The 72,089-nt window shown below is 46.1% G+C and overlaps 1 protein-coding gene across 3 annotated transcripts; it reads right to left on the reverse strand.

Annotated features, from left to right (window-relative positions):
* Positions 1-1,313: 1,313 nt before the first annotated feature.
* Positions 1,314-49,691, reverse strand: LOC119974527 (carcinoembryonic antigen-related cell adhesion molecule 6-like). Of its 3 annotated transcripts, none has more exons than XM_038813481.1 (10): positions 49,480-49,691; positions 46,993-47,325; positions 45,131-45,133; positions 33,026-33,340; positions 11,053-11,173; positions 10,256-10,305; positions 7,885-7,949; positions 7,380-7,421; positions 7,230-7,272; positions 1,314-2,114 (listed from the first exon to the last, which is right to left on the reverse strand). In XM_038813481.1, exons 2-10 carry the CDS (start codon positions 47,048-47,050, stop codon positions 2,071-2,073), a joined length of 741 nt encoding a protein of 246 aa, XP_038669409.1. In that variant the 5' UTR covers positions 47,051-47,325; positions 49,480-49,691; the 3' UTR covers positions 1,314-2,070. The 3 variants fall into 3 exon arrangements, with proteins under 3 accessions (XP_038669409.1, XP_038669407.1, XP_038669408.1); XM_038813479.1 differs by having other exon boundaries at positions 49,431-49,675; XM_038813480.1 differs by lacking the exon at positions 45,131-45,133 and having other exon boundaries at positions 49,431-49,670.
* Positions 49,692-72,089: the final 22,398 nt, after the last annotated feature.

Raw genomic sequence — 72,089 nt, forward strand, 5'->3', positions numbered from 1 at the left:
GTGAGAGAGAGAGGGTTCTGCATATGGAGATTGCAGAAGGTGAGTCTGTGCATGTGTGAATGAATGAGTTGGACACCTGAAGAGTCATGTTAGAAGAGACTGGTGTACTTTTGGAAGGGAAGTTAATGTGAGGATTAGTTGCCCGCTTAGAGAATACATTAATATTAGTTGCTATTAAAGAAAAGGCACTTGCTAAAGCATGCTGGGAATGCTTAACTATGTTTTAACATTGCTTTTGAACGAAAAAAGTAGGTCAGGTAACGTAAACAAAGTACTGCTTAGTATTTTGGACTCGGCCTTATTATGATAACACATAGTCCTCCGAAAGATAACAAATGCGTACGAGAATTGTTTTTAAACCAAGGGTAAAACATTCAGATCTCCTCTTGCGTATGTTCCCAAGGTTTTATCTCTTCAAAGTTGTTTATTTCACACTATAAATATAATGGTTTTCAACTGTATAATTCAGAGTACTGTGGAATGGTTATTTTGCTGGACCATGGCCCTCTCCACAAAATTTTGTGTCAAATAAATTTCTTGAATCTAAGCTCGAAGTATTTGTCTTTCCATGATAATGTTCACCACAGTACTCAATCATTATGGGCTAAGAGAGAAGTCGTGTGATAAAAGTAAAAATGGTATTTGTGAATGATTAGGTCACATTGGTCTGTCACAGACTAAATCTGGCATCAGTCATGGTGCTGCAGGAAAGAAGGGCACCAATTGTTGATTTGAAATGAAATGTCACTTAGTACTTATATCCATCTTGATTCCAGAGAAATTTGTCAGTTTTGTCACAGGAACTTGATGCTTAATGTTGCTCACACTGTGATCTGGTGAAGGATAGCTCGACTGGATGTGTGCAGAAAGATGGAACCACTCTGAAACAAAGAGCAGTGTCGTTCCAAAGCAAACGATGGGATTGGGTAGAGCAAAATTTTTGTTGAGAATAGGAGATAAGACCTAAAGCTGAGAACTTTGACAACGGCAGAGCTATCACGATGAATTGAGGAGCAAAGGTGAGACAGGTAGCAGTTTAAAAGTTACTTTGTCGATGATTTGTGACAGTTCTTCTTTCCCGAGAAAATCAACAATACAATTGGACAGCCACATGTAAGATTGTGATGAAAATAGCTCATGTTATATGGCTAGGCCCAGAGCTGATGATGCATCTCAGTAACAGAGCTTGTGTGAAAGATGGTGCTTATTGAGCTCGGGTGAGGTCTGTGATTAGGGGAGAGAAGATGCCTTGGATTGCTCCAAAGGTTCTTTGTGATTCGGACACAATGTAATAAAGAGAACAATGACAGAAGTTTGTCTACTCAACTTTATTCCTAAAAATAATACAAATAAGAATAAAATATAAGAACAATGCAAATACGGATATAAAACAAGAATCTCATGCCGTTCTGCTCATTGGGTGGTTGACGGAAACTTTGAGATTCAGCTCTTGGCACCTGTCGCGACTCTCGTGATTCGGTTCCTGGCACCTGTCACAACTCTCGGGATTCGGCTCCAGGCACCTGTCACGACTCTCGGGATTCGGTTCCTGGCACCTGTCACAACTCTCGGGATTCGGCTCCTGGCACCTGTCATGACTCTCGGGATTCGGCTCCTGGCACCTGTCATGACTCTCGGGATTCGGCTCCTGGCACCTGTGGCGACTTTCTGGATTTGGCTCCTGGCACCTGTCACGATTCTGGTCCGAGGTGAAGTCCAACGAATGAGCAAAAGGGTCTGATATTTATACAGTGAAGTAAATAAGTCTGATAGATAAGCAGTTGGGAAAGTCAGCAAGATGTTGCAAATAGTTGGACAAATTAAGGATTAAACAAGCATAGTGTGACATGAGAATGAATGTCTGAATTTGAACATCTGGCACTTTATGTTCCAGTAAACATCCTGGCAATAGAAGGCTGCCAAGTATCCTTAGCAGAATTAACCCATTCCTTACAGAAGGCAAGATGAAATTAGAGAAGACCAAAATCACATATAAAAGGAATCACTTATTCCAGGTTAAGTCCTTGGAACAGCATCTTCATAAATTTGTTGTACTTCTGTTGACCGGTGTCATAAGCCCACAGTGCCCTGAGAGGCATCAATTAAGTTAATGCCTGTGGAAGCAAAAAGTGGAAATAATGTTCATTCAATGCATGAATAATTGTGGCGAAATGCATCACATTTGGGAAATAGCAACTTTTTTTATTGATTATGTATGGTTCCTGCCGGTGTGTAGTGGATTGTTGATGGGGGATATTCCACAAAGCCACATTGGAAAGCAATATGTGATGAATTCTCAGAAATTAAATTTGCCTGGCTGCTACACATTGGAAGCAATTAAGATTGTTCCTTGTGTCCTCCACCAATTGGAGTGCATGCCTAATGGAAGATGAATTCCTAATGATTTTGACATATATATGTAAACTTGTGGTTCTCCAGTTTTATTGGTCTATTGTGGACTGATTGGCACGGATGGTGAGAATTGGCAGCATATGACAGGATCTGATGGGCCAAAATACATGTATATTTTACGTCATGGCGTTGCAGTTCTTGATCAAGGTCCACAACCATTGAATTTTCTACTCTCCACATCTTGAATGTTAGAGCTACTGTCATCTCCAGTAACACCCTAAGACTATCCAAAGGACATTGCTGAATTGATTGAGTATTTTAAAAATAAAGTCAGTGATTGTCTTAATCCTTCTCAGGAGGAATGTCTTTGATCAATAAACAGCCTGTGGCTAAAACATACTTGGAAAGGGGAGCTATGAGAAGTCGGCTGATATGGCAGCCAAGTGAATCGCCTTTTTAATCTTTATGTGCTGTCTACAGATATGCAGGGATAGCAAAAGGATGGCAAGGAGAGATTATGAAAACATGAGGTCTTAAAGCTTTTCCTTTTCGGGTACACAAATACTGCAAATTGATGTCCTGGTAATGAGACTACATGAAACTAACTTCACGACCTGCAGAAAGTCCAGCTCTCTGAGAGTATCTTGATAACCGGTTCAACACATTATTCCGACTGTGGCACCTACCTAATCTACACTGCAGGAGTGAACATACCATTCCCAACAGGCCTCCAACCCGTTTTACAGAATGGAAGAATCACATGAATTATGAGCGAGTAATTTTGTTTCTAAGACGTGGAGAAGTGCACTGTTCAATTCAACAGTATTTTTTTATCAAAGTGTTTTTGTGTGTGGCTGTGTGAGTGACTGCCATCGTTTTAGATTTTGTGTGTCAATAAAGGATTGTCTTTGTTTAAACCCACAAAGATTGTTGTTCGTTATTCAAATTGCCCACACGCTCAGGGATTAAAGAACATATGTCCAACCTCTATTCATTGCAGACAGTAGCGATCGAACCAAGGGTTTTGGTGGTTCACTCCCTCACCTTATCCATAACAAGATGCACCCATTTCCCACCATCTAATGTGATTACTGTCATAACTTAGAACAAATTGGAGCAAGCATCATCAAGATTGTTCGTGCTCACTACATGTCTTTGGAAACAAGAAAATTCCCAAATCGGGATCTTATCATTATTATCATCTTAAATCAGATTTCTCAGTAGTTTGCTTGAATCTTGAATTAAGTCAAAAATATTTTCTCCAATTCAGCAACATTTTGGAAAATAATCCAAACATGAATGCTCAGTTCACTATATACCCAAACTATATTCTTTATTCTCGTGTACAATGGACTGTTCATTGTCACCAATTCCCATCCACCACCACTCTTCTCCGCCTGGTTGAACTCGTTCTATCTCTCAACAACTTCTCCTTTAACTAATCCTATTTTCTCCAAGTTAAAGGTGTAGCAATGTGTACCTGCATGGGTCCTAGCTACGCTTGTCTTTTGATGGGGTATTTGGAACATTCCTTGTTCCAGGGTAACCCGGGTCCTCTCCCACAACTCCTTTACCAATACATTGATGACTATTTTGGTGCCGCTTCATGTTCCATCCGACCTGGAAAAATTCATCAACTTCGCTTCCAGTTTCCACGCCTCCATCACTTTCACCTGGTCCATCTCAAACATTTCTCTTCCCTGCCTTGATCTTTCTGTCTCCATTTCCGGCAATAGACTATCTACTAATATCCACTACAAGCCCACTGACTCCCACAGCTATCTGGACTACAGCTCTTCGCACCCTATACCCTGTAAGGACTCCACCCCTTTCTCTCAACTCCTTCACCTCCGTCGCATTTGTTCCGATGATGCCACTTTCCAAAATGGTGCTTCAAAAATGTGTTCCTTCTTTCTCAAACGTGATTTCCCACCTACAGTTGTTGACAGGGCCCTCAACAGTGTGCAGCCCATCTCCCGCGCCACTACCATCGCCTCCTACCCTCCCTCCCAGAACAAGTTTAGAGTCCCCCTCATCCTCACATTTCATCCCACAAGCCTCCTTCCGCCATTTTCGCCAACTTCAGCGTGATGCCGCCACCAAACACATCTTCCCTTCACTCCCTCTGCATTCCGCAGAGACCTTTCCCTCCGAGATAATCTTGTCCACTCCTCCACCATACCCAGTACCTCTCCCATCACCCATGGCACCTTTCCATGCAATCGCAGAAGGTGTAACACCTGTCCCTTTACCTCTTCCATGCTTAACATCCCAGGCCCAAAACACTCATTCCAGGTTAAGCAGCGTTTCACTTGCATCTCTTCCAATCTAGTCTATTCCATTCACTTCTCCCAATGTGGTCTCCTCTCATCAGAGAGACCAACGCAGACTGGGTGATGGCTTTGCTGAGCATCTTCGGTCTGTGCGCATTCAGGACCCGACCTTCCCATTGCTTGCCATTTTAACAAAAGACTCTGCTCTCATGCCCACATGTCTGTCCTTGGCCTGCTGCAATGTTCCAGTGAAGCTCAATGCAAACTGGAGGAACAACATCTCATCTTCCGGTTAGGCACACTACAGCCTTCCGGTCTCAACATTGAATTCAACAACTTCAGATGATTAGCTCTACCCCACCTAGACCCATTTGTTTTCATCCCATTTCATTTCAACTGTCTCTTACCATTTATACTGGGCCTTGTTGAGGCCAAACCTGGAACATTGTGTGAAGTTTTGGTCTCTTTATCTGAGGAAAGATGTTCTTGTGGGCCTCACGGTAGCATGGTGGTTAGCATCAATGCTTCACAGCTCCAGGGTCCCAGGTTCGATTCCCGGCTGGGTCACTGTCTGTGTGGAGTCTGCACGTCCTCCCCGTGTGTGCGTGGGTTTCCTCCGGGTGCTCCGGTTTCCTCCCACAGTCCAAAGATGTGCGGGTTAGGTGGATTGGCCATGCTAAATTGCCCGTAGTGTAAGGTTAATGGGGGGATTGTTGGGTTACGGGTATACAGGTTACGTGGGGTGATCATTGTTCGGCACAACATCGAGGGCCGAAGGGCCTGTTCTGTGCTGTACTGTTCTATGTTCATATGTTCTATTTCTTTCTTTCTTCTCTTTCTTAATATATATGAAACCCTACCCCCAATCTTATCCACCTTTCCTTACCCTTTCTCCTCTTTGCTTCCCCCTTCCCCTCCCCCCACATCTACATCTATCACAGTTTAGCCTCTGATGTTAGTTTCTCTGCTGTTTGGCCTTTCTCACCTTTTGTTCTCTCTGGGGACTGCCATTAGCACTCTTTTCCCTTGGTTTCTGTGGCTATTAGCATCCCGTTTCCCTGGGTTTCTGTGGCTATGACTCATCGTTCATTCTCACTCCACAGTATAAATATTCCCCGCATTCTCTGACTGTCAGCTTTGACAAAGAGTCATTGGACTCGAAACATTCGCTCTTTTCTCTCCCTACAGATGCTGCCAGACCTGCTGAGATTTTCCAGCATTTTCTCTTTCGTTTCAGATTCCAGCATCTGCAGTAATTTGCTTTTATCCAGTGTCATTCAGTGTTCATGGCTCTGAATGGACAGTTTTAAAACTGAAGTTACGAGATTTGGTAATAATATATAGGAAAGAATAGGTGCAGGAATAGGCGATTCAGTCCTTCCAGCCTGCTCCGCCATTCATTATGATCATGGTTGATCGTTTAAATCCCTAATCCCACTTTCACCCCTATTTTTTGATCCTCTTCGCCCCAAGTCTTATGTCTAACTCCTTCTTGAAAACACAATATTTTGGCCTCCACTGCTTTCAGTGGTTGTAAATTCCACAGGCCTACCACTTTCTTGGTGAAGAAATGGCTCCCTATCTCAGACCAAGATGGTGTACCTGTATCATCAGAATGTGGCCCCTGGTTCTGGACGACCTTCAGGAACATCCTTCCTACATCTACCCTGTTTAGTTCTGTTAGAATTTTACAGGTTTCTTTGAGATCCCCCTCATTCGTCTGCACTCTACCGGACAGAATCCTAGCTGATTCAATCTCTCCTCATATGCCAATCATGCTGTGCCAGGAATCCATCTGGTAGACCTTCTCTGGGCTCCCTCAAGAGCAAGAACATCTTTCCTCAGATAAAGAGACCAAAACTTCACACAATGTTCCAGGTTTGGCCTCAACAAGGCCCAGTATAATTCCTGCTCCTGTCCTCGAAACCTCTAACTATGAAGGCCAACATACCCTTTGCCATCTTTATCGCCTCCTGCATCTGCATGTGAGTGAGCACAGAAAAGTTTGATTTGCTCATAAACTGGAGTAGTTCTGTCATGTCCTTCCTGGAAAAATGCATTTCACCCTATTCAGGGTACATCAGTGTCAAGTCCTACAAGATTCCATTGACATTGAATATCAGGTGGACACCTCCAGATCAGAATTAACCACTGCCATGTGTGTGATATCTCTACACTGAGAACAAACCAGGGACATTGACAGTGTAGAGGCCCTTTTGAGAGAGACTGGAACTAGTGGGCACAGATTAAAATAAGGAAGTATCTATTTAAAAAGGAGATGAGGAGCTTTTTTACCCTTTTCTCAGAGGTTTGTGCATTCTTGGAATGCTTTTCCCCAGAGTACAGTGGGTGTAGGGACATTTAATATGTTTAAAGCAGAGGTAGATGAATTCCTGATTAACAGGAGAGTGAAAAGGTATTGAGGCTCGGTGAGAATGTAGAATTGAGGCCCCAGTAAATGGAGAACCCAGTTTGAAGGACCAGGATGGCCGACTCCTGCCCCTAATTTTTATGCAAGTTTTTTTTACAAATGGAAATGCATGCATTTCATTTGCCTTTTCAAAAAAGATGGTTGGTGAGTTATGACATTTTCTGCCCACATACCTCCTAGTTCACTGTAAACTGATCGATCCTGCAGGTCTAAGCCCTGTTAAAATTTAAAAAGTGTTTGATTTAATTGAACAGCAACAGAATGTAATAAAAAAAAACAAGTAATTGAATGATTGTGAGGAAACCATCAATTATTTTCCTGACCATGTAAGTAGAGTTTTCATCAAGTGGTTTTGTAGATTGCTCCTGTGAAAATGCAATTTTCAAAAGAAAATGTAATCAGGTACTTAAGACATCCATGTCATTACTTCAGAAATTACTAAAATTAACATGTCACATATCCCACAATAAATGTTATACCTAAATTACCATCCCCTAATAAAATTTCAGTGGTGACTGTTCCTTTTTCTTACGCGTTAAACGAAGAGCAACAAGGCACTGAATATGCAATTTACATACACTTTGTTTATCCTTCCAGTGGCAAAATTGCAAATTAACCCAAATATTCCATCTTGCACCAGGTAGATCTTTGGATCGTCTCAAAGACCAACTGATTCACTAATAGACTAAGACCAAGAGAATTGAAACCGTTGACTTTGTCTGGTTTATGAGTGAATCCACTTTACCTTGGCTGCAGGAGCAATAACATTGTTAACGTTTCTAGAATGAGCTCAGCAATGTGACCATGTGTTAACATAACTGCACCAACCTTCACTTTTCTTGGGATATTTTCATAGGTGGCTGCTGAATTCTCACTTTTTGAAACAGCGATTCCTGGGAGAATACAACAGAGTTAATCAGCCACGAACATCATATGATCATAGAATCATACACTGACACAACACAGAAGGAAGTATTTCTGTCCACTTTGCCAGTCCTATCAAATTAATCCATTGGCCAGACTATTCCCCATATTTTTGTAAGTTCTCTTTATGCCTTTTAAGTGTCTATTCAATCTCTTTGTGATATCACTGTTCAAATTGCATCCACCAGAATTTGATGCCATGTGTTCCGGTGACAGCAATTTGCTGCCTAAAGAGAAAGTAACGCATCTCTCCACTGTCTGTTTCATTAATGAAATTGCACCTTTAACAACTATTTACTAGTCCTCTGTGATTTGTAACAGTTTCTCATAATTTCACCCATCGCCATATTTTGCAGTATAGAACATCTCTTTTAACTCAGAAATTTTGCACCAAGCTTTAAGAAGAATAAGCCGAGCAACTCAAGTTCCCCCACGGAACTGAAGCCATATTTCTCTGGCACTATTCCAGTAAATCTTCAATATACCCTTTTGTAGAGAATGGCATTAGTCCTAAATCATTGAACCACTCTTGATGTTAACAAAGTTAGAACAGTTGCTTCATATTCTAACAAATTGCAGTTTTTGTTTCTTGTTCTTGTTTCTGGTTTTGAAGTGAATTCTATGTGGATTAAATAATTATTACTGGATTTGTTAGATTAATTTTACAACTTCAGAGTACAACTCGAAGGACCTTAAACAATGAATGCAAAATAGTCTAACCTGCCAAATACTCAGAGTGATTCTGACTTTGTGCAATTATATGAGATAAGTGATAGTGATTCGTATTCCCATTATACATTGCTCAAAATTAATCAGGAAAGGTGTACAATGAGCTCCGGATGCAGCTTCATCTGTTTTACATTCAGACACACGTTAAATTGCCTCAATAATTCAACATGTATTTGCTTGTGAAACTGAATGATATTACAAATTGAGCACCCAATTAGAAGATAATACAATTATTCATATCTGCAAAATGTTCATCTCAAGTACAGCTCTGCAGTCTGATATAAATCATTGAGGTTTTGAATTTATATATTTTTTTCTTTTTTCTTTTTAATTTAGAGTACCCAATTCATTTTTTTTCAATTAAGGGGCAACTTAGCGTGGCCAATCCACCTACCCTGTACATCTTTGGCTTGTGGGGGCAAAACCCATGCAAACACGGGGAGAATGTGCAAACTCCACACGGACAGTGACCCAGAGCCGGGATCGAACCTGCGCCATGAGGCAGCAGTGCAAACCACTGTGCCACCGTGCTGCCCGTTTTGAATTTATATTAAGTATGTGCAGCTCTCTGTCAAATGATGCAATCATATGAAGACATGTGCAGAAATATAGATTAGATGTTATAAATGTCAAGGGATTTGCATAAGATATACTTTGCATAAAAGATTGCTTCCTTTCACCATTCACAAGTTAGTGTCTTGTTGGAAACCTCTCAAGCAGAATGTTCATAGATACAAATGCTGATATCACTTGCTTTCAAAACTGCAATGGGTTCTGTGGACAATTATTTGCAAAGCACTCATTAATTATTTACATTATAGTCCAAAATTAAAGCTTCAAATATATTTCTGATATATGCTTATTTAAAATAACCTTGTCATGAGAGTGCCCCTTTAATAAATGTGTGCTTATGAAATGGCTTCAGTGATGTCATTGTGTGGGTGGAGCTGGGCTGTGGTGCTGGCTTTTATTTTCGTTTTGAGTTAGGAGCTGGCTGTGGCTCTGAGTTTTACTTTTGGTTTACACAGTTGTATGCTGGATTCAGACAAAGAAAGTTTCTCTTGTCTCTCTTTCTGCATATTAAAAGGTGTCCAGATCACTGAATAATTTAAAAGTGATAACTGTTTTTTGGAAAGAATTCAACCCTACTGTTTTGGTAAAAGGATTTACTAGTTTATTGGATGTTGTTATCAAAATGAAACAGTTGAAAGGAAGTTATTAAGGGTTATATATAGAGAGAACTGTAAGTGTATGGAGTATTTATGTTTGCAGTTGATAAAAATGTTTACTGTGTGTTTTTATAGAAATGTTAACTGAATTTGTAGAATAAACTTTGTTTTTGATTTAAAATGCTTAAGGCCTCTTGAGAATAACACCTGAAAGGTAGGCCCTTATGCTCCTCATAACCAAAATCAATAAACAGTTGTGGGTCAAGTGAACTCCATGATATACTTTGGATTTTTAAACCCTGGTCCATAACAGCTTCAAATCAAAAAGCACTAAATATTCTGCAGTGCGACAGCAACATGGCAAGTATTTCACTTACTGTTTGCATTGCTGTTCGTAGCATATTGTCCTTGTGATGAATCTTTCAGCCTAAACAAATGTTGTGCAAAGGAATAAAATGTAAACTTTTCAGGAAGATTTAATATTGAATTCATGATCTGGAACTGAAAGTATATTTGTTAATGCCTTATTCTTAGTGAAAATTGTTTTGTTAACAAGAAGGAAGTAAATGCATGTGCACCGGCCATCATCCATATTGTTTTATTTTTTCAGCAGACATGGCAGCTTGTCCAGCACTATTTTTGCCCATCACTAATTATCCTTGGGACAGTGTTGCCAGCTCAGCGACAGAGAAGTAACACCAAGAGTCAAAAGCAAATATAGTCAGATATAATTAGTGAGATCAAAATAAATAGGTCAGATGCTGGAGATATAACTTAGATTACCAGAATAAAGCCATACATTCCACTCCTTACTTTGCACCGGGTTATTTATATTACTATAATTACTCAAAAATAAAAACTTGGAGCTGATTGATATGGAAAATAAATTTGGCAGAAACCTAAAAGATTCAATGTCTTAGATTCTGTGTAATTCAGAGATGCAAAACCAGGTCATCTCAGCGGTAACAGTGGAGAAATGTCCAAATGACATTTGTGAGGAGCGAATAAAGGAAGATTTACATTACTGGTGTAAACATTCATTATAATCATACGCATTTGAACAATGATATAGAAATATTTTGAATCACCTATTCACATATCTGCTTTACTTTAATCCACATGACCATGGACAAAACTGCGAACGGTGCCGGTAACATTAAAAAACAATATTTACCTGCAAGCTCTCCTTTTGATCAACCATGCACTTATCCCAATGAACAATCCCAGAATAAAAGCAGCCATCACCATGCCTATTATGGCACCAAAACTTAATTTAGGGATCTCTGTGTGTGAATCTGAAAATGCAATGAGAAAAAATATTGAAATGTATATCAAGTTTTGGAAAAAATTGTAATCCTGTAATGATGTGTGTATATTTAAGTTTCTATTGTCATAGTACTTGACTGCTGAAATGAAATGAAAATGAAAATCGCTTATTGTCACAATTAGGCTTCAATGAAGTTACTGTGAAAAGCCCCTAGGCGCCTGTTCGGGGAGGCTGGTACAAGAATTCAACCGTGCTGCTGGCCTGCCTTGGTCTGCTTTAAAAGCTCCAGGTTTACAGAGTTGAAAGAATAAAAATAACCATGGTTGAATCCTGTAGAGTTAATGATCATCTAACTTAAAGACAGTCTAATGAAACTCTGAGAGTTAGCAGGGAATTAATTTTCTCTGCTCTTGATCCAGAACGGAGTTCCCTCACCAAAATACTACTTTACCATTGTGAGTGGTTCTCCCATGTCATTTACTGAGACAGAGATCCCTCCTGTTTGTTCCCTGTTTATTCCTTTATTTTCCTTTTCTTTTCTTTTTGCCGTTTCATTTTTGATCAATGGATGATTTATGGACATGTGTCTTAAAGTCAGCCTGTATCTTTAACTCAAGCAAAGTAGTGGCATGTCCCTTTAATTCCAGCAGAAGCCTGTGCTGGTTTGGACTGGAGTTTTGACTGACTGGCAGAAGATTGACAAGGTCTTGATTTGATTGATTTAGCTGAAGGCCAATGAATTGACCCAAAAGGCTGTGTCTGCTGGTAATAGGTGGTGATTGGATCTGATACCACTGGAATGTTTTCACAGTCATAATGTTTTCAGAGTCATGAGGTTTTCAGTTTGGTTTCTGTTTGTCTCCTGGCAGCTTAGAGAGAAGACCCACTCTTTCTCCTCTCCGTTTGTCTCCAGAAAGTGGTGTTTCTGAGCTGGCAGAAATCCTAGATATATCTGTATGCAGGAGAAGCATTACAGGCAGACAAAGTCCAGAATCTGCTACCTCTCGAAAAGCTGGTGTGAATTGACCTCCTTTCTCCAGAAGGCTTGCTGCCTGTGAGTACTGTTTTTGCTGCACTGCAGAGGCCAGAAGACAAACACAAACTGAAAACAAGGTTTGAGAAAACAAAGTTTCTGCCTCGCCAGGAATGGTAGGAGTACAGTACTTTTTAAAATTGCAGGAAACCCAGTAAGGGCCGCAACATAAAGACTGCAATGTACAAGTTCAATATGAGGAAAGCGTGCTACAAACCATCATCTGAAACAAATACTCTTTCTCTATCACGCACGTTTTCCCCCTTTTCCACCCCTCTGTGTTAGTTGGGCTGACACATTTGTTTAGAGGGTGGGAAGGAAAGATACAGTAAGAGCTAGCGACTTATTACTATTTAACCAACTGTATCTGCTGTGTATTTTATCCTTATTCTTCTTATAAATTAATATTAATTGTGGTTCAACTTATAAAAATGGTGACTAATTATGCAGCAGACACGGGCCAAAGTCGTCAGGTATTTTTATATGTAGTATTGGTCAATTCACTTGTATTATGATTCCGGAATAAGTGGAGCTAGAATTGACTGCACACGTTCACAGGGAGTCGAAATATAATTTAATAACCTTTATTCATGTCACAAGTGGGTTTACATGAACACTGCAATGACGTTACTGTGAAAATCCCTGAGTCGCCCCCCACCATCAGGCCTGGACTTGCAACACCCTACCAACTGTTCGGGCTTGAGACAATTTACACCTCTTTAACCTGTGATTATCCCTCTCCCTGGATCTGCAATGATTTGATTACCTGCAAATGCTCGCATTCCAAGCATTGTCCAGCATCTCTGACTTTGTCTATATAAATGTTTCTGGAACATACCTCGCCATTCACCTGAGGAAGGAGCAGTGCTCCGAAAGCTCGAGTTTGAATCAAACCTGTTGGACTTTAACCTGGTGTTGTAAGACTTCTTACCATTCTAATGAAGGCAAGCATTCCATGTGCTTTCTTGACTATTTTGTACACTTGTATTGCCATTATCCAAGATCTGTAGACGTGCATGCCCAGATCTCTCTGACTTTCTATATTCCTAAGAGTTTTGCCATTTACTGTATATTTCCCCTGTATGTCAGACCTACCAAAATGCATTACCTCACATTTGTCTGGATTAAACTCCATTTGCCATTTCTCTGCCCAAGTCTCCAACCTATCTATGTCCTGCTGTATCCTCAACACCATCTGCCACTCCACCAACCTTAGTGTCATCCGCAAACTTCCGAATCAGATCAGCTACATTTTCTATCCAATCTTACCTACTACTCACCAAGTCCATTTGTTTCCAAATGGATATAAATCCTGTCACTGAGAATTCTCTCCAATAATTTACCTACTACCGATGTGAGGTTCACCGGCCTCTAGTTTCCAGGATTATCCCTCCTACCTTTCTTAAACAGTGGCACATTAGCTATTCCCAGTCCTCTGAGGTCTCACCTCTGGTCAATGAGGATAGAAAGATATCAGCCAAGGACCCAGCAATTTCCTCCCTTGCTTCCCTCAGTATTCTGGGGTAAATCCTATCCGGCCCAGGAGAAATATCTACCTTATTATCTTTTAAAAGACGCAATACTCCTTTTCGATGTCAACATGACCCAGTCTGTCCATACACCCTACCCAAGAATCATATTCCACAAAGTCCTTTTCTTTGGTGAACACTGATGCAAAGTACTGATTTAGTATCTCGCCCATTTCCTCTGGCTCAACACATAGATTCCCCCTCACTGACCTTAAGTGGCCCAATCCTTTCCCTGGGCACACTTTTGCTTTTTACATATTGCCAAGTAGAGTTTGGGACTTTGATGGCCATGTTAGTGAGTGTCCCGGTGCTGGTCACCCTGGACATTTTCAGACCATAATCTGAAAATCATTTATAGAGAAGTTTAAAACCTGGAATGCAAAGTATAACCATTGGAGTTTATTATTACAGCAGTTCAATTTAGAAATTGTACACATTCCTGGAAAGGATATTAGGATTATGGATGCTTTGTCATACATTCAAGGGCTGACTAGTAACCAATGTAGAGACTGGAAAGGAAACTTGTATATGAATTTGGTTTGGTCGGGTTGTTGCTCGTTTTAAGTTAGTGTGTTTAACACTCCTCCAATAGAGGACGTGTGCTTAACACTTGCTTGGCTCTGCTTCTGTATCTATGCTCTGGAGTCGCCAGGTGCCGTAAGAGACACCGTCACAAGTATATCAAGGTCAAGTTCAAAGCAATAAATCTATACACCGATTAGTAAGTTCAAAACAATTAGAGTTTATTATACAACGATTATAATAATACTCATGCACACGCTAAAAGACTAACTTACTCCTACCAATAAACGACTAATACTTATCTAAGAAGGAACATGCAAGGTCAGGGAACAAGGCCTTCGTTCCGTTCTGGTCTGCAACTTCTTGCAACTACTGGTCGGCACAGGTATGAGTAAGGCCTGGGTCTAGATAGCGATCGTCATTTGGCACTTACTTATCGATGGCTGCTGCTCGACGGCTGGTGTAAGATAGGGGTCTGGAGGCTGGAACTGGAGGCTGGAGACAAACAGGAGACAGCAGACCGGAGACAGCAGGCCGAAGACAGCAGCAGACCGAACCATGTGCGGGACCTTCTTTTTATAGGTCCCCAGAGGTCCGTGCCCCTTGGGGTGGGCTTCCTCACCTGCTGGGGATCGATTGGGTCTTTTCCCAATCGATATGATTTGAACCCCCCTATCCTAGGGCCGTTCCTTGATGGCTGGGGCGGTTCTTAGGACTTATTGTCCTGGTTTCATTGGCGCCATCCTGTCTGCTTTGCTATTGAAAAGTATCGATTGATACTTAAATGTATCTATTGTATCTGGGACTGTCCTGGTATCACCTCATTAGTATGCAGATCGTTTTCCCATTTACAGCTTTGCCTGAACTTCTGCAGCTGTCTGGAAACCGGTTTTTGCAAGTGTCTTAATGCTGAATGCTTCTGCAAGCTGTGTGCTCTTTACTATGTCCGTTTTTTCCTGCACTCTTTGCAGTTCTCCATTTTGTATACTGGTGTCCATCTTAGATGGCTACAGGGTACATTTTTGTGATTTATGTTGTGCATACCTCAGAATGAAACTTGCCCAGAGTGTCATAATAATAACCTCCATAGGCAGGGGTGAAATTAAATGTCTTTGATTCTTTACATAGCAGTAATCTCATCAATTGTGGGTGAATCACAGTATTTTTTAAAATGAAAGCGTTTTATGAACCTATGCCCAAACTACACTCAGCAAAGCAAAGGGGGAAAACGGCCATTAATCATTAAAAACAAAGCATCTGTTATATTCGCGCACTCATATCTCAAACACTACATTTTTGTTTTCCTTGTAAAAGCAATATTTGTAATTTGAGTAGATATATCATTCTTACAAACTTCACTCATTCATCTATTCAAAATATTTGTTCAAGTTAATATTAATGATGCCATATTAATGCTGCCGATGTATTAAATATTGTATTACCACATGGAACTGGGGAATCATAACATAAACAATATTTATTTCCATAAATTTAGCCATTCTTTTGGAAGCTCTAAACCATACCTATCAATGTGTCCATAACTTAAATTTATGGATTTGGGTAAATAATTGACCCTGTAATTTCAGAACCTCGTCATGAAACAATACCCTGACTGCTGAGGCCCTTCTCATTCCAACAAACGTCACAAGGTCATCGATTCTCAAAATTTATACCCAATATAATATTAATAATACCATGCAATTTTGGGAAAACACCTCAGTATAGCAATGCCTAAGAGTTCTGTCACGTCTGTAACCACAGTACTAGTTAAATAATGTTGAAAATTAACATCAAAATTGTGAAATTAAACTTGGGTGAGGGAGGTGAGGAAGGCAAAACAATCATCAGATATGCTGCCACTTACACGCCTCATCCGAAATAGCAGTCCATTTAATTTAATATAACTCATTATTGAATATTTAATGGGGTGAATAACAAGGAGGGATCCAGAATGGTTCATCATGTTCCTTTGTCCAGTCTGATTTCACTGACTAAATGTTGATGCCCTAACACTTTAGAAAACATTGATGTCTACATCTAAAATATCTGAAATCTGGGTGCATGTTACTTCTGCTGTTTAAAATTATTATTTTCTTCAAAAAAATATTTTTATTTTCCTTCTTTTTCACATTTTCTCCCACATTTACACTCAGCAATAAACAATAATCAGTAACGAATGCAATGTCAATCCCCATATCAATAACAAGATGTTGTAGCCTTTGCCTTGTTGGTCACTCGAAGGCGGAAGGTCAAATTTGAACTGAGGAGAAGGATGGATGGGTTGCACCCAGATTTCAGATATTTTAGATGTAGACATCCACGAGGTGGAGGCGTTCACCCTCCGGAGCACCTCACACCAGAACCCCTCCTCCATACCCCCTCACCAAACCTCCAAACATTAGCCCGCATGTTAACAGAAACAAATGACAAAAAGGAATCAGGAATCACCCATAATCACCATTAACACATACAGTCCCACTCTCCCCCAATCCTCCCAGCCCACCCCCCTAATGTTCGATGTAATCCAATTCTCAAAAGTGCACAATGAATAACACCCATGAATTGTAGAACCCCTCCATCCTTCTCAGTTCAAATTTGATCTTCTCAAGAGTCAAGAAATCTAGCAGGTCCCCCGTCACGCCAAGGCACAGGGTGGAGAGGTTGATCTCCACCCTAACAGGACCCGCCTTCGAGCGATGAACGAGGCAAAGGCTACAACATCTGCCTCCGCACCTGTGTCCAACCCCGACCTGTCCGACACCCCAAATATGGCCTCCCGAGGGTCTGGGTCCAGTTTCATGTGCACCACTTCAGAGATTACCCTAAAAACCTCCTTCCAGTAATTCTCCAACTTTGGATAGGACCAAAACATATGAACGTCATTTGCAGGGCCCCCCGCAACATTCACACACATCTTCTACCCCCTCAAAGAGCCGGCTCATCCTCGCCCTTGTAAGATGTGCTCTATACACCACCTCCAGCTGTATCAGCCCCAACCTCGCGCACGAGGTGGAGGCATTCACCCACCGGAGCACCTCATGCCAGAACCATTCCTCCATACCCTCTCGCAACTGTTCCTCCCATTTTGCCTTGATTCCTTCCAATGGTGCCTTCTCCTCTTCCAAAATAGCCCCGTAAACCGCCGATACTACCCCCTTCTCGAGTCTCCCTGTCGTCAGCACCTCCTCCAGCAATGTAGAAGCCGGCTATACTGGGAAGCTCTGTATCTCCTTTCTGGCAAAGCCTTGAACCTGCACGTATCTAAATATTTCTCCGTGCTCCAGCCCATACTTCACTCCCAGCCCCTTCAATCCTGCAAACCAACCCCCAGAAACAAATCTTTTTGTGTCCTAATTAATTTCTTCTCCCATCTCCCAAAATTTCCATCTCACTTCCCTGGCTCAAATCTATGGTTCCCCCAAATCGGCATTTCCATGCCCCCAACCCTCTTAACGCAATGGCCAACGGCTCAATCACGAATGCAAACAGCTGGGGGACATAGAACATCCCTGCCTCGTCCCACGGTGGAGAGGAAAGTATTCCGAACTGATGTAATTTGTGCAGACACTGACCCTCAGCTCCTTATATAGTAGCTTTACCCAGTCCACAAATCTGGGTCCAATCCCAAACTGCTCCAGAACTGCTATTAAGTACCCCCCCATTCTACCCCATCAAAAGCTTTCTCAGCATCCAATGCCACAACCACCTCTGTTTCCTTCCCCTCCGCCGGTGCCATAACCACGTTCAATACCCGCCTAATGTTTGAAAAGAGCTGCCTCCCTCTCAAAAACCCCGTCTGATCTTCACCTATCACCTTCGGGAGGCTCTCCTCCAGCCTACCTGCCAGTACTTGCACCAATATCTTTGCGTCCAAGTTTAAAAGTGGCATGGGCCTATACGACCCGCACTCTGTCGGATCCTTGTCTTTCTGAAGTAACAGGGAAATCGGTGTCTGCCCCAAAGTTTCTGGTAACAGCCCGGTCCCTATTGCCTCCACAAACATCTCCACCATCAGCAGTAACAGCTTATTTTTGATTTTTTAAATAATATTCCACTGGAAACCCATCCGGCCCTGCCACCTTCACCGACTGCATCCTCCCAATCGCATCTTTTATCTCCTGCTCCTCTAATGTAGCCCTGTTCCCCTCCCCTAACCTCGGGTACTTCATCCCATCTAGAAATTCCTGCATCTCCCGGCACTGATCTGTACAACCTCTCATAGAATTACTTAAAGACCTTGTTCATCTGATCTGGAGCTACCACCAACTTCCCTGCCCTATCCCGCACCTGGCCAATTTCCCTTGCCGCAGCCTCCCTTTGGAGCTGACCTGCCACCATACACCCTGCCTTCTCTCCATGCTGTAAACTGCCCCCCTTACTGGCCTCAATTGGCGTATCGCCTTCCGGGCAGTGAGTCAGTCAAGGCTCGCCTGGAGTTCCTTCCTCTTTTCCAACTTTGCTGGGTCCCTAGCTTCTGCATACCTCCTGTCTGCCTCCAGCATCTCATCTATTACCTTCTGACGTTCCAACCTCTCCTCTTTGTCTAGCCTAGCCTTGAACTAAATCACCTCACCACTGCCTTTAAAGCCTCCCAGACAACTGCCTTCGACACTTCACCTATGCAGTGAAAACCTACATATTCCTCGATTACCGTTTCAATTTTGTCACAGAACCCTCAGTCCCCCAACAATTCCACATTTAACTTCCACCCTGGTCTCTGTAACCACCCTCTTCTCCAGTACCATATCCACCCAATGCGGAGCATGATCTGATACTGCAATTGCCGAGTACTCTGACCCTTTAACCCCAGCCAGCAGCGACTTCCCCACCAGGAAAAAGTCGATCTGCGAGTACACCTTATGGACCACTGAGAAAAACAAATACTCCCACTCCCTCGGGTGCAGAAACCTCCAAGGGTCCACCCCTCCCATTTCCACCATTAGCTTAGCCAGCGTCTTCGCCCCTCTGATGGGACCAGCGAGCGCGGCCATGACCTGTCCAATCCTGGCTCCTGCACCAAGTTCCAGTTCCCCCCCACTATCAGTTTGTGTGTGTCCAAGTCGGGGATGGCCCCACACACCTTCTTCGCGACTCCCACATTGTCCTAATTGGGACCATATACACTTGCCAGAGTCACTAGCCACCCCTCCAGCACCCCTGTCACAATCACATACCAACCCCCCCTGATCTGCAACCACCTTCTCCATCTGGAACTGTACCCTTTTACTGACCATTACCATTACCCCTTGAGCCCTTCTGTCAAATCCAGAGTTAAACACCTGACTAACCCAGCCCTTTTTAAGTCTCACTTGATCCTCAGGTGAGTCTCCTGCAGCATTACTACAATGACCTTCAAACTTTTAAGATGCCCTCTTGACTGGGCCTCCCACGTGACTATCCTAACTGTGGGTCTCTCACCCCCCCCCCCCCTTTCTTATTCACCATCATCATACCATCGGGCCCTGCCCCATGAACCTAACCCGTCCCTTTCCATTATTAACATCAAAACCCCTACCCCCTCCCAGAATCCCCCCTGCACGTCCCCTCGAAAAAATGTCACCCAGAATCGATCCTCTCCCCCCCCTACTTGCTCGCCTCATAGACCCATCCAAACCTGCTAACCAGGCTCCAATGCCCGCAGCCCTCCTCTCATCTCATCTCCGTTCACTAGCTGACTTTAGTTAGCTAGCGCGGATGCCCCCCCCCAAAGGCATACTGATCCCTCCCACCCTGTCCCAGAAGAAGAAAAACAATCTAACCCATACAATTCAAGAAAATAACATATAACTGTTGCAACAAAAAAAGGAACAAAAAGGCCAATCAAACCAAACAAAATCTTAAACTCTATAACAATATAAAGTCAAGTAAGTCACAATACAGGGGCGGGATTCTCCCCAATCTGGCGTGACGGGGGGTCCCGGAATAGGGGAGTGGCGCCAACCACTCCGGGGTCGGGCCTCCTCAAAGGTGGGGAATTCTCCCCACCTTTGGGGGCTAGCCCCGCGCCGGAGTGGTTGGCACCAAAAGACTGGTGCAAAAAACCGGCGCCAGCGGCCTTTCAGGCCCGCCGCCCGATTGCTGAGCCTTTGGCTTTGATCTTTAAGTCATCTTTGTGTACAGGAATAGTGTCAAAAGACTGGAGGATAGCAAATGTTGTCCCCTTGTTCAAGAAGGAGAGTGGAGATAACCCCGGTAACTATAGACCAGTGAGCCTTACTTCTGTTGTGGGAAAAGTCTTGGAAAGGTTTATAAGGGATAGGATGTATAATCATCTGGAAAGGAATAATTTGATTAGAGATAGTCAACATGGTTTTGTGACGGGTAGGTCGTGCCTCACAAACCTTATTGAGTTCTTCGAGAAGGTGACCAAACAGGTGGATGAGGGTAAAGCAGTTGATGTGGTGTATGTGGATTTCAGTAAAGCGTTTGATTAGGTTCCCCACGGTAGGCTATTGCAGAAAATACAGAGGCATGGGATTCAGGGTGATTTAGCAGTTTGGATCAGAAATTGGCGAGCTGATAGAAGAGAAAGGGTGGTGGTTGATGGGAAATGTTCAGACTGGTGTCCAGTTACTAGTGGTGTACCACAAGGATCTGTTTTGGGGCCGCTACTGTTTGTAAATTTTATAAATGACCTGGAGTAGGGCGTAGAAGGATGGGTGAGTAAATTTGCAGATGACACTAAAGTCGGTGGAGTTGTGGACAGTGCAGAAGGATGTTACAAGTTACAGAGGGACATAGATAAGCTGCAGAACTGGGCTGACAGGTGGCAAATGGAGTTTAATGCAGAAAAAGTGAGGTGATTCATTTTGGAAGGAATAACAGGAAGACAGAGTACTGGGTGAAAGGTAAGATTCTTGTTAGTGTGGACGAGCAGAGAGATCTCAGTGTCCATGTCCATAGATCCCTGAAAGTTGCCACCTAGGTTGAGAGGGTTGTTAAGAAGGTGTACGGTGTGTTAGCTTTTATTGGTAGAGGAATTGAGTTTCGGAGCCATAAGGTCATGTTGCAGTTGTACAAAACTCTGGTGCGGCTGCATTTGGAGTATTGCGTGCAGTTCTGGTCGCTGCATTATAGGAAGGATGTGGAAGCATTGGAAAGGGTACAGATGAGATTTACAAGGATGTTGCCTGGTATGGAGGGAAGATCTTACGAGGAAAGGCTGAAGGACTTGAGGCTGTTTTCGTTAGAGAGAAAAAGGTTAAGAAGTGACTTAATTGAGACATACAAGATGATCAGAGGATTAGATAGGGTGGACATTGAGAGCCTTTTTCCTCAGATGGTGATGTCCAGCATGAGGGGACATAGCTTTAAATTGAGGGGAGATAGATATAGGAGAGATGTCAGAGGTAGATTCTTTACTCAGAGAGCAGTAAGGGTGTGGAATGCCCTGCCTGCAACAGTAGTAGATTCGCCAACACTAAACGGATTCAAATGGTCATTGGATAGGCATATGGACGATAAGGGAATAGTGTAGATGGGCTTCAGAGTGGTTTTACAGGTCGGCGCAACATCTAGGGCTGAAGGGCCTGTACTGCGCTGTAATATTCTATGTTCCTTTTTTAATAAATAATTTTTATTGAAATTTTCAAAAAATATCAAAAACAGAAAATAACAACAAGAAAACAGTATTAACAACAACAAAAAGAAAAACATAATAACCCCCAAAACCACCCCCCCCCCCCCCCCCCAGTAGCTATAAAAAAAGAAATATATAAGCACCCAGCATATTCAATAAGCACATACACACATTCCTCCTCCCCCCCCCCCTCTTGATCCCCTGGGTGCACGATGAACCCAGGTTGAGCTTGTACCCAGAAAATCCCCCAAATTCCCTAAGAATCTTCATCACCTCCGGCATTCCCCCCACTGGGTCCGCCACATATAGCAACAAGTCATCTGCATATAATGACACTCGGTGTTCCTCCCCACCCCGCACCAGACCCCTCCAATTCCTCGACTCCCTCAACGCCATGGCCAGGAGCTCAATTGCCAACGCAAAGAGCAAGGGGGACAGGGGACACCCCTGTCTTGTCCCCCGGTACAACTGAAAGTACTCCGACCTCCTCCTATTCGTGGCTACGCTCGCCATCGGGGCCTCATATAACAGCCTCACCCAGCTCACAAACCCCTCCCCGAACCCAAACCTTTCCAGCACCTCCCACAAGTACCCCCACTCAACCCTATCAAAGGCCTTCTCCGCATCTAATGCTACCGCTATCTCTGCCTCCCCTTCTACCGCCAGCATCATTATAACATTCAGAAGCCTACGTTTTTTGGTGTTCAACTGCCTTCCCTTCACAAACCCAGTCTGGTCCTCATGAATGACCCCCGGCACACAGTCCTCTATCCTTGTGGCCAAGATCTTCGCCAACAGCTTGGCATCCACATTTAACAACGAGATCGGCCTATACGATCCACACTGCAGGGGGTCCTTGTCCCGTTTGAGGATCAAGGAAATCAGCGCCCGTGACATAGTCGGGGGCAAAGCCCCCCCCCTCCCTTGCCTCATTAAAGGTCCTAACCAACAGGGGGCCCAGCAGGTCTGCGTACATTTTATAAAATTCGACCGGGAACCCATCCGGCCCTGGCGCCTTCCCGACTGCATGCTCCCTATCCCTTTAACCAGCTCCTCCAGCTCAACCGGCGCCCCAGCCCCTCCACCTGTCCCTCCTCCACCTTCGGAAATCTCAGCCTGTCCAAAAAGCGCCCCATTCCCCCCCCCCCCCCCTCTCCACCGGGGGTTCTGACCGGTACAATTCCCCATAGAAGTCCCTGAAGACCGCATTAATGTCTACCCCACTTCGCACCACATTTCCTCCCCTATCCTTCACTCCACCGATCTCCCTGGCCGCGTCTCACTTACGGAGCTGATGTGCCAGCATCCTACTTTCCTTCTCCCCATATTCATACACCGCTCCCTGTGCTTTCCTCCACTGAGCTTCCGCCTTTCCGGTGGTCAGCAAGTCAAACTTGGTCTGAAGGCTACGCCGCTCCCTCAACAATTCCTCCTCTTGAGCCTTCGCGTATCTCCTGTCCACCCTCATCATCTCCCCCACCAACCTCTCCCTCTCTCTTTGCTCTCCCCTCTCCCTATGGGCTCGGATGGAAATCAACTCCACTCTAATCACCGCCTTCAATGCCTCCCAAACCATCCCCACCCGGACCTCCCCATTATCATTGGTCCACCCAGTGCGGGGCATGATCCGAAATGACTATGGCCGAATACTCAGCATCCTCCACCCTCGAAATCAGCCCCCTACTCAGAACAAAAAAATCGATCCGGGAATAGGCTTTATGCACGTGGGTGAAAAATTAATAGTCCCTGGCCCTCGGCCTCGCGAACCTCCAAGGATCCACCCCTCCCATCTGATCCATAAACCCCCTCAACACCTTAGCCGCCGCGGGTCTCCTGCCCGTCCTGGACATGGATCGATCCAATGGGGGATCAATCACTGTATTAAAGTCCCCCCCCCCAATATCAGGCCCCCCGTCTCCAGATCCGGAATGCGGCCCAACATGCGCCGCATGAAACCCGCATTGTCCCAGTTCGGGGCATAGACATTCACCAGCACCACCCGCTCCCCCTGCAGCTTGCCGCTCACCATTACATACCTCCCGCCACTGTCAGCCACCACCTTTGACACCTCAAACGACACCCTTTTTCCCACCAGGATCGCCACCACCTGATTCATTGCATCCAGCCCTGAATGAAACACTTGGCCCACCCATCCCTTCCTCAGTCTAACCTGGTCCCCCACCTTCAGGTGCGTCTCCTGGAGCATAGCCACGTCTGCCTTCAGCCCCTTCAGGTGCGTAAACACCCGGGCCCGTTTGACCGGCCCATTCAGCCTCCTCACATTCCAAGTTATCAGCCGGATCAGAGGGCTCCCTGCCCCCCTCCCCTGCCGACTAGCCATAACCCATCCCATGCCCGCCCCAGATCAGCACCACCCAGCGCCGGCCCTAGGGTTGCTGGCGCCCCGGGCAAGCTGAACTTCAGCGCCCTTCGGGGGGGGGCGGGGGGGGGGGGCGGGCGGACGGAGGGGGGCGGAGGGGGCCGCCCTGGGGGAGGGCGGCCACCGGGCATGCGCTGGTTGGCACCGGCCCAACTGCGCATGCACAGGACCCGTGTCTCTGGCGCCCCCTAGCACATGGCGCCCCGGGCGACTGCCCGAGTTGCCGGTACCTTGGGCCGGCCCTGGCGCCACCCACTCGTCCCGTTCCCCACGGCAGCAAACCCCCACCCCGGCCCCCCCCTGCATACTCCAGCTCCTTCCTGGCCATTTCAGCAGCAACCCGGTCCCCCCCCCCCATTCCCCCTCCCCCCACCCCAGGCTAGGACTCCTCCCAGCCGCGTTACTCCCTCCGTAGCACTCCCGTGAGCCAGCTAACTTCTGCTGACCCCGGCAGCTCCCGCCACACCTCTGACCCCTCCCAACGTGGGGCTACTTCTCCTCCCCCAGATCCATCAGCAGACCCTCCTCCTCCCCCTCCCAATCTCGCGCGGGAAAAAAGGCCCGATCTTCTCAGCTCCGATCCCGCCCCCATCCACCCTCAGCGCGGGAAGCAGAAGAAAAGCCCGCGCTTTCCCCCTACCCGACCCCGCCCATACAAAAAAGACCGTACCCCACCCGCCCTAGAAACAACACACAACCAGCTTAAAACAGCATGAAACAGCATACAACAGAGACCCTTCCCACCAAAAGTTAACACAGTTATTTACAAACCCCTGACCCTCAGTTAGAGTCCAACTTCTCGGCCTGCACAAAGGCCAACGCCTCCTCCGGGGACTCAAAATAAAAGTGCCGGTCCTTGTAGGTGACCCACAGACACGCCGGCTGTAACATGCCAAACCGCACACTCTTTCTGTGGAGCACCGCCTTCGTCCGGTTGTACCCGGCCCTCCGCTTAGCCACCTCTGCACTCCAGTCCTGGTAGATCCGCACTACCGTGTTCTCCCACTTGCTGTTCCACTCCTTCTTGGCCCACCTAAGCACGCACTCTCAGTCAACGAACCGGTGGAACCGCACCAACACGGCCCATGACGGCTCATTCGGCTTGGGCCTCCTGGCCAGTATTCTGTGGGCCCCCTCCAGCTCCAGGGGCCCCTGGAAGGACCCAGCTCCCATCAGCGAGTTCAGCAAAATGACCACATAGGCACCCAGGTCTGACCCCTCCAGCCCCTCCGTGAGGCCCAGTATCCGCAAATTTTTCCGCCTCGACCGGTTCTCCATCTCCTCGAACCGCTCCTGCCACTTCTTATGGAGCGCCTCATGCATCTCCACCTTCACCGCGAGGGCCGCGGCCTCATCCTCTCTTTCGGAGGCTTGTTGTCGGGGCTCCCTGATCTCCACCCCCTGGGCTGTCTGCGTTGCCAGCAGCTTGTCCGTACTCACCTTTAGCGAGTCTAGCAGCTCCGTTTTGAGCTCCCGAAAACAGGGCTGGAAAATCTCCTGCTGCTCCTGCGCCCACTGTTTCCATTCCTCGAGGCCTCCGCCGGCCGCCATCTTGGTTTTCTTCCCCCGCTTTTTCTTAGGCGCTGCCACCGCTATTCTGCTGGCCCCACTCCTGGTCAAGACCATAGACCACTGGGGATCCGCTGCAGACACCTTCCCACGTCGGGAACCGTCGAGCAAGTACCGCTGGGAGGGCCCTTAAAAGAGCCCAAAAGTCCGTTCCTGGCGGGAGCTGCCGAACGTGTGGCTTAGCTCCGCATAGCCGCAACCGGAAGTCCATGTTCTATGTTCTATGTAAGATTTCTTACTGTTACCACCCAGTCCAACACCTGCATCACCACATCATGGATTCCAAAGCTGTTCAAATAGCGCCTGTACATTGTACATAGTCACTGAGACATTTTTGATTTTCACTGCTGCATAGATAAGCTACAAATTGAGTTTGCCAGTGGAACTAACACTGCTGTTGGAAATAACGGAAACCATTGCGAAACTCCTGACATGAAGATTGGTCATCGGACTGGAAGGGTTTCTTTGAAAAGCATTCTGAACCCCAGGCATTGGAATATCTCGATTGACTCCCCAAATGCCCAGTTCCCATTCTCGGCCTCAGTTTATTGCTCCATTTAAAAAAAATAGTTTCCCCTCCGGTCACTTGTTTCTAATCGATTTCTCTCAGGTTGGGAAAACCCTGAGGATCAATGGAGGTAACATCATCGCATCAAAGAAATAAAGGAGTCAAAATTGACACGACATTTTACTTCCCAAATGATAGTAATACCCTTTACATCTTAATCCAATTGTCTGCTAATCCCTTGTCTTCCTCCTCTAATGAAAAAATAGCAGTGATCCTCATCATCAAAATAAACAACAGTTACCGTAGTTACAGCAGTCTCACCATCCTGAGGAAACCCCACTCTCTGTCCCACTCTCTGTTACACTCGGTGACTGATCCACTCTTCCTGGTGCACAGAGCAGATCAGTCCAACCCTTCACTCAGCGGCAATGCTGATTTGACCGACTGCTGTTCACGCAACATTGTCCTTTCTGTGATGGTTGTTTTGAAATTTTTATAATGTGCTTTCAAATATTTAAGGAATAATAACTGGGAAGGCATCAATCTAAATACCAGGACCCAGGACAGAAGATTGGTCTTTGTAAGGTGGGGGGGGGGGGGGGGGGGGGGGGGGGGGTGAGACACCATATCGCTAAATAAACTGCAGAGTTGGACAAGAGAATCCATGATAAGATTGAACTAATAGTAAGGGCATACACTTGTGTAAAGTATGGTGTGTGGTAGTCACCACTGTTCTATTGTATATACTGCATACGAGGGTATTACGGTAATGCCCCTGTAGTACAGATACGGGGGTAGATCCCTGCCTGCTGGCCCCGCCCAGTAGGTGGAGTATAAATGTGTGGGCTCTCCGAGCTGCAGCCATTTCGACAGCAGCTGCGGGAGGCTACACATCTCTGCGTAATAAAGCCTTGATTACTCTCCACTATCGTCTCATCGTAATTGTTAGCGTATCAATTTATTACGCAGAGGTTTTACAACGCTGGATCTCCGCATCAAGCCTGATCGCCTGCAGCTGCATCCTCAAGCAGACAACGCCAAAAAGGCCTTCGCACATTGGCTAGCTTGCTCTGAAGCATACATCGGATCTGTAACAGACCCAATCCCAGAGGCACAGGTGCTCCAGATTCTGTACACGCAGCTGAGTTCCGATGTCTTTCCCCTCATCCAGGACGCCCCTACCTACGCAGAGGCCATGGCACTACTGAAGGAGAACTAATCCAGGGAATTATAGACCTGTGAGCTTGACGTCAGTGGTAGGCAAACTGTTGGAGAAGATACTGAGGGATAGGATCTATTCACATCTGGAAGAAAATAGACTTATCAGTGATAGGCAGCATGGTTTTGTGCAGGGAAGGTCATGTCTTACAAACCTAATAGAATTCTTTGAGGAAGTGACAAAGTTAATTGATGAGGGAAGGGCTATAGATGTCGTATACATGGACTTTAGTAAGGTGTTTGATAAGGTTTCCCATGGCAGGTTGATGGAAAAAGTGAAGTCGTATGGGGTTCAGGGTCTACTCGCTAGATGGATAAAGAACTGGCTGGGCAACAGGAGACAGAGTGTAGTGGTGGAAGGGAGTGTATCAAAATGGAGAAGGGTGACTAGTGGTGTTCCACAGGGATCTGTGCACGGACCACTGTTGTTTGTGATCTACATAAATGACCTGGAGGAAGGTATAGGTGATCTGATTACCAAGTTTGCAGATGAGACTAAGATTGGTGGAGTTGCAGATAGCGAGGAGGACTGTCAGAGAATAGAACAAAATATAGATAGATTGGAGAGTTGGGCAGAGAAAAAGCAGATGGAGTTCAATCCAGGCAAATGCGAGGTGATGCATTTTGGAAGATCAAATTCAAGAGCGGACTATATGGTCAATGGAAGGGTCTTGGGAAAAATTGATGTGCAGAGATCTGGGAGTTCAGGTCCATTGTACCCTGAAGGTGGCAACGCAGGTTGATAGAGTGGTCAAGAAGGCATACAGCATGCTTGCCTTCATCGGACGGGGTATTGAGTACAAGAGTTGGCAGGTCATGTTACAGTTGTATAGGACTTTGGTTCGGACACATTTGGAATACTGCGTGCAGTTCTGATCGCCACATTACCAGAAGGATGTGGATGCCTTGGAGAGGGTGCAGAGGAGGTTCACCAGGATGTTGCCTGGTATGGAAGGTGCTAGCTATGAAGAAAGGTTGAGTAGATTAAGATTGTTTTCGTTGGAAATTCGGAGGTTGAGGGGGGACCTGATTGAGGTCTACAAAATTATGAGAGGTATGGACAGGGTGGATAGCAACAAGCTTTTCCCAAGAGTGGGGGTGTCAGTTACAAGGGGTCACAATTTCAAAGTGAGAGGGGGAAAGTTTAAGGGAGATGTGCGTGGAAAGTTTTTTACGCAGAGGGTGGTGGGTGCCTGGAATGCTTTACCAGCGGAGGTGGTAGAGGCGGGCACGATAGCATCATTTAAGAGGCATCTGGACAGGTATATGAATGGGCAGGAACAGAGGGAAGTAGACCTTGGAAAATAGGAGACAGGTTTAGATAAAGGATCTGGATCGGCGCAGGCTGGGAGGGCCGAAGGGCCTGTTCCTGTGCTGTAATTTTCTTTGTTCTTTGTTCTTTGTACACTCAGCAGACCAACAAAATCTATGCCAGGCACCTCCTGTCCATGCGGCACCAACATCCGGTGAATCTGTGGAAGATTTCTGGCGTGCCCTGCTCGCCATTGTGAGAGGCTGCGATTGCCAGGCCGTTTCGGCCGCTGAACATCCTGACCTGCTAATGGGAGACTCGTTCGTTACGGGCATAGGGTCGACCTACATCCACCAGCGCCTCTCAGAAAGGGCTACCCTTGACCTTGCGGCAACAAAGAAACTAGCGCTCTCGTTCACAGTCGCCTCACGCAACATACAGGCGAATGCCCCTGACCGCACAGCCCAGCCCTCCTGGGCATTGTGGACCCCGCCAGCGACCACCCCATCATGAACCCCGTCAGCGACCGCCCACAGCCAACCCCAGGCCTGCGCCGCGCGGCAGCCAACCAACCCCGGAGGACCCAAGTGCTACTTCTGCGTTCAGACAAAACACCGCGGCAGCGCTGCCTGGCGCGGAGCGCGCTCTGCAAGGCCTGCGGGAAGAAAGGACATTTCGCTGCTGTGTGCCAGGCCCGTTCAGTCACCGCTATTGTCCCTGCACCCCCCCACGTCTGGCCCGTGGGTGCTACCATCTTGCTCCCCTCACAACACGTGCGGCCCATGGGCGCCGCCATCTTGCTCGGCATCTTGCTCGCCGTCTTGCTCATCTTGCCTGTCTCAGGACATGTACGGCCCGTGGGCGCTGCGATCTTCCCTTCCTCAGGACCCCTGCCCGTAGTGCACCTCATCGGGCTGCTCATTGCCTGCAACCGCCACCAACCAGCTGTGTCTCGCCTCCATCACGATCGATAGTCCCAACTGCACAACCCCGCAACCGCGTCGACAACAGGCACAACGGGCACAAGATATCCTGCCTTCTGGACTCCGGGAGCACTGACAGCTTCATCCTCCCCGATAAGGTAAGGCACTGCTCCCTCACAGTGCACCCCATTAACCAGAGAATCTGCCTGGCCTCCGGATCCCACTCCGTGGCGATCCGGGGGTACTGCATCGCCACTCTCACCATCCAGGGCGTAGAGTTCAGCGGCTTCCGGCTCTACATCCTCCCCAACCTCTGCGCTGCCTTGCTACTCAGCCTGGACTTCCAGTGCAACCTCCAGAGCCTACCCCTGAAATTTGGCGGGCCCCTACATTCCCTTACTGTTTGCGGTCTCACAACCCTTCAGGTCAACCCGCCTTCTCTGTTTGCAAACCTCACCCCGGATTGCAAACCCGTCGCTACCAGGAGGAGACAGTACAGTGCCCAGGAAAGGACCTTCATCAGGTCTGAGGTCCAGCGGCTGCTGCGGGAAGATATTATCGAGGCCAGCAACAGCCCAAGTGGAAGTGGTGAAAATAGGGGCGACTACAGTCAGACCATCAATCGGTACACGCAGCTCGACGCGTACCCCTTCCCACGCATATCTGATATGGTCAATCAGATTGCACAGTACCGGGTCTTCTCGACAATCGACCTGAAATCTGCCTACCACCAGCTCCCCATTCGCAAGGCGGACCGCCCGTACACCGCGTTTGAAGCGGACGGCCGCCTTTACCATTTCCTTAGGGTTCCCTTTGGCGTCACTAACGGGGTCTCAGTCTTCCAACGGGAGATGGGACCAAATAGTTGACCGGTACGGACTGTGGGCCACTTTCCCGGAACTGGATAACGTCACCGTCTGCGACCATGACCAGCAGGATCACAACGCTAACCTTTCCAAATTCCTCCACACCGCCAAACTCCCCAACCTAACCTACAACAAGGAGAAGTGTGTGTTCAGCACGAACCGATTAGCCATCCTCGGCTCTGTGGTTCAGAATGGAGTTCTCGGGCCCGACCCTGACCGCATGCACTCCCTCATGGAACTCCTTCTTCCCCACTGCCCCAAGGCCCTCAAACGATGCCTGAGGTTCTTCTTGTACTATGCCCAGTGGGTCCCTAACTACGCGGACAAGGCCCGCCCACTCATCCACTCCACCGTTTTACCACTGATGGCCGAGGCTCACCAGGCCTCCTACCGTACCAAGGCCAACATCGCCAAGGCCGCAATGCATGCGGTCGACGAGACGCTCCCCTTCCAAGTCGCGAGCGATGCATCAGACGTCGCTCTGTCCGCCACCCTCAACCAGGCAGGCAGGCCCATGGCATTCTTTTCCCGGACCCTCCATGCCCCCGAAATTCGGCACTCCTCCATAGAAAAGGAGGCCCACGCTATTGTTGAAGCTGTGCGGCACTGGAGGCATTACCTGGCCGGCAGGAGATTCACTGTCCTCACTGACCAACAGTTGGTTGCCTTCATGTTTAAAACACAGCGGGGTAAGGTCAAAAATGATAAGATCTTGAGGTGGAGGATGGAGCTTTCCACCTACAATTACGAGATTTTGTATCGCCCCGGTAAGCTCAATGAGCCCCTTGATGCCCTATCCTAAGGTACATGTACCAGCGCACAAGTGGACCGACTCCGGACCCTGCACAACGATCTCTGCCCCCCAGGAGTCACCCGCTTTTATCACTTCATAAAGGCCCGCAACCTGCCCTACTCCATCGAGGAAGTCAGGGCGATCACCAGAGACTGCCAGGTCTGCACAGAGTGTAAACCGCACTTCTACCGGCCAGACCGAGTGCGCCTGGTGAAGGCCTCCCGCCCCTTTGAATGCCTTATTGTGGACTTCAAAGGGCCCCTGCCCTCCACCGACCGCAACACGTATTTTCTTAATGTGGTCGACGAATATTCCCGATTCCCCTTCCCTGACCCATGCCCCGATATGAAGGCTGCCACTGTCATCAAAGCCCTCAACACCATCTTCGCTCTGTTCGGTTTCCCCGCCTATGTCCACAGCGACCTGGGATCCTAATTCATGAGCGATGAGCTGCGCCAGTACCTGCTCAACAGGGGCATTGCCTCAAGCAGGATGACCAGCTACAACACCCGGGGAAACGGGCAGGTGGAGCGGGAGAATGGTTCTGGAAGGCCATCCAGCCGGCCCTACGGTCCAAAATTCTCTCGGCCTCCCGCTGACAGGCGGTCCTCCCCGACGCCCTTCACTCCATTCGGTCACTCCTGTGCACTGCAACTAACTCCCCATGAACGTCTCTTTGCCTTCCCCAGGAAGTCCACCTCCGGGGTTTCGCTCCCAACGTGGCTGGCATCTCCAGGACCTGTTCTCCTCCGCAAGCATGTGCGGCTCCACAAGGTGGGCCCGTTGGCTGAGAGGGTACAGCAACTCCTCGCAAACTCGCAGTATGCCTACGTAGCATACCCCGACGGCCGCCAAGACACAGTCTCCCTCAGAGACCTGCTGCCAGCTGGGTCCCCCTGCCCCAGCGCCACCTTCCCTCCCCACAACGCACCCCACCACAGCCCCCACTCCACGACAATCCGTCCTCCCCTTGGTCCCACCCGGGGATGAAGAGGAGGTCGACACGCTCCCAGAGTCACCGACGACCGAGCCGACGTCTGAATCGCCACCAGCACTGCGGCGCTCTCAATAATGGATCAAGGCATCCGATTGTCTAAATTTGTAACCTTCTCTAAAATTTTAAACAACCTGTATGTAAATAGTTTTCCACCAGCCCCGCTGGACTCATTTCTCACAGGGGTGAATGTGGTTGTCACCACTGCTGTATTGTGTATACTGCATACGAGGGTATTACGGTAAGGCCCCTGTAGTACAGGTACGGGGGTAGATCCCTGCCTGCTGGCTCCGCCCAGTAGGCGGAGTATAAATGTGTGGGCTCTCCGAGCTTCAGCCATTTCGGGAACAGCAGCTGCTGGAAGCTACACTTCTCTGCGTAATAAAGCCTCGATTACTCTCTACTCTCGTCTCGTCGTAATTGATAGTGCATCAGCGTGTAGAGCCAGGGTTATGTTTCCCAACACCTCATCCCCTACCCACTCACCCCCACCCCGCCATGGGGAAGGTGTCCCTGGCTTTCTTTCAGAAGAGTTTCTCACTATTCCCACTCCCAAAAACAAAACAAATGGCCATAAGAAGCATGCGCGCTCTGCGCATGCGGTCTCGCTCATAGACATCATTACGCTGTGTGGCGTCATCGCTCATTGGCAGGGTCAGAGATTCACAGGACAGAAGAGGCCCTTCGGCCCATCGACAAAGACCTGTCACTTACCCAGGACATGCAGAGTAAGGGTTGCTTGTGTTTCACTGCCGACATCTGGAGTCATTTTAACAGTGTAATCTCCACTGTCCGAAATTCTCACTGACTTCAGCAGGAGTGATCCGTTCGGCAGGAATAACTCAGTCCGTTCTCTGTAATCATAATTGAGAGAAAATGCTGCTCCGGCCCACTGGGCAATAACTGTGTTCCTGAATTCCCAGCTCCCATTCTTCACCGTAACTGATGGCATCACAGTGAAAACTGCGTTTCCTCCTTCAGTTACATTAATCCGACTGTTTTCTGTCAGGATGGTAAAATCCTGGGGCTCTGCAGGGGAAAGAAAATCACATTGAGAGAAACGCTCACACTCAACACAACAGAGACTTTTCTAAAGTGACAATAACAACATCCCCTGATTCACTGTGACAGTCTCTTACTGTCTAGTTTCTCCAATCACTAAAAGAAATGAGATGAGGTGAATGTAAATTGTCCTTCTGTTCTGTTAAGTGGCACTTTGTTATTTGAAGTATGATTGGAAAATCACATCGGGCAGAAATTCTTCCTCAGCTGGGAGCACAAATTGGGTGCAATCATATTGGCCGCTCATTATCGCCCAGGCGAATATTCAATTCCTTGACGCAGTATGTGGGACAGGGCGCAGAACAGGGGACAGATGTCGACCAAGCAGGCCAGCAGCACGGTTCGATTCCCGTACCAGCCTCCCCGGCCAGGTGCCGGAATGTGGCGACTAGGGGCTTTTCACAGTAACTTCATTGAAGCCTACTCGTGACAATAAGCGATTTTCATTTCATGTGAAATTCCAGTCAGACAAAAACTCTTGGCTCCACAACTAAACACTAAACGCCTGACAATTACGTCGAATCAGAGCCATTTAGGGTGTTCAATGCCAATGAAAATATATCACAGTTCCCCCCTTATTAACAACAATCTCAACACCCCATAACAAACAAGTTACCTGCGCGCCCCCCACTGCGCTGTGAGCTAGCCTGCCCAGCTAGCCAGGTAGCCCCGCCCATGGCACAAAGCATTCCACCCCCCACTGATCTCCCACCGCCACCCCCCCACCCCCTGCTCGAACATACATATGCAAATTACAATCCTCAACAAACCCAAAGAAGAAAATTCCAACCACCCACCCCCAATTAGAACAAAGTTAACCCAAACGCTGAGCCACGACCCAAAACTTGGTACAAAACCAATACATACAAAACCTAAAAAAAAAAGAAATTTTATTAAGGCATTTATAATTTTAGAACAATAAACGGTACAAATACAAATATAAATATATTGCAAAAAACATCTCTCCATCACTCACTAATCCTGCCTACCCTAAACACGAAGTAGCCTAACTCCCCCCTACCCCCTCCCCCTTTATTGCCTCTGCTGACAGTTTACTTTTCCCCAAAGAAGTTGATAAATGGCTGCAACCTCCTCCGGACGAACCCTAAGGTTGACCCTCTCAGGGCGAACTTAATTTTCTCAAGTCTGAGAAACCCAGCCATGTCGCTAACCCAAAACTCTTATTTCAGGGGCTTCGAGTCCCTCCACGCTAACAATATCTGTCTCCGGGCTACCAAGGAGACAAATGCCAAAATGTCAGCCTCTCTCACCCCTGGATCTTCCGCTGTTGGTGTGTGACTCTGCTCAAAGCATCCGCCCACAGACCCGCCTCTACCTCCCCCACCCCCAGCTCATCTTCCCATTTACCCTTCAGCTCATCTATCTGGGTTTCCTCCTAATCCATAAGGTATCGATATCCGAAACCTTCCCCTCCCCCACCCCCGTTCTAGAAACTACCCTAGCCTGTATCCCCTGTTGCAGTAGGAGCGGAAAGGTTGAAACCTGCTTTCGCACAAAATCCTTTATCTGTAGATATCGAAACCCATTCCCTCCCGGCAGTTCAAACTTCTCCTCCAAATCTTCTAAACAGGGAAAGCTCCCATCAATAAATAGGTTCCCCAGTCGATCAATCCCTGCTCTCTGCCATCTCCGAAACTCTCCATCCAGTCTCCCCAAACATACCGGTGATTATCACAAATTGGAGTCCACACTGAAGCTCTCTCCACTGCCATGCGATTCCTCCACTGCCCCCAGACTCTCAGGGCTGCCATTACCACCGGGCTTGTGGAGCACCGGGACGGCGAGAACGGCAGAGGAGCCGTTACCAATGCCCCAAACCTGTGCCCTCAGACAATGCTGCCTCAACTCACTTCCACGCTCCCCCCCCCCCCCCCACCCCCCCCAACACCCACTTCCTGATCATGGCTATATTTGCTGCGCAGTAGTAGTTACTAAAGATCGGCAGTGCCAGCCCACCTACCCCTCAACTGGGCTCCAGCAGCACTTTCTTTATTCACGGGGATTTGCCCACCCACAGAAAACCAGAGATCGACCTATTCACACGTTTAAAAAAGGCCTTTGGTATAAAAATAGGGAGGCACTGGAAAACAAACAAAATCTCGGGAGGGCCATCATTTTCACGGTCTGTACCCTCCCCGCCAGTGATAACGGGAGTATGTCCCACCTCTGGAAGTCCTCCTTCATTTGTTCAACTAGCCGCGTCAAATTTAACTTATGTGGCTGCTCCCACCCCCGTGCCACCTGAATTCCCAAATAACGGGAACGCCCTCCCACCACTCTGAATGGCAGCTCCCCCAGTCTCCTATCCTGTCCCCTCGTCTGGATCGCAAACATTTCACTTTTACCCAGATTCAATTTGTACCCCGAAAACCCGCCAAATTCCGCGAAGATTCGCATAATCTCCCCCATCTGCCCTAACGGGTTGGAAATATATAGGAGCAGGTCGTCTGCGTATAGCGAGACCCTGTGTTCCACACACCTCCCTCCCAACTCAGACTATCCCCTTCCAGTCCTTTTATGGTCTTAGCACCATTGCCAGTGGCTCTATGGCCAAAGCAAACAACTGTGGGACAGAGGACATGCTTGCCTTGTCCCCCGGTGCACTTTAAAGTAGAGCGACATCAGCCGATTCATCAGTACACTTGCCATCAGTGCCTTGTACAGCAACCGAACCAGCCCCGCCCAAACCCGAACCGTACCAACACCTCCCACAAATAATTCTACTCCACCCGGTTTAAGGCCTTTTCCCTGTCCATCGTGACCACTACCTCCATCTCCCTCCCCTCGGAGGGCACCTTGATCACATTTGAGAGCCTTCTAACATTGGCCGTTAGCTGCCTGCCTTTAACAAACCCTGTCTGGTCTTCCCTATCACCTCCGGGACACAATCTTCTACCCTTGAGGCTAGGATTTTAGCCGGCAGTTGGCATCAACATTCAGTAGGGAAATTGGTCTGTATTATCCACATTGCTCTGGTTCTTTCTCCCGCTTCAGGATCAATGAAGCCTGCGACATTGTTGGATGAAGGACATCCCGTTCCTTAGCTTTGTTAAATGCCCTCACCAACAGCAGGCCCAGCATCCCAGAAAACTTCTTCTAAAATTCCAAAGGATATCCATCCGGGCCCAAGGCCTTGCCCAACTGCATGGCCTCCAATCCTCTACTACTTCTGCAATCCCGATGGGGGCTCCCAACCCCTCCACCAACCCTTCCTCCACCTTCAGAAACTCCAAACCCTCCAAGAATGGCCTCATCCCCTCCACCCCAGCTGGGGGTGCTGACTCATACAGCCAACTATAAAACTCCGTTCACCACTGCTGGGTCCAAGACTGTATTCCCTCCTCCGTCCTTCACTTTTCCTATCTCCCTGGCCGCCTCCTTTTTCCTTAGCTGATATGCACGCATCCTGCTGGCCTTCTCCCCATACACATATATCGCTCTCCTCTCCTTCCTCAGCTGCTCCATCGCCTTCCCTGTAGATAACAGACCAAACTCCATCTGTAACTTCTGTTGCTCCTTCAATAACCTTGCCTCCAGAGCCTCCGAATATCTCCTGTCCACCTGGAGTATTTCCCTAACCAGCCTATCTATCGAGTCATCAGCTCCTCCGTTGACCACTGGGCCGCCAATCCCAGCTCCTGTACGTCCGCCACGTTGTCCTGTTCTGCAGGTTCCACACCCTTCTTTTTTGCCCGGCAATTTCATCTTTTCAGACCACTTCTGATTCACGATGCCATAAACTGGTGGGGGATTTCTCCACTCTGATTCACCCGCCTCCAATTTTACCGATCAAATCCCACAAACGTAGGGAGAAAAGGTCCCAAAAGTCCACCGCGAGGGGGAGATACCAAATAAGTGACCTCCTACTCCATGGCCGCCACCAGAAGTCCACAAGTACAGAGTTGCCCGTCCCCAAATTCAATATCCTCCATCACCTGCCAGTCTCCTGTCTTTCAAAGTTCATTGCCTCCTCCGACGATGCGAAATAGACTTCTTGACCTTCATAGGTGTCCCACAAATGAGCTGGGTACAGCATGCCGAACTTCACCCCCTTCCTAAAGAGGGCCAATTTGACTTTGTTGAAGCTCGCCCTTCTCTTAGCCATTTCCGCACCCAAGTCCTGGTAAATGTGCAACTCGTTTCTTTCCCATTTGCAGCTCCTCGTCTGCCTGGCCCACCTCAAGATCTGTCCTTGTCCAGGAACCAGGGCAATCGCACCATCATCGCCCTCGGTGGCTCATTCATCCGTGGATTCCTCACAAGCGCTCTGTATGCCCTGTCCACCTCCAGGGGCCGAGTAAATTCACCTTCTCCCATCAGCCTCTCGAGCATATGCGCCACGTATGCCCCTGCATCCCTCAATACCCTCTGGGAGACCAATGATCCTCAGGTTCTGCCTGCACAACCTGTTCTCAAAATCCTCCACCTTCACTTGCAGCCTTTTCTGGTGGTCACTCAACAGCCCCATCTCCGCCTCCATCGCGGTTAGCTGGTCCTCGTGCTCAGCCATCGCCTCTTCCAGCTTCTTGATCGCCTGTCCCTCGGCTTCCAATCTTTGCTCCACCCGGTCAATGCCCCGTCTTAATCTGGTCCAGATACTCTTGCCTTTGCTTGGCATAGCTCTCCTGGAGGAAGTTCACCAGCTGATACATTGACCACTGGGCCAGGAATCCCAGTCCCTGAGCCTCTGCCATGCTTTCCTGTGCCGCTGACTCCCTTCTTTGTCGAACAATCTCTTCTTTGCAGACCACTTCTGATCCACAACTCCATAAACTGGTATGAATTCCTCTTCTCTTCTTCACCAGCCTCCAATTTTACCACCCAGATCCCCCATACATTGGGGGAAAAGGTCCCAAAAGTCCACCATGAACGGGAGCTACCAAATCAGTGACCTCTCACTCCATGGCTGCCACCAGAAGTCCTTTCCAGCATTTTCTTTTAGGGAACTAATATGACTATTGGAAATGAATGTGAAACCCTCGATGTGAAGATCGGTCATTGGAATGGAAGGAGTATCTCTGAGAAACATCCTGAAACCTAGGCCTGTTCCTCACACTCCAATCGCGCATTATGCTCCCGATCTCACTCCGACCGGCTGTCCCTCCCTCATTTCAATTATCCAACCTTCCTGTAAGCAGCAGGCTAATGGGAAACAGCTATCCACAGGGAAGAAACTGGATACAGGGCAAAGACTCCACCTACGCTCAAAGTGTGACAGCAACATTGGGATCTCAGCGCTTGATGATCAGCCCGGTGTTTATGTCCATTCCCTGGATTTAATTGTCGTTGGAATAAGCATATTGACCCACTGACCGACACTTTCTCCCCAAATGCCCAGTTCCCATTCTCCATCTCAGTTTATGGCTTAAGTTTCGCTAAAAGAAATGCTTTCTCCCCGACTGTTGTGTGTATCTGACCTATTTTATCAGAATCGAGAAACTCTCAGAATTAGTTGACGAAAGCTAATGATGTCAAAGAAATAAGTGAGACAGTCAAACTCGACATGACATTATATTTTCTCAACTGATAGTAATACACTTTATACATTAATCTACATGTCTGTCAATCGCTTGTCTTCCTCCTCTAATCATTTAAATAAATGATACTGATCCTGATCTTCAATTATTAATAAGCAAACAGCTCCCACAGTTAACAGCAGTCTCACCATTCTGATAAAATCTCTCTCTGCAACTTTCTCTGTTACACTCGGTTACTGATCCACTCTTCCTGGTACACGGAGCAGATCCGTCCAACCCATTCCTCAAGCGGCAATGCTGATCGGACCGACTGCTGTTCACTGAACATTACACTTTCTGTGTTAACCGTTTTGAAATGTTAATAATATTCTTTCAAATATATTACGAATAAAGTATATTTTTGCAAAATAAAATTCGGAAGGTATTAATCTAAATACTGGGACAACAGATTCTGGTGGAAACAAACACCACTAAGAAAATTCCAATGCTCGACAATAAAATATGTGACAAAATGAAATTAATGGACAGTGGAGCAACAGCTAACTAATGTTAACAGCAAGAACATAAAACATTTATTCAACATAAAAGTTAGATTATTTTACAATACTTTTTTTACCACCCTTAGCTTAACAAATACATACGGATTTTCAGGTTAACATTAATTATAAAAGACATCTGAAATTACCATCATCTCAATACAAGATGACTGGTCAACTACACACTCCGCTCTGAACACAGGTTAGTGGATGGGATTTTCCATTGGCCGACGCTGAAATCAGGAAATGCGATGGGGCGGATAAACGCGTCTGATGCTAAAAATACGACGGGTGGACACCAAATTGCAATTTTCCATCTCCTCAACTGCGGCGTCAATGCGTTCCAGGACACACGTACAGTAAACACTATTTGCATGTCATTAGCCTGCCCGACCGGGTATTCTCCGGGGCCTCGCGATTTTCTGCCCCTGATGGGCCGGGTTCCCGATGGTGCGGTTGACTTGTGCTTTTAAACATCATGAAACCAGCATCGTGGCTGATGAGGGAGTGAGAGGAGGTAGGACCCGGAGAGAAGCAACTGCGGTTTGCTGGCTGGTTTGGTCATGCTGGCTGGGGTGGGGGGTGCCTGCCAGCACCGAGGTAGGGTGAGACAGGGCGAACAGGCTGAGTGGCCAGGGTGAACTCCCCCCCACATAGGACTGGGGCGGAGTCCAGGAATGGACCACCATTATGGTGGTCACCTTGCTGCGCACCCACTGACCAGCCACCTTGGCCACTGATTCTGCAGAGTGGCACCGGACATATGGGTGGTCCAACCCCTGCCCAACCAAGCACACCACTTCCCTGCCAGAACCCTCCACACCCTGCCACCACCCACTGGTGGTCCACCCTGGGCAACAAACACAGTATTGCCTGGTGAGGGCAGGGCCAGCCAATGGTATCCCTGGCAGCATGGTGCCAGGCACCATGGGTGCAGGGAATGGGCAGAACCTGCAGTGCCAAACGGGGCTACCATGTAGTCCATTGGACCTGGTTGAGCACAGGGGTACGCACCATGATAACATGCAGACCTTTCACCCCCTGAAGACAATGGATATTGGAATACAACTAGCGATGGTGGCCTTCAACCTAGTCACTGCAGCCCTGAGGGATGCCCTGTGGTAGTTTGAGTGGGGGCTGCTCGAGGAGAAGGGGAATGCTGCAGCAGTGGAGTGCCCAGCAACGGAGCGTGCAGCAGCAGGACTGGTGGCAGCCGCCCAAGTTAGAGAGCCAGCTGCCAACATGCCAAGGAGGGGGAGTTGCCAAGGAGGCGCCGCATGAAGCCTCATGTGTACCAGCACCGCCTGTCATTCACGGATTCGCCGGACAGGGCATGCAGTCGAAGACTTCGATTGAGCAGAGACAGTGCAACAAATCTGCTAGATGATGGCACACCTGGCACTGTTGGGGTATTTGGGAGGACAACGCCTCCTAGTGGCTGTCAACGTGACGGTCACCCTGAAGCTTTACACAATGGTGTCCTTCCAGTCGCCGAGTGGGGACCTGTCCGAGATCTCACAGACCTCGATGGACAGATGCATCCGTGACTTCATGGAGGCCTCATATGCCCAGGCGGATCAATACGTCGACTTTAATGTGGATCACGCCCACCAGGATGCTTGGCCAGGGGGCCTCCTGAAGATGCGGTTCAGGTACCTGGACCGCTCTGGAAGGGCCATCCAATATGATGCTGAGAGGGTCGCCTGCTGCATCCTGCACAACAACCCGCAGCAGAGGGGCAAGGTGCTGAGGAGGAAGATGAAGGCCAGGTCTCATCTGATGAGGAGGATGTAGAGCAGGACGAGGGTGGGCAGAACATGGAGTCCAGGCAGGCATGGGAGATCGCACAATGCGTGTGCCAGGGCCAACGCAGAAGGGATACTGTGATCACCTCCAGGTTCAACACATAGGATGTTGGGGAGAGGAGGGGTGACTGGCCAGGGCACGGACACTGCATCCCAACCCCACAACTCCTCACTTCCTACCGCCCACCAGTCACCCCCCCCCCCCCCCCCCCCCCCCCGCCTGCATTCCCCTCCATGATATATACCTGCCACACTATTGGATGGGGGCCCTGGGTTGGCAGTAACACTGGGTCTGGTCCATGGGATGGAGGATGATGACAACCCGCTCTGCGATGAGCTCTGATGCTCTGCATCATTTGGCAACGTTTGACCCCTGCCACGGTCACATTTTAAATCAACCACCTGGGTGATCCCTGCATGAGATCTGGCCATCCCATCACATGGTCCCATCGGATCTGTGGTCTGGCGGGAGGGGGGACAGTCGGGAGTGGGGGTGGAGGAGGTGGGAGCACGAGCCACCAGTAGGGTATGCCAATTTCCCACCCCCAACGTTCACCAATTCCTCCCCCCCCCCCCATGGCCAGCCCAGACCAGCCCACCCCTCACACCCATCAGACAGAGCATCGAGGCAGGTAGTAACAGTGGTAACATGTGTTTATTTTGAACAAATATATTCAGGTTTGTGCTCTCACCCCTAAAATAAAACTGTGCCCTGCAACTGTGCCAAATTAACTAGTGTATGCTTTTCATGCCCTCGTGCTACATCTAGGTGGATTCCCAGAAGGTGCAGCAGGAGTGGAAACGGCCTGCTGTGATTCCTGCCCTGCGACATTGGTCCCCATTGCGGACATCTTCTGGGGTGACCCGGCCTGGATGAGTCCGGCTGCTGCTCAGGAGTCCCAGGTGGTATGGTGTGGCACTGTTCTGCCCATTGCCTACCAGATGCCCCAGAGACAGGAGGGGGGCAGGGGGAGTCCGAGATGCTGCGCTGTTTGGGCATCTCCCCTGCGGGAGTCACCAGCTTGCATCTCATCAGCTCCTCCTCCCTTGGGGTGCCCGATGGCCCCCATGCTGCTCCTTGTGATGGGAGTGTGAGCGTTACTCTCCCCTGAGGCTTCCTTGCAATCTGGCTTTGCCAGTCCTGGAGGCCCACTCTGAACATGAAGGGTCTGCACACTCGTGGCCATGGAGCAGCGGGAGTGGACCATCGCCATCTGGCATTGTGCCACATCATGCTGTGACTCTGCCACCACCTTCTGGGTTTGTGTCACATCAGCCAGTGACTGGGCCATCTCCCTCTGGGACTGGGCCACCTTCCTCTGTGTCTGCGCCACGTTGACCAGCACCTGGGCAATAACGCTGATGTTCCCAGCCATTGCTCGCAGTGACTGGGCCACTCTCAGGAGCACCGCTGTAATTTCCAGGTGGTTCTGGGACATGGTTGCCTGTGAGGTGGCAACCCTGTCGTGGGCCTCAGCCACTGCCTGCACAGAGTGCCTCAGGACTTGGACATGCTGATCCATAGCCAAAATCATCCTTATCAATGCCTCCACCGCAGACCCTACCTCTGCACTGTTGGCCTGGATGGCACGCGTTGTCACTACCCCCTCCTTCTGCTGCACGGGGTTGGACTCCTCCAACTGCACCTTCAGGTACTGGATGCTTGCCAACAACCCCTCATGTAGCCCCTGACTCTGCACTGCATCTCCACAATCGATGGGACTGTCTCTTCCAGACTCCCGAGACCTGCCTGGACGGCAGCTAGTTCCTGGGGTTGGCTCACCCTCCGACCTCCCACCCCTTCGGGTGCTCCTACCTCCGCTGCTGTATTGGAGAAGCTGTGTGGTGTGCACCACAGAGTGTCCCAGAAGCCTCTTCACTGAAGTGCTCAACGAAGGTGAGTATCTCTGGGACACACTGGAGGGTGTTGGAGTCAACTAGAGTCACAGAGGTTTACTGCATGAAAACAGGCCCTTTGGCCCAAATTGTCCACGCTTCCCAGTTTTACCACTAGGCTAGTCACAATTGCCCACATTTGGCCCATATCCCTCTGTACCCTATATCCAGAAAATTGTTCCCTCCACGACTACTACAGTACAAAAGTAAGCTTGCAGGGAACATAAAGTCTGACACTAAGTGTTTCTATAGATATGTGAAGAGAAAGAGATTGATAAAGACAAATGTAAGCTTCCTGCAGACAGAAACAGGGGAATGCATAATAAAGGACAAAGAAATGGCTGAGCAATTGAATACATACTTTGGTTCTGTATTCACAAATGACACAAATCAGATCCCAAAAATGTTGGGGAATGAAAGGATTAGTGAGAGGGAAGAACTGAGGGAGATCAATATTAGTAGAGAAATGGTGCTGGGAAAATTGATGGGATTGAACGCGGATAAATTCACAGCACCTGATAATCTGCATCCCAGTGTGCTTCAGTAGGTGGCTCTGGAAATAGTGGATGCATTGGTGATCATCTTGCGGGATACTAAAGACTCTCGAACAGTAGATTGGAGGGTAGCTAATGTCACCGTTCCATACGTTCACCACCTTCTGTGTGAAAACATTGCCCCTCTGAACTATTTTGTATCTCTCTCCTCTTGCCTTAAATCTATGCCCTCTAGTTTTAGACTCCCCTTCCTTTGGGAAAACATGTTGACTATCTAGCTTATCTATGCCCCGCATTATTTTATAGACCTCTATCAGTTCATCACAAGACCTCCTGCGCTCCAGGGAAAAATGTCCCAGTCTATCCAGCTTCTCCTTTTAAATCCTCAGAAATCTTTTCTGCACTCTTTCTAGTTTTATAGGGTGACCAGAGCAGTACACAGTATTCCATGTGACTTGTCCGCTCCTCCTGATGTAGAGATTAGATTAGATTTGATTTATTTATTGTTACATGTACCGAAGTACAGTGAAAAGTATTTTTCTACGGCCAAGGAAAGGTACATACACGGTAGACAAAAAAAAGTAGATAGTTGCAGTGAATGTGAAAAAGTACACAGTACATGGACAACTAGGTAATTAGTTACAGTATGGAACAAAGGGAAAATAACAAAGCATACGACATAAGCAGGAGCAGCATAGAGCACACCAGTTGCACCATTTACTGAAGACACCATGACCGAATGCTCGTCACCTGAGGGAATATTGTGCAATTGGAGTTGTTAGTTACCAATGTGTTGTTTTTTAAAAAAAAGATTGCGGACTCGTTCTTTTCTTTCGTGTTCGATTCTTCCTGTTTTTGGAGCCACAGACTCCTCCCAGATCAAGAACTGATTCCCCTGCATGCTGCTACACTAACACAGTTTTGTGGGAACACTGATCGACTCCAGCAATCACACACTTTTGCAATTGTGGGCATCGCCGCTCTGTAATCTCTGCCACCTCCTTTTTCTAACCTCTGAAGTCACTGCGCTTCCTCATTGCGGGCCTCTGATTTCTCCTGGATTTTAATTACTTCACCATTGGTGATGAAGTTGTTTAGCTGCCTCCATCCTCAGCTATATAAATTTGATGATAAACATTTCCACCTCTCTACATTTCTCTATTCATTACGCCACTTAATACCTTCTACTTTGACCTAGCTTTTCGTCACTTGTCCAAATGTGTCATTTTTTGCCAATTTTTCTTTAGTGACAGGGCTGTGTCACAATGTCTAACATTTTATTGAGTTAGATGGACAATGTAAATGTAGATTGCTGTTGTTGTTCTGTTAAATTGCTCTTTGCAATTGAAAGGATGATTATAAAAACGCTATTGGGTAGAAATCTTTCCTGAGCAGCACAATTATCACCCAGCACAATATTCAATTTCTTGATTACAATAATGTGGAGATCCCAGCGTTGGACTGGGGTCGGCACAGTAAGAAGTCTTACAACACCAGGTTAAAGTCCAACAGGTTTGTTTGGAATCACGAGCTTTTGGAGTGTAGCTCCTTCATCTGGCTTGTTTAAAATAGAACTGAATGTGGGACAGAGCGGAGAACAGGGGGTGGATGTGGAATTAAAGTCCGAGATCCACTGTTGATTCCAAAACTGTTCAAATAACGCCTGTACGTTGTACGGAGTCACTGAGATATTCATGGTGTTCACTGCTACAGAAAACATCCTGTTTTTTGTTAGATTAGCAACAAATTGAGTTTGCCAGTGTAACTAACATGACTGTTGGAAATAACGGAAACCAATTTGCCTTGTTTGGAGGGCATTAGCTATGAGGAGCGGTTGAATCAACTCGGTTTGTTCTCACTGGAACGACGAAGGTTGAGGGGCGACCTGATAAAGGTCTACAAAATTTTGAGGGGCATAGACAGAGTGGATTGTCAGAGGCTTTCCCCCAGGGTAGAGGGGTCAATTACTAGGGGGCACAGGTTTAAGGTGCGAGGGGCAAGGTTTAGAGTAGATGTACAAGGCAAGTTTTTTACACAGAGGATAGTGGGTGCCTGGAACTCGCTGCCGGAGGAGGTGGTGGAAGCAGGGACGATAGTGACATTTAAGGGGCATCTTGATAAATACATGAATAGGATGGGAATAGAGGGAAACTGACCCAGGAAGTGTAGAATATTGTAGTTTAGTCGGGCAGCATGGTCGGCACGGACTTGGAGGGTTCGAAGGGCCTGTTCCTGTGCTGTTCCTTTCTTTATTCTTTGTTCTAACTCCTGACATAACGATTGGTCATCGGAATGGAAGGGGTTTCTTTGAGAAGCATTCTGAACCCCGGGCATCGGAAAGTCTAGATTGACCCACAGACCGACACTTTCTCCCCGATTGCACAGTTCCCATTATCGGTCTCAGGTTACTGCTTCATTAAACAAATGCTTTCCCTCCGGCTGTCATTTGTTTCTGACCGATTTCTCCCAGATTGGGAAAACCCTGAGGATCAGCGGAGGAAACATAATCGCTTTAAAGAAATAAAGGAGTCAAAATCGACACATTTTACTTCCCAAATGATGGTAATACCCTTTACACCTTAATCCCGTTGTCTGCCAATCCCATGTTTTACTCCTCTAATGAAAGAAATAGCAGTGAACCCACCATCAAAATAAACAACAGTTACCGTAATAACAGCAGTCTAACCATCCCGGTGAAATCCCGCTCTGTCCCACTCTCTGTTACACTCGGTGACTGATCCACTCTTCCTGGTGGACGGAGCCGATCAGTCCAACCCTTCACTCAGCGGCAATGCTGATTTGACCGACTGCTGTTGACGCAACATTGTCCTTTCTGTGATGTCCAGTTTGAAATCTTTATAATGTTCTTTCAAATATATTAGGAATAAAGTAGATTGTTACAAAATATAATTCGGAAGATATCGGTCTGAATACCCGGACTGTAGATTGTTCTGGGGCGGGATGTGGAGACACCACATAGCAAATAAACTGCAGAGTTCGACTAGAGAATCCATGCCAAGATTGAACTAACAGAAAAGGCGTACAAATGTGTAAAGTATGGTGTAGATCCAGGGTTTTGGGCTAATTATAAGAACAGTAAATGAAGACAAGAAAAAAATAAGCAGCACTGTAAAAAGAAATAGGGTGAGCTATGATCAACAACACCTCATTCCCCCCTAGCACTGGGGGGGAGGTGCATGCGCTTTTATTTCAGGTGAGTTTCTCAATGTTTCCACTCCTCAAGAACAGAACTCGTGAAAAAGGCCAAGAGAGTTCTGCACATGCGTTCTCGCTCCTGATGACGTCATAACGCAGTGTGCACAGGGCAGGGGCAGAGATTCACAGGACAGAAGCGGCCCTTCGGCCCATCCACAAAGACCTGTCACTTACCCAGGACATGCAGAGTGAGGGTTCCTGATGTATCAGTGCCGCCAGCAGTCGGACTCATGTTAACAGTGTAATTTCCACTGTCCGAAACTCTCACTGACTTCAGCAGGAGTGATCCGTTCGGCAGGAATAACTCAGCCCGTTCTCCGTAATTATTTTTGAAATCAGTTGTTGATCCGATCCACACGACAATATCTATGTTCGTGTTCTTTTTCTTGTAATCCCAGCCCCCAGTCCTCGCCGCAGCTGACGGCTTCACTGAGAGAAACGCGTTTCCTCCTTCGGCCACATTAATCTGTCTGTTTTCTGTCAGGATGGTAAAATCCTGGGGCTGAGCTGAGGAAAGAAAATCACATTGAGAGAAACGCTCACACTCAACACAACAGAGACTTTTCTAAAGTGACAATAACAACATCCCTGATTCACTGTGACAGTCTCTGACTCTCTAGTTTCTCCAATCACTAAAAAAAAATGAGATTAGGCACCACGGTAGCACAAGTGATTACCACTGTTGCTTCACAGCGCCAGGGTCCCAGGTCCGAATCCCTGCTGGGTCATTGTCTGTGAGGGGTTATCGGGTTACAGGGATAGGGTGGATGTGAGGGCTTAAGTGGGTCGGTGCAGACTCGATGGGTCGAATGGCCTCCTTTTGCACTGTATGTTCTATGACCTATGAGGTGAATGTAAATTGTTATTCTGTTCTGTTAAGTGGCACTTTGCTATTTGAATGATGATTGAAAACCACATCTCGATGTACTCCATAAATCTAACTCGGTAGATTCATTATGCACTCCGGTACCATGTTATATTACCTCTGGTAGCACATTATATTACTGAGTTTAAGTAATATATGTCGTTACTAACTGTAGATGATGTTGAAGGACGCTCGAGTCTTCAAAGTAAACTGAAAGAATTTATTAAATAACGATCAACTAATAAATGAGTTTGACACTCCACTGAGCTACAGCAATGAAGTAAGGATAAATAACTGTATCAACTGTATCTAAGCTACACGTGGTGTCTAGGTTGAGATCCTCTCTGCTACACTGCTGTTATCTGGCATCTCCAGCATGGAAAGAGAGCTGAAAGAGAGCTAGAGCTTCTTGGCACTCAGTTACATAGTGGACCTGGTAATGCCCTCTAGTGCTAGTGATACAGCTAGGTGTTGTGATTAATCCTTTTGTTACACTTATGTCCACATATCATTACAGGAGTCATACTCCACACAACAGGGATTTTTCTAAAGTAACAGGAACAATATCCCCTGATTTTCTCTGACTGTCTCTGTTAAATTTCTCCAATCACTAAAAGAAATGAGATGAGATGAATGTAAATTGTTGTTCTTCTGTTCTGTTAAGTGGCACTTTGCTATTTGAAGGATGATTGAAAACCACATCGGGCAGAAATTCTTCCTGAGCTGGGAGCACAAATCGGGTGCGATCATATTGGCCACTCCCTATCGCCCAGGCGAATATTCAATTCCTTTACGGGGGAATGTGGGACAGGGTGCAGGACAGGGGGACAGATGTGAAATTCCAGTCAGACAAATACTCTTAATTCTACCACTAAAGAAGTAACGCCTGTCCATTGCATTGAATCACAGACATTTAGGGTGTTCACTGCCACTGAAAGCATCTCACATTTGAGGTCAGGTGCAACATGAGTTTACCAGAGCAACTAACACGACTATTGGAAATGACGGGAACCATTGTGAAACCCCTGATGTGAAAATCGGTCATCGGAATGGAAGGAGTTTCTCTGAGAAACATCATGAATCCCAGGCCTGTTCCTCACTCTTCGATCACGCATTATGCTCCCCATCTCACCCCGACCGAATGTCCCGTCCCCATCCCAAACATCTGACCTTCCTGTAAGCAGCAAGCTAATGGGAAACAGCTAACTACAGGGAAGAAACTGGATACAGGGCGAAGACTCCATCTACACTCAAAGTGTGACAGCAACATTGGGATCTCAGTGCTTGATGTGCGATGATCAGCCCTGTGTTTATGTCCATTCCCTGTATCTAATCGTCATGGGAATAATCATACTAACCCACTGACCGACACTTTCTCCCCAAGTGCCCAGTTCCCATTCTCCGCCTCAGTTTACGGCTTAAATTTTGCTAAAAGGAAAAAGCTTTCTCCCCGAGTGTCACGTGTATCTGACCTATTTTACCAGGATCGAAACACTCTCAGAATCAGTTGACGAAAGCTGATCATGTCAAAGAAATTAGTAAGGCAGCCAAACTCGACAGGACATTTTATTTTCTCAACTGATAGTAATACACTTCATATATTAAAACATACAGTTCAAAAGAAGACCATTCGGCCCATCGAATCTGCACCGACGCAATTAAACCACTTCGATATTAATCTAATTGTCTGTCAATCCCTTATTGTCTTCCTCCTCTAATCGTTCAAATAAATGATACTGATCCTCACCTTCAATTATTAATAAGCAAACAGCTCCCGCAGTTAACAGCAGTCTCACCATTCTGAGAAAATCTCTCTCTGCAACTTTCTCTGTTACACTCGGTTACTGATCCACTCTTCCTGCTGCACGGAGCAGATCCGACCAACCCATTCCTCAAGCGGCAATGCTGATTGGACCGAGTGCTGTTCACTGAACATTACACTTCCTGTGTTGGCCGTTTTGAAATGTCACCAATGTTGTTTCAAATATTTTACAAATATTTTGCAAAATAAAATTAGGAAGAAAATACCGGGGCTGCAGGTTGCTCTGGGGGAAACAAACAGCGGGAAGGAAATAAACTGCAATGTTCGACAATAAAATAGGTGACAATGTGAAATTAATAGACAGAACAGACAAATGTGCAAAGTGTGATATCGACCCAGGGTTGTGGGCAAGTTGTCAATTGTAGCAAAGGAAGACAAAAACGGCAGTGTTTTAACTGGACGGGAAGATCCAAATGGCTTAAAATATCGTAACTTCTATGTTTTTAAATAAAATGTGGAGGAGCATCGTCACAGAACCGCTAATTAATGTTAACAGCAAGAACATAAAACATTTATTCAACTGTCTGTGCGGTGTCTGCACGTTCTCCCCGTGTGTGCATGGGTTTCCTCCGGGTGCTCCCGTTTCCTCACACAGTCTAAATATCTGCAAGTTAGGTGGATTGGCCATGATAAATTGTTCCTGGTGTCTAAAAAGGTGAGGTGGGGTTACTGGGTATGGGGATAGTATGGAGGCGTGGGCTTAAGTATGGTGCTCTTTCCAAGGGCAGGTGCAGACTCGATAGGCTGAATGGCCTCCTTCTGCACTGTAAATTCTATGATTCTATGATAAATCCATGCTGACTCTGACTGATCCAGCCACTGCTTTCTAAATGTTCTGCTATAAAGCCCTTGATAATGGATTCAAAAATTTCCCCCACTGCCCATGTTTGGCTTACTGGACTACAATTCCCTGTTTCCTCTCTACCTCCCTTTTTGAATATTGGAGTGACATTAGCTACCCTCGAATCTACTGTTCGAGAGTCTTTAGTATCCCGCAAGATTACCACCAATGCATCCACTATTTCCAGAGCCACCTACTGAAGCACTCTGGGATGCAGATTATCAGGTGCTGTGAATTTATCCGCGTTCAATCCCATCAATTTTCCCAGCACCATTTCTCTACTAATATTGATCTCCCTCAGTTCTCCCCTCTCACTAAACCTTTCATTCTCCAACATTTTTGGGATCTGATTTGTGTCATTTGTGAATACAGAACCAAAGTATGTATTCGATTGCTGAGCCATTTCTTTTCCTTTATTATGCATTCCCCTGTTTCTGTCTGCAGGTAGCTTACATTTGTCTTTATCAATCTCTTTCTCTTCACATATCAATAGAAACTCTTAGTGTCAGACTTTATGTTCCCTGCAAACTTACTTTCGTACTCTGTTTTCCACTTCTTAATCAATCCCTTGGTCCTTCTTTGTTGAATTCTAAACTGTTCCCAATCCTCAGACCTATTCTTTTTCTTGGCCAATCTGTATGCTTCTTCCTTGGATCGGATACTATTTTTAATTTCTTTTGTAAGGTCTGGATTGGCCGTCTTACCCATTTTGCTTTTGTGCCAGACAGGAATGAACAGTTGCTGTAGTTCCCCCATGCGTTCCTTGAATGTTTCCCATTGCCTATCCAATATCATCCCCTTAAATAACTCTCCCCAATCTATCAAGGCCAACTCACACCTCATATCTTCATAGTTTCCTTTATTAAGATTCAGCACCCGAGTGTCTGAATCAACTACTTCACTCTCCATCTTGATAAAAACTTCTAACATGTTCTGGTCGCTAATCCCTAAGGGATCTCGTACAGCCAGATTGGCAATGATTCCCTTCTTATTACACAGTACCTCTTCTAAGATGGCCTGCTCTTTCGTTGGTTCCTCCACATATTAGTCAAGAAAACCATCCCATATGCAATCCAGGAATTCCTCCTCTACAGCATTGTGGCTAATTTGATTTCCCAATCTATGTGAAGATTTAAATCACCCATGATCACCGATATTCCCTTATTACAAGCATCTCTAATTTTGTGTTTAATGCCATTTCCCAACATCACCACTGCAGTTTTAGGGTCTATATATGACACCCATTAATGTTTTTTGCCTGTTGGTATTTCTCAACTCTATCCATACAGACTCCACATTGTCAGAGCTAATATCCTTTCTCACTATTGTGTTAATTTCCTCTTTAACCAGCAGTGCCACACCACCACCTTTCCTTTCATGTCCTTCCCAAATACTGAATACCCTGGGGCATTCAGTTCCCATGCCTGGTCAGCCATGTCTCCATAATCGCAATTATATCGTACCCATTTATATCTATCGAAGCAATTAGTTCATCCACTTTTTTGCAAATGCTCCGTGCATTACGGCACAGAGCCTTTAAGTTTGTCTTTTTTACATTGTTTGTCTTGCTCCCAGTATTCTTCTCTTTTGCCCTGTTTGAATTTTGCCCTTGGTTTCTCTACCTATCACTTTTCTTATTCCCTTTTCTACCTTTTGTTTTTGACGTTGCTCCCTCGTTCTCTGACTCCTTGCATAGGTTCCCCCCCTCCCCCCCCCCCCCCCCCCCGGCATATTAGTTCTGCGCCATCTGTTCTGCCCACTGCCCACCAGATGCAGTGACAAGAAGGTGAAGGTGGCGGGGAGTCCGAGGCGCTGCGGAGTTCTGGCACCTCCCCTGCTAGAGTCACCAGCATGGATTCCATCACCTCCCCCTCTCCCTGGGTGCCCCCCGATGACCCCGGTACTCCATGGGATGGAGGTGTGAGTGGAGCTATCCCCCGAGGCTCCCCTACCATCTGGTGCTGCCAGTTCTGGAGGACCGTTCTCGTCTTGACCAGGGTCTGCATGCTCGCAGCCATGGAGCACAGGGAGTGGACCATCTGCATCTGGGACTGTGCCACATCACGCTGCGACTGTGCCACCTCAAGGCTTGTGTCATATCAGCCAGTAACTGCACCATCTCCCTCTGCAACTGACCCACTTCCTCTGTCTCAGCGTGCCATTGAACAGCACCAGGGCAATGCCACCGACGTTCCCAGCCATGGCCTGATGTGACTAGGCCACACTCAGGAGCACCGCTGCAATTTCCAGGTGGCTCTGGGACATAGTCGCCAGTGAGGCGGCAACCCTGTCCTGGGCCTCAGCGAGCACATGCAGAGTGCCCCAGGCCTTGGACATGCTGATCCATAGCCGAATCATTGCCATCAATGCCTCCACCGCGGACTCTAAGCGATGTAGACCTGGGTGGCACCTTATGTCGGCACCACCTCCTTTGACTCTTCCAACAACACCTGCAGGAACTGGATGCTCACCAACAACACCTCATGTAGGCCCTGGCTCTGCGACTGCATCTCCACAATCAATGGGACTGATTGTTCCAGGCGCCCGAGCCGCCCTCTGGATGGCAGCTAGTTTCTTGAGATGGCCTGCCTTCCGATCGTCCGCCCCTTCGGGTGTTCCTACCTCCACCTACTGTACTGGAGCAACTGTGCGGTGTGCAACAGAGAGTATCCCAGGAGCCTTTTCACTAAAGTGCTCAATCAAGGTTAGTGTCTCATGGAGGGTGTTGGAGACAGTTAGAGTCATAGAGGTTTACAGCACAATAGCCGGCCCTTCAGCCCAACTTGGCCATGCCACCCAGTTTTTAACCACTAAGCTAGTTCCAATTACACGCATTTGGCTCATATCCCAACTTTCCCATATTACTGTCAAAATGCTTTTTAAAAGACAAAAGTGTACCCACCTCTATTACTGCCTCTGGCAGCTTGTTCCACACACTCATCACTCTGTGTGTGAAAAAAACTACCCCTCTGGACCTTTTTTTATCTCTCCCCCCTCACCTTAAACCTACTGCCCCCTAGTTTTAGACTTCTGTACCATTTGGAAAAGATGTTGACTTATCTATGCCCCTTATTATTTTATAGACCGTACAAGATCACCCTTGAGGCTCCCATGCTCCAGGGCAAAAAGTCCCAGTCTATCCAGCTTTTCCTTATAACTCAAACCATCAAGTCCTGGTAGCATCCTCACAAATCCTTCCTGCACTCTTTCTAGCTTAATATTATCCTTTCTATAATAGGGTGACCAGAACTGTACACAGTATTCCAAGTTTGGCCTTACTAATGTCTTGCACAACTTCAACAAGACCTGTGATAGTAATCGACTATCTCCTGATAGATCTGATAGGTAAGAGAAGGCTATTTAGTGTAAATATTAAGACCCAGTTCTAATACCCATTTAAAAATGAGGATTTCAGCATTCATAACGCCAGGTCATGACAAAACACACAGCTTCAATAGAGACACAAAAAGCCTGCGCATGCATAAACTAATTGGAGATAAAAACAACATTTTGACTGAGCAAGATGAAAAAGCTTTGTTCTAATAAACATATTTTCAAAGACAGTTTAACATTAAGAAATGAGGTAGGGCAGCACGGTGGCCTAGTGGTTAGCACAACCGTCTCACGGCGCTGAGGTCCCAGGTTCGATCCCGGCTCTGGGTCACTGTCCGTGTGGAGTTTGCACGTTCTCCCCGTGTCTGCGTGGGTTTCGCCCCCACAATCCAAAAATATGCAGAGTAGGTGGATTGGCCACGCTAAATTGCCCCTTAATTGGAAAAAATAATTGGCTGATCTAAATTAAAAAAAAAAAGAAATAAAAAAAAAGAAATGAGGTGCACCAGTAATCAGATCAAGGCCACGTAAGCACCATAGCAACATCAAGGCACCATTATTCATAATGTGGATAAGGCAAAGTCAGCAGAAAACTAGTAGAAACCAGTCTTGATAATAGCACAGAATCACATTCCATAACATACACAAATATTCAAACATGAAACATTCAGAACTTATGTTGCACATTAAGGATTGACAGTTAACCATCGAATCAAATGTATTTCATTCTAACCCAAACCAATTAGGATGACATAGAGGTGTAGATAGATGGCTCAAGACTGATAAGTTTCCATCAAACATGATGGTCCGTACGGCTATCTTTATTCCGGGATCGTCCTATACTTTGATCTTACTATTCACTATCTCTATTTTTCATATTTTCACTTTTCCACTCTAAATCTTGAAGTAAATGCAAGCTGTTTTGCCGAAAGCAAGAAACCATTTCTGTATTATTTTGAAAGTTAAATTGTGTACAAGTTACTTCTCTTTAAGTCTTTTTGCCAGGCGGACTTTATTGAGAATAGATTTAAGTTTCTCTTAAATGTAATCAAATAGTCACAATAAATATTCTTGTTTGCATCTGAGAAGTTTAACTCAAATTTCTCCTGAGTTTTAGTGTTGCAAGACCTCACTAATTCCGCATGGTAGATCTCATCAACCTCCCAACTCCTGTATTCAATTTTCTGACCAATGAAACCAAGCATGCCGAATGCCTTCTTCACCACCCTGCCCACCTGTGACTCCACTTTCAAGGAGGTCTGAACCTGTACTCCGAGATCCCTTTGTGCTTTCACTTCCCCCAACACCCAACCATTAACTGAGTAGGTCCTGCCCTGATTCGATGGGAGTGTTTACGTGCCTTTGACACCAATGGCCATGACTGACTTGGCCCGCCCAGCCATCAAGGTACCCACCCCTAGTTGGCCAGGATCGATTAGGGTGATCAAAATCCTATCGATCCATTGGACCACTACCTGGGACTGCCCAAAAGAGCGCAATAGAGCGGAGGATAAGAAGAACTGCGCAACCAACATTCAGTCTCTTGTGGACTGGCTCTGTCCACCAACTGCAGCACATCGACCAGCCAAGTTCAAGAACCCACGACCTCCACCTGAAGACGACACTCAGCATAGATGACTCAGCCGACCTCCAGGCACCACACGTGAGGAACCAGATAAAGGCCTTATCTACCCTGCACAGAGCCGGTCAGTTAGAAGTTAAGTAAAGGTCATTTAAACTGATAGCTATAGTCTAATGTGTAGTAGTGTGTTATTATAATAAATACTTGTGTGATCATTGGTCCAATACACGGAGCACATCTCACACTGTGGTTATTAATGAGATAGAAGTCAACAAATTGGCGACTCTGGTGGGATTCAACTAGAATTAACTTTGTTACTCCGAAGGATTCCACAACTTTGATTAATTGGCGTAAATGATAAACAAACCACAAGCGGCAGTTCCGTGTTGGATAAATAATCGAATTTCGGAAGTGTGCATTAACCACACGCAAAACTAACAGTGAAGGGCAGGGTAAACTCTGCAAATTTGAACGCAAATCCAGAGGGATTTTCAACTGGAACATAGCCATAGGCCATAACCACTGTTTGACCGACTCCCTATTCCCTTGTTCCGAATTATCAGGAGAGGAAATGGCAGCTCAGTTATTAGAGAAGAAGATGAACGCTCAGCAAACTGAGGTAGAAGTAACTGAAGTGTCCCATATGGAAGGATCGACTGAGAAAATATTTAAAGGGGAAAGGTTGGCCCCTATGGGCAAATTTCTGTGCGAACACCAAGTCATGTCCTGGGAAGATAGGACAAACTTGGTGGGTTGATTTATGTGAGATATATAAGAAAAATGTTTCATCCACTCTATACCTCGAATCCTCATGGCCAATCAAGGACACCATCACCCTTTGCGGATTTACTGGGCACATGCACGAAAGATACATTACAGGTCCCATGCCTGTCCATGTCGGAAAAATAGCAAATAATCATCCTGTCGTTTTAGTCGAACTTTCCCCCACTGCACCGCACATTTTTGGGGGTAGATTTTATGAACCCCCATAACCTCTGATTTGACCCCGTGAATAGATGCATATGTCAACTGTCCATCATAGCAAGAGCACCAGTCACACTATCAGTGGGTGATTATGTTAATCGGATTTGTTCAGTGGGAGAATACCGGTTTCATCCTTTAGCGATTAGCACTGACCCACTCATCATGCTCACCAAACACAAAGGAGTCTTTGTTCAACACAAGCATGACTGCGGGCAGATATCAGGAGAGGTGTCTCCTGATTACTGGTTACAGTAATCAGATTACAGGTCTGGATCCCAAACCACAGAGACAATATGACTTTACCCATCAGGCCGAGAACGAAATCGCAAAGGTAATCGACAGCTTGTTAATGCACGGTGTTATTCAACCCATAGCATCCACCACCAATGCCCCGATATGGCCAGTTAGGAAACCAGATGGCTCAAGGCTGTTCACAATCGATTATCACAAATTAAGTAAAGTTACCCTCTTACAGCTCCCACCATTGCCACAAGCCGCCCCGCGACTCTTATGATACAGGGGGTCCAAGCAAAATATTTCACCATGCTAGATATTAGCAATGGTTTCTGGTCCATCCCCTTAGATGGAGCCTGCCAATATAAATTTGCTTTTACATTCCAAGGCCAGCAATATACTTGGACTTGTCTCCCACAAGGCTTCCACAATTCCCCATCTATTTTTCACAGACAATTAGCTACTGGTCTGTCCAAATTATCCCGCTCTGATTGCCTAGTACAATATGTAGATGACCTGCTTCTGCAAACCAACACCAAGGATGAGCATGTGGCTCTGCTATCCGAATTGCTAGCCCTGCTCCACTCTATTGGCTGTAAGGTCAACCCCAAGAAGCTGCAAGTCATGAGAGATAAAGTGCTTTATTCAGGGACAATCATCACCAATGGCAAGAGAGAAATTGAGCAGAAGCGTATAGACACCATTTTAAAACTGCCCCAGCCCCATAACGTGACTGGACTTCGCTCATTTTTAGGGTTGGTTGGATATTATAGAAATCACATTCACGGATTTGCCACTAAAGCCGCCCCACTCTCAGAATTTCTGAAAAAGAACGCCTCCTGGAAATGGGTTTCACAGCACATAGACCCTGTAAACAATTTAAAGCGCACCTCAGCGACAGCCCCTGCTTTACAAGTTCCTGGCCCTGACTTGCCATATGCCAAAGAAATAGTAGCTACTGATTAAACCTTTTCAGCTGTACTCCTACAAGAATGACATGACCGGGTCGTAGCATATGCTTCCAGAGCTTTAGACCTCGTAGAACAAGGCCTTTCTGATTGTGAATAACACCTGCTTGTAGTCTTTTGGGGGTCCAATACTTTGCATACATTATGGGACTCAACCCGGTCACAATCCTCACCAAACCCACCCCAACTCAGCTTCTTCTAGACAATGCACTTATGGACAGTTCAGTTGGCCAGGTCTTAGCAGCGCGCTGGACACTACTACTGCAAGGCAGGGACATCTCTGTAAAGTGCACCAAGCTCCTCACATTTTTAGCATATAGCTTACAATACGGAGGAACCCCACATGAGTGATAGATCATTACAGCCAAACAGCTCACAGGACACTTTATTCCCAGATCACTACAGCCATGAGCAGGCAGCAAGAAAACAGATCCCCAACAATCCAGGGACACATTTAAAATTTATGTAGATGGCTCCTTGTTGCTCGTTCTGGGTGAGTGTGCTTAACACTCAATTTGGCTCTGTTTCATTCCTTAGCTGTGGAGTCGCTAGTTATCGTTAAGATACCGCCACAAGTTTCAAGTTCAAGTTCAAAGCAATAAATCCATACATCAGTTAGTAAGTTCAAACAAGACACGTTTATTATATTACAATAATCTACCAATCATGCATATAAAACTATAAGACTAGGCTAATCCTACCACTAAAAGGCCAAATACTTATCTGGATAAGGGGACTGCCGGATCAGGGAACAACGGCCTCTAGCTTTGTCCTTGGTCCGCAGGCTTCCAGTAGTTATGGACTAAAGGGGGTCAGGAGTGTCTACTCTCGTAGTGTGCGTTGTATGACACTTACGTGATGACGGCTACTGTCCAGGCCTCTCCTCCTCAAGGTTCTTCTGCTGCAACGGTGTTCTGCTGGGAGGGCTGGCTGGTCAAGGAGAGGCTGGCAGAGAGAGAGAGCTCCTCTCAGGGTCTCGCGCCCACCTGGGCGGACCCTCTATACACTCGCAATTGATTGGGTCTCTTCCCAATCGATTGATTTGAATTCCCCAATAACTGGGCAGTTCCTCGATCACTGGGAGGTTCTTGGGACTTATTGTTTTGGACTTCTCTTGGTGCCGTGACGTCTGGCCTTCTATTCAATGTATCGATTTGTGTTAACTTGTTTCCATTGTACCTGGGGATCGCCCGGTATCACCTCATTAGTATGCTAACTTGTTTTCTTTCACAGTGCTGTCAGGTTTCTGCAGCAGTCAGAACTGGTTTCTGCAGCAATCAGAATACACAAGCGCTTTTGCAAGCTGCTTGCTTTTGCAACATGTCCATTTTCCCTGCATTCCTTGTAATCTTCCATTTTGTGTTGGGCAGTGGCCACCCCAGGTGGCTACATCCTCCACTATTGAGGATGGTATTAGGAGAACTGGGTGCGGTTTATATATGGAGGATTCACAGGGACACTCACTAGAAGAAATATCTCTCAAACTCCCAGGACACCTAGGAACCCAAGCCGCAGAACCTGCAGCCATAGGTTATGTAGTTGCCCACCCGGAGTCCTTCCCAATGCCTGCGGACATACACTCAGACAGCATGTGTGTCTGCAACAGTTGACTGAATTCCTCCCCCCATGGGAAGCTCATGGTTTTGTGTCTGCTGACGGAAAACCCTTACCCTCAGCCCCTTTACTTAAACAAATTATTAAGGAAGACACCAGCCGTGCATATGGCATAATTAAAGTTAAAAGCCACCACCATACCTCCCCACCTGACAACTGCAAGGCAGACGCCTTAGCTAAAGCTGGAGTCTGCAACGACCACTTCTGGCAGCCAACCGAAGGGGAACCAATGAATGCAGTTCATGTGTCCCAAATAAACATAGCAGATCTAGCCCAAGCCCAAAATACAGACGAGTCCCTCAAACAGGTTTTAAATGGTACCTACCCAGCCCCGTATGATAAATGGAAGGACACACTCACTATTCAGGAAAGTATAGTTTTAAAGGAAGGTAATTATGTTGTCCCCACCCAAGACAGGAATCAGCTCATATACTAGTTCTATGATGGACACAAACACCAGTGTATATACACTTCCATTGCCCATTTAAAAACTTTGTGCTGGTGGCCTGAATTGAAAAGCGATGTGACCCATTATGTAGAGAACTGCCTCATATGCGCACAGAACAATCCCGATCAATACGCCAGGAGGGGACAATTAAGGCACACCCGTCCTGTAGAAGGCCATTGGACAAAATCTTCAAATCGATTACATTGGTCTCCTCCCACCCTGTAGAAATGGTTTCAAATACGTTCTGATCGTCATTGACACATTCACTAAATGGGTAGAAGCCTTTCCCACCCACACCAACACAGCAAAAGTCATAGCTAAGATCCTGACGCATCAGTTATTCACGTGCTGGGGTCTTCCCCACAGTATAGAATCAGATCAAGGGACCCACTTCACCAACAGGATAATGGAAAATGTAATGGCTATGTTTGGTATCAATCAGAATTTCTACTTAGCATCTCTTCCTAGTCCAGCGGCATAGTAGAGGATATGAACCGCACTTTAAAATCAATTATCAGGAAGACAGTGCAGCAAAACTACACTACTTGAGATACAGTACTTCCCTTCGCCCTCATGATTATTAGCAACACAGTTTCCAGCTCCACAGGCTTTAACCCACACACACTTATGACTGGCAGGCCCATGAAAGGAGTAGGGTATGGCTTGATTTGGCCGACCCTGCATTAACAGCCCTCACCCATGAAAAAGCAGTGCAACAGCCCACAGAAAACATTTAAGCAGCCCAACTGGCTGCTGCTGTCCGACTGGGCATTAGGAAAAGGTAGAGTAAAGCCTACTTTGATAAAAAGATCCACCCCATAGAATATAGTTGGCCAGCAATTTATGATCTGGCTGTACAACCCAAGCTCCTTCCTATCCCCTAAATTTGCTAAGTTCGGTGGGGGGGGGGGGGGGGGGGAGGGGGGGGGGGAGGGGGGGGGGGGGCAAAGGGACCAAATGGAGCATTGGGGCCAATGGGACCCAAAACTATTTCCTCCACTTTTGTCAGCAACAAACAAGATAAGAGAAAATGGTGGGTCATGCAGGTCGGCTGGCGTGGGTCACGCAGGTCGACCGGTGTGGGTCGCGAAGGTCAGCTGCCTTGGGTCACGAAGGTCGGCCGGGTTGGGTCCGGAAGGTTGGCCGGTTGGTAAAAATGGGTCCCAGGAACAAAAGTTTGAGGTACACTGCCATAGATAACCATCACCCTCAAGAAACTAATTAGAAACTGATCGTGCCCACAAAAGTCAATCAACCCACCCGTTAAGAAAACGAAATAGCCACGAAGCTTTGGGCCAATTAGAATGCAATAACGATAATTGATCACATTGCAGCTTGTACCATGGAAATCAGCCGAAAAGTAGGAGCTTTCACTGAGCAAGAGCAAGTGACTGCTGTCCAGAGAGAAGCCGTGGTTACGGTGAGGGAACAGAGATAGATGTTAACTTCCGACCACGCCTGAACCGGAAAGCAAGTGTGCCATTCATTTCCCGCCCTGTCTTTAATAGGTATTAATCTACAATTTTTTGAAGATTTCCTGAGATTACTTGACCAAAACGTACATGATTAAAATCTCAAATGAGCACGATTAGAATTTAAGTTCAAATAATACCTAGAAGAGAAATTACAAAGAACACTTGGTGTTTTGACAAAGCATCTGACATCAATGAATCTGCCAGGCCAACAGCGCAATCGGGAAGGGGAAGCCCCAAGGTTGCAGGATCAATGTGAAACTGCCGGTGATCACTGACACTACTGACAGCATGCCAGTTAGAACGCTCTCTCCTCTCTGCCGGGAGAGGCGAGACACGTTGTCTAACGAAAGGCTCTTTGCCGAATGTTTGGGGAAGTGGGATAAAGTTCCTTTCGAAGTGATAGTTGTGATCGTCCTGGAATAGGTGGCCAAGATGAAGTTATGACTTGGGAAGGTAATGAGCATTTTGGCGGATCAGGAGATTGATGGTTTCGAGATCCAGGGTGAGGGGCTGAGCAGTCCGCTGCAACATTGCAACAGCAAAGATCCAGTTTGTCTGCAAAAGTGGCCTTGGTTGTGGTACAGCCACTCAGGCAGGAGGACATTTTGAGAACACAGGAGTGGTGTGGAGCTTTAAGGGAAGCAGTTTAGCAGGCTCACAGAGAAGCGGGTCACTCACTGTGTAAAACCGCTGGGGTTAGTGGCGGAAGTTACAAGAATCCTGTTCTCCTTTCAGTGAGAATGCACAGTAGCTTGAGTGCCTTAAATAATCTGTCTGTCAAGATCCCAGATGCCCGTGACATTACGAACGCGGTTAGTCAGAATGAATTATTGATGTTGCAAATACTTGTCCGTAAACGAGGTTCTGCAACCAGGTATTTCCCACGTCTAATCTCACTGTTGCAGCCAGCCGTGTTCTGCATAAAAAGACTGCATTCTCCGGGTATTTCTGAAAGCGGGCATGGTCTGGGAGTTTAGAAATTTCCTCTTTCACACTCATTCGGCATCGACCTATTTGTTTCGGGAACAACTCGCCAGACAGACAAAATGGGAAATAAATATATGTCAGATAGATTGGCGTTTATCCTCCAGGTTTGTGGGTTGTGGAGAAATATTATTGAGGCGGTTTTCGATCTGTGCATTTTAATTATTATAAAGGAGGAACCTCATGGTTTAAAGTGAGGCAATGTGAACAACACATTGGGACACCAATTTAATGTCAGTTTACTGTCATTTTGCAAGTCAGCGGAAATAAAACAAGTTTCCAACACTGTTTTTCTACCAACGTCAGAAGTGACCAATTATTTGAAACGCAGAAATAGGTGCCTTGCGCTATTCTCACGTTGACGTGATTTCAGCTCGCAAATATTGCAAAAACAAAACGTCCCGAGGAAGATGACAAAGAGAAAGCGAACAGTAAACTGCAAAGACATTGGTGGAGCAAATGTCAGAAACAGATTAAATGTTAAATCTTAAGGGTTTGCCACCGTTTGGAAGGTGTTTTCAAGAAAGATGGGACAGTACGCGAAGAATTGGAGATCTTAACAATAACTCGGATCCTCTGTTCCGAGGCGGGATGCATGTTCTGAAAGGTGAATCCTACCTTTGTCACCTCAACCCAATCAACATTCACCCTCATGTACCTGGCCAACTTCTCCCGAAATCCATGTGACACTCAGTATCACTCAGTAAACACAGTCCGGGTGCAAGGTTTTGACCTGAATTCACTCTGTCTTGAGGGAGCGTGCCTTCAGAACTGGATTGGTCACTCCGATTAAAATCCTTGGCTTTACTTGGCAGGGTACTGCAGTGGTTTCCGTTGCCTCCTGGATGTAGCTGATCAGTTCATGCCCCCATCCTTACGCCGTACCATATATTACATTGGATGAATATACCGACTGTTGCTCTATCTGTCTGGCCAGGTTATAAACTCACCTTTCATTATCATCATGTCCTGAAGTGAGACTTGAACCCGGAGCTTGTGGCCCAGAGACAGGGTCATTATTGCAGCACAACAGGACATTTCCCCCAATTCCATAAAGAGCCGCTTCATGTCGATCTAATGTTTGGGGCTTCGAATTTTTGATTTAAACTCAGGTGGAAGCATCTTCTCCAGGTTTACTATTTTAAATGCCTTCAGCATTTGATGAGGACCACTCTTTGGCCGCTGCTAAATCTCATGTTCGCACAGAAAAGTGGGGCGGCCCGTTCAGCCTTTCAACATTCGTACCATCTTTGTAAATTCTGAACATTACAACCTAACAATTTAAATATTTAATTACATTTATAGTGAAAGCAGTTGCAGCTGCATCAGTCTAACAAATATTAGCATTTCGAATTCTGTCAATTATCGAAGTAGTTGGTTTCATCATTTGGGAAAGGACTGAAATGTTCACTTATAAAAATAGCAAAAGGTGCATTGAAGCATAGATTGCTAAATCTTGGGCGGAATTCTCCCCCACGCCAGGTGGGAGAATCACTAGGGCACCGAGCGAGTCCCGCCACGCCGCCCCGGCCCCCACACGCGATACTCCCACATCACCCCCCAAACCGAGATTCACGGCTGGCCGCTGGGAGAATCGTTGCTCGCCGTTTGTAATGAGCGAGCGACAATTCTCCGGCCTGGATGGGCCGAGTGGCCTGCCCAACACGACAGGTTCCCGCCGGCGCCGTCCACACCTGGTCGCTGCCAGCGGGAACAGAGCGGGACGCTGGGGGGGGGGGGGGCCTGTTGGGGGGGGGGGGGTGGGAGGTTCTTGCACCGGGGGAGCCTGAAAAGGGGTCTGGCCTGCGAATGGTGCCCATCGATCAGCGGGCTGGCCTCTCTGAAGGAGGACCTCCTTTCCTCCGTCGCCCTGCAAGATCTATCCGACATTCTTATGGGGCGGCCGCGGGGAGGACGGCAACCTTTCATGTGCGGGTTGGCACCAGCCAACCTGCGCATGAATGGATGACGTCATTTACGCCACGTCATTTACGCGGCACCAAGGCCCAGTGCGCCTAAATGACACGGCGCCACTCCTAGCCCCCCGGGGCCAGGAGTATAAGGGGCTGGGAGCGGCCTCCGATGCCGGAATGAAACACTCCGGTTTTCACTCCGGCGTTGGGACTTAGTCTCCCGATGGGAGAATTATGCCCCCTAACTTTAAATGTTCAGGCTGAAATGTTCATCGGGCCTGGGGCACTTGAAGTCATTGTTAATAAAACATATCTTTACCAACCACACATTTGTGGGTAAATAGGATGAATTTAGAAGCATGATGATAGAATCATAGAATTGACTATGCAGAAGGAGACCATTTGGCCCATCGAGTCTGCACTCTATCCCCATAACCCAGTAACCCCACCTTCCCTTTTTGGGCACTAAGGGCAATTTAGCATGGCCAATCCACCTGACCTGCACATCTTTGGACTGTGGGAGGAAACCGGAGCACCTGGAGGGAACCCGTGCAGACACAGGGAGAAAGTACAAACTCCTCACAGACAGTTACCTGAGGTCAGAATTGAACCTGTGTTCCAGGAGCTGTGAGGCAGCAGTGCGAACCACTGTACCACCATGTTGAATGAGTCCAGATGCAGACAGAAATGTGGAAGAGGAATTAAGAATAAGAAAATGGAATAAATATTTTGAGAAGAAAGTTGGAGTATTCAACCATCATGGGCTGCAGGAAGGTTGAGAGAGAAAAGTCCTGTGATCAAAGTTAAAAATAATGACATTTCCAAATGATTAGGCAGTGTCAATGCACGGTCACTGATGAAAACTGTCTTCAATTCAAACAAGGTGCTGCAGAAAAGAAGGGCACCAATGAGTGACGTGAAAAAGACTGGCATTTGTCATTAATATCATTAACATGCCAGAACTAATTGCTATTTGTGGCATACGAGTTTAACGTTTGATGTGGCCCACATTGATCAGGGTAAGGATAGCTGGATTAGTTGGTTGCACAAACATGCGTGCCAATTCATTGTTGAATCAAAGATCACTATCATTGCAAGTGGAAGGACCCGATGGGAAACAGCAAATTTGTTGTTGTGAACAGAGGACTAATATCGGTGATGGCTCAGTTCAGATGGATATCAGTAACAGAGTTTAGTATGAAGAAAGGGTTTCACTAAGCTCAGAAGGGTAATTAAATCAGATGAGAGAAGACAAGCTGAGTTATGTAAGTGATTCATTAATAAAATGAATCACTTACATAGAACATATAGTGCATAGGAGGTCATTTGTCATTTGGACCATCGAGCCTGCACCGACCCACTCAGGCCCTCACTTCCACCCTATCCCCGTAACCCAATAACCCCTCCTACTCTTTTTGGACACTAAGAGCAATCTAGCATGGTCAATCCGTGGCACCTAACCTGCACATGTTTGGACTTTGGGAGGAAACCGGAGCACCTGGAGGAAACCCACACAGACACGGGGAGAATGTGCAGACACTTCCTAGAGTTTGGGAGACGACATTGAATGGAGAATTTTGGGGGCAGCAGTAAGATAATTAGACGTATACAGAAGTGACTTGAAATTATATCTTCATGAATTTGTTGCTCTTCAGTTGCACAGTGACAAGCCAGCGATGCCCTGAGAGTCCTCCAGCAAGTTATTACCTGTGGATGCAAAAATGGAAATAATGTTGATTTTAAGCACATCTGAATGCATTACTTCTGGAAAATAGAAGCAAATCTTATTGATTATATTTGATGAAAATCTAGGTTCCTGAAACAGTAGCGTGGACTGCTGGCATGTAATATGGTAAATAAAACTGGCAAGTAGACTGGAAAACATAATGTGGCTTTGCTCAGGAGATACATCTCCATGGCTGCCAGAAATTGGAAGCAATTTGCATTGTCTTTTTCATCCTGCACTTTTGGAGTTCATGTCTCAATGAGGATACATTCAATATTGTTTTAACATATATGTGTAAAATAATGGTTCTCCAGTTGTGTTGTTCAATTGTGGATTGAGTTGCATAGAAGTAAAGTCTTGACAGCACATGACAGATCTAATACGCCCAATCAGAGGTGTATTTTACAAGATGGAGTTGCAGATCTTGAATTGGAGCATGAACATTGAATTTCATACTTTTCACATCTGGAATGTTAGATATATTTCAGAGCCCCTGTCTTGTCCAGTAAAGACATGTCACATTTGCAATGTGAGGGTCCCTTTAATAAAAGTGTGTTTTATCAAATGGCTGCAGTGATGTCATTGTGTGGGTGAAGCTTGGCTGTGATTCTGTCTTTTACCTTCATTTTGAGCTGGAAGCTGCTTTGTGGCTCTGAGATGTTGAGTTTCGTTTTCAGTTGGGGAGCTGCGTTTAAACCAAGAAGGTGTATTTTGGTCTCTTTCTGCATGCTAAAGAATGTATCCAGATTACTTGATAACTTCAAAGTAATACCTGTTTTCTGTAAGGAAAAAGGGTGTTTGACTTATGGATGTTGTTAGGAGACTTATTAAGGGTTACCTATAGAGTACTGTATCTTTGGGGAGGGGGGTATTTGTGTTGGTAGTTGATAAGATGTTTACTGTGTGTTTATAAAATGTGAACTGGATTCATAGAACAAACATTGTTTTGTTTAAAAATACTTAAGATCTCTGTTGCATGACACCTGGAAAGTGGGCCCTTGTGCTCCTCATACCCAAAATCTATTAAAAGTTGTAGGTCAGGTGAACTCCATGATACACTTTGGTGTTCTCTAAACCCTGGCCCCTAACAAATTGAGTGCTCTTGGGGTAAAAGTCTATCTTTTGTGATTGGTTTATATCTTAGTGAACTGAAAGACAGTGAGGGGTGAGCATATTTGTGTTCGCTTTTCAAGTGTGCTATTCCAGTTTAAGTAGGGAGTGTGTTGTGGACAATGGCTCTTTCAGAGGCTCGGAAGTGTTTGGGGGCGGAGAAGGTCACGCTGTACCTTCCGAACAGAGACTAAAAAAAGGCTTTTAGATTTGGCAAAAACATTGCTGTTAACGTTACCTGATAGCATACAAAAGGAAGAGGTACTTATGGCGGAAGCTGTGCATTTAAAAGTGCCTGAGATACAGTCCGACTCATTAGAAATGGCAAAAATTCAGTTACACATTAAGCAACTTGCAAATGAAAAAAAAATAAAGCAGCTTGAATACAAAATGAGGGAAGAAGAAAGAGAAAAGGAGAGAGAAGGAAAAAAGAAAGAATAACCCTAGAATAACGAGAAAGAAGAAAGAGAGAATTTGAACTTCAAAAAATGGCCATGAAACATGACAGTCACTTAAAATTGGCAGATGTAAAGAGAAACGTACAATTTGAGGATAGTGATGAGGATAAAGAAAAAGAGTGTCATAGTCGAAGGCTTGGTGGGGATCTATTTAAATATGTCGAAGCATTGCCAAGGTTTGATGAGCAGGAGATAGAAGCCTTTTTCATTTGATTTGAGAAGGTAGCTAAACAAATTAAATGGCCACAGGACATATGAGTATTACTGATTCAAACAAAGCTGGTAGGTAGAGCTCGTGATGTGTTTGCATCACTATCAGAGGAGGTATCGGGGACGTGTGAGGAGGTGACAAAATCCATCTCAGGTGCATTTGAACTAGTGCCTGAAGCCTGCAGACAAAGGTTTAGAAATTTAAGGAAAGAACCTGGTCAAACATACATGGAGTTTGAAAGGATCAAACATTTGATAGGTCGATAAGAGCTTTGAAAATAGACCAAATGTATGAAGGTCTCAGAGAAATTATACTTTTGGAGGAGATAAAAAATTCAATTCCTGATGTAGTGAGAACTCATGTGGAAGAGCAGAGGGTTAAAACTGCGAGGTTAGCAGCAGAAATGGCAGATGATTATGAATTAGTTCATAAATCAAAGCTTGCTTTCCAACATCAGTTTCAACCTGTGAGGGATAGAAACTGGGGATGGAGAAATACTCAAGTGGTAAAGATAAAAGTGATCTGATGGGAGATAATAAGGAGAGTGTACCTCAGACTAAAAAAGAAGTCCAGGACGGTGGAAGAGAAATGAAAAGTTTCAAATGTTTTCACTGTAATAAACTAGGCGATGTAAAGTCACAGTGTTGGTGGTTGAAGAAAAGCATTGGGAAGGTTAATATGGTGAAATGGGATAAGCCAGTAGGTTTGTTAAAGTGGAAAAGGAAACCCCAAGTGAAGCGAAGGAGGTGCAAAAGATTGTACAGCCTGATCAAGAGGTGATTGATAAGAAGGTGCCAGATCTCTTTAAAGAATTCACTTGTGTGGGTAAAGTTTACTCATGTGTACCAGGAGGAGTAGGTAAATAAGTCACAATTTTAAGAGGTACAGGAGCTAGTCAATCTTTAATGGTAAGAGATGAGGAGTTATGTAGTCTGGGAAGAATATTGCCAGAAAAGGTGGTAATATGTGGAATTCAGGGTGAGAAGAATTTTGCTCCATTATATAAGGTAAGGTTGGAAAGTCCAGTGAAGAGTAGTGAAGTGGTAGTAGGAGTAAAAGAGAAACTATCTTGTCCAGGAATACCGTTCATCTTGGGTAATGATATAACTGGATCGCAGGTGGGAGTGATGCCTACTGTGGTTGATAAGCCAGTGGAAACTCAGACAACTGTGTGCTGAAGGACGAATATCCAGGGATTTTTCCGGATTGTGTAATAACAAGGTCACAAAGTCACAGGTTAAGGCAAGAGGAGAAATCAAAGAGTGAAGATAAAGTTGAAATTCATTTATCAGAAATGATTTTTGATCAGATGGTTGGAAAAGAACAAGAACAGGTGAAGGATGAGGCGGATATTTTTAGTTCAGGAAAATTAGTGGAGTTACAACAGAAAGATACAGAAATGTTATCAGAAAGTATACACGGAAGAGGAATCTGAATGTATGCCAGAGTGTTATTACCCTAAAAATGATGCCTTAATGAGAAAATGGAGACCTTTACATATGTAGGTGGATTAAAAGTGGACAGAAGTTCATCAAGTGCTATTGTTGGTAGGGTATAGGAAGGAGGTGTTGTGAGTAGCACATGAGGTACCAGTGGGAGGTCATTTGAGAGTAAGGAAAATTCAAGCTAAAATACAAAAACATTTTTATTGTCCTGGACTACATAAAGATGTAGTTAAATTTTGTCGATCATGTCACACCTGCCAAGTGATAGGGAAACCTCAAGCAGTGATAAAACCAGCACCCTTAATACCCATTCCAGTATTTGAGGAACCTTTTACAAGAGTCTTAATTGATTGCGTAGGACCACTTCCTAAAGCAAAAAGTGGGAATCAATATCTTTTGACTATAATGGATGTGTCTACTAAGTTTCCAGAGGCCATTCCAGTATGCAATATTAAATCTAAAAGGATTGTGGAGGAGTTACTTAAATTCTTTACTAGATACGGACTACTCACAGAATTACAATTGGATCAAGGATCAAATTTTACCTCAAGGTTATCAAAGAAGTTATGGAGAGCTTAGGAATAAAGCAATTTAAATCAACTGCGTACTATCCAGAATCACTGGGAGCATTAGAAAGGTGGCATCAGACATTAAAGCCAATGTTGAGGGCTTATTGTCAAGACTAGCCAGAGGATTGGGATAAATGAATTCCATTCGTGCTGTTTGCAATTCAGTCCTTTTGAACTAATTTTTGGTCATGAGGTAAGAGGACCACTTAAATTGATAAAGGAAAAATTGGTGAGTGAGCAGTCGGAACCTACATTATTGGATTACATGTCAAACTTTAGGGAACAATTAAATAGAGCAGGTGAATTTGCTAGGCATGTAATGAAATGGGTAGCGGACAAGAAAGCAAAAGTTTGTAGTTTTGCCAGTGGAGGTAAAGTTTTAGTATTGTTACCAGCGCTAGGTGAACCTTTAAAAGCAAGGTTTTGTGGACCTTATCAGATTGAAAGGCAATTAAGTGAGGTGAATTATGTGGTAAGAATGCTGGATAGAAGCAAAAGTCACTGAGTGTGCCATGTGAATATGCTTAAAAGGTACATTGAACGGGAAGGAGAGCAAAAGGAGATTTTAATGATTCTAACTCAAAGTGAAGAACCAAATCCAGATGACTTTGAATTTGACATCCCTCAAATTAAATTGGAAAATGAGGATATTCTTAAAAATTGGGATACATTGTTGAGTTATCTTCCAGAGTAAAAACAAACTGACCTGAAAGAGTTATTAATATCATATGGACAGGTTTGTGGAGATAAGTTGGGAAGTACTAAAATAGCTATACATGATGAAGATGTGGGAAAGGCTAGTCCAATTAAACAACATCCATATAGACTTAACGCTTTGAAATTGGCACAGGTTAACAAAGGATCAAATTTTACTTCAAGAAAAGTATCTTAAAAATGGTATAACTGAAGTGGGTTGCAGCCAATGGAGCTCACCCATTGTGATGGTACCGAAACCGGATGGTACCCAATGGTTATGTATGGACTATAGCAAGGTTAATGCAGTTACAAGAATGGAGTCTTATCCTATCCCACGCTTGGAGGATTACATTGAGAAGGGGGGACAATCAGCTTATACTTCCAAACTGGATTTACTTAAAGGTTACTGGCAGGTACCTTTATCCGAAAGGGTGAAGGAGATTTCAGCTTTTGTGACTCCAGATGGTATATACCAATTCAAAATTATGCCATTTGGCATGAAAAACGCCCCAGCCACATTTCAACGGTTAACTAATAAAGTTGTTTCAGGATTACCCAATTGTGTGGTCGACGATCTGGTACTTTTTAGTGAGACGTCGAAAGAACATTTGAAGCATCTGATGGAGTTATTCAATCAACTTCAGGAGGCAAGTTTGGTGATAAACCTAGCCAAAAGTGAATCTGGAAAAGCCCAAGTTACTTTCCTTGGCCATACAATTGGACAGGGTCGAATGGTTCCACGAGATGTGAAAACAAAAATTATTAGGGACTTTCCAATACCCTCGACACAACTGGAAATAATGTGATTTCTTGGCATGAGTGGATTTTACCGGAAATTTGTGCTGAATTGCAGCAGTGTGATCCCTCCACTGACAGACTTGTGAAAGAAGCGTAACAAATTTCAGTGGACAGCGGAGTGTCAAGAGGCATTTGACCGCCTGAAGGTTGTGTTAACTACTGCTCCTGTGTTGGCCGTCCCAAATTACACAACACCATTCAAAGTGGCTGTTGATACGAGTGATGTGGGCATAGATGTGGTGCTCTTACAAGAAGATGATGAAGGACTACAGCGGCCTATTTGTTATTTTCCAAAGAAATTAAATAAGCACCAGAAGAAGTATTCAACGATTGAGAAGGAGACTTTGAGCTTGGTGCTGGCTTTGCAACATTTTCAAATTCATATTACCAGAAATTCGTCTGAAACAATTATATATACTGATCATAATCCATTGACATTTTTGGAACGATTCTGGAATAACAATGCCAGACTATTTCAATGGAGTTTATTGTTACAGCTATTTCATTTAATAATAATACATATGTTTTGCCACGAATGTGATGAAGATAAGCAGGTTCGGTGAAGGAAGAAGAACTAAAATGGACTATGTTATTATAAATGATTGCATGTTTTATTTTGTTAAACAAGGAAGCATACTTACTGTCAATATTTCTTAAAGGAAAGTGTAAATGCAAAAAATGAAACCGTCTTGAAGTTGATGGTATTTATTTGTTTCCTGGGGGGAGGTGTCATGTGACGGTCTCTTTAAGAAAAGTGTGTTTTATCAAATGGCTGCAGTGATGTATTTGTGTGTGAAGCTGGGCTGTGATTCTATCTTTTACTTTCGTTTTGAGCTGGAAGCTGCTTTGTGGCTCTGAGTTTTTTAGTTTAGTTTTCAGTTGGAGAGTTGCATTCAAACCAAGAAGGTGTATTTTGGTCTCTCTCTCTGCATAAGAACATAAGAACATAAGAACATAAGAACATAAGAACTAGGAACAGGAGTAGGCCATCTGGCCCCTCGAGCCTGCTCCGCCATTCAATTAGATCATGGCTGATCTTTTGTGGACTCAGCTCCACTTTCCGGCCCGAACACCAGAACCCTTAATCCCTTTATTCTTCAAAAAACTATCTATCTTTACCTTAAAAACATGTAACGAAGGAGCCTCAACTGCTTCACTGGGCAAGGAATTTCATAGATTCACAACCCTTTGGGTG

The sequence above is a fragment of the Scyliorhinus canicula genome, chromosome 12 (genome assembly GCF_902713615.1).
Source record: "Scyliorhinus canicula chromosome 12, sScyCan1.1, whole genome shotgun sequence".
Lineage (NCBI taxonomy): Eukaryota > Metazoa > Chordata > Chondrichthyes > Carcharhiniformes > Scyliorhinidae > Scyliorhinus > Scyliorhinus canicula.

Excerpts from the sequence above, each read along its gene's own strand:
- LOC119974527 (XM_038813479.1), bottom strand. The coding sequence starts at position 49,482 with ATGGTGAGACTGCTGTTAACTGCGGGAGCTGTTTGCTTATTAATAATT. Across the intron at positions 10,306-11,052 it reads ATCAAAAGGAGAGCTTGCAG|GCTGAAAGATTCATCACAAG; the intron begins GTAAATATTGTT and ends ACATTTGTTTAG. Across the intron at positions 2,115-7,229 it reads AGTTTACAGTGAACTAGGAG|GCATTAACTTAATTGATGCC; the intron begins GTATGTGGGCAG and ends TTGCTTCCACAG.